The sequence below is a fragment of the Cornus florida genome, unplaced genomic scaffold, assembly GCF_030987335.1.
Source record: "Cornus florida cultivar Cherokee Brave unplaced genomic scaffold, ASM3098733v1 CherokeeBrave_3.0.0_Hap2_Chr01, whole genome shotgun sequence".
NCBI classification, from domain to species: Eukaryota; Viridiplantae; Streptophyta; class Magnoliopsida; order Cornales; family Cornaceae; genus Cornus; species Cornus florida.
Window position 1 is genome coordinate 25,521,085 of NW_026775571.1, and position 72,089 is coordinate 25,593,173.

At 35.7% G+C, this 72,089-nt stretch overlaps 1 pseudogene; it reads right to left on the reverse strand.

Moving 5' to 3' along the window:
- Window positions 1–32,152: 32,152 nt before the first annotated feature.
- Window positions 32,153–45,610, reverse strand: LOC132293882 (calcium-dependent protein kinase 29-like; annotated as a pseudogene).
- Window positions 45,611–72,089: the final 26,479 nt, after the last annotated feature.

The following is a 72,089-nucleotide window of genomic DNA, read 5'->3' on the forward strand; positions in this document are numbered from 1 at the left end:
TGCCACAACCAATTTACCGGCAATCGAACAACAAGCACAAATAAATCATTCCTGCCGTACCGAATCTGGTTCGTGGACTCTATCATGGCTAAAAATGTACTGCCCATCCCCAAACATTCTAAGCATAAAGGGGCTTTTCTATAACCTTTTATGCCACGGAGGCAGGATGTTGGTTTTCTACCCCCAGGCTTGTCTAGAACCAACTTCTTAAGGTCTATAATGACCTATTTGTGATACAGACGAGCAATGCCACCACCTGGGCGCTTCCTTTTCCATACTTGATCACCAGGTTGCTCAAGAACAAAGGGTTCAAAGCACCCCGCAATGAAGAAAAGTTGACGGATGTGTTTCATTTTGACCTTGGGACGTGGAAGTCCAATACTGTCCAACTCAAGACGTCTCGGTAGGCACGCATTGGTGATGTGTTGGATTGGGGAGCTCTAGCTATTCTTGCTGCTCCTGCACCGGCTGTTCCCGCTCCTCTTGCACTGCCTCCACATGCTATGCCCGAGGCCACTTATGACTCGCTCAGCACTCGTCTTGATACACTCCAGCTGTGAGTCGAGGGCATCCTTACGGAATTCCGTAAGGAGACTCTGGAGAAGCTTCAGGTGACTCAAGATGGATAGTAGGCACTGCAGGCCATGCTCCGGACTCTGATTGACCATACCTAGGCAGCGCCGGTGGCTCATCCTCCACTCCAATGATGGAGTGATTTTATGCTTTTAGTATCTATTTCGCTTTCTAGTAGTACTTTTTAGACTTATTTTGGGCAGCGTTTGGCATTTACTTTCCAGTTCCTATTTTGAACTTATAACTGCAATTATTTTGCTGCTTTGCATGGATATTTAGTTTTTAAATAAATAAAATTGCAGTTATTTCTATTCATCTTTGTTTGCATTTATATGATACTTACTGTGTATAGATGTCTTTTGATAGGTTTTTGCAATTAAGTTTAGGGGCGCTCTTGGGATTCGCGAGGTGGCTTATTTTTGCACTGCCACTGAATTTCCTCCTCCACTTGGTATTATTGTTCTGTATACCCTCTTTTTAATTCCATTTTCATTCTTTGTCTTCTCACATTGAGGACACTGTGACATTCAAGTTTGGGGGTGCACTATTGCATTTTTGGTAATTACATTTTTGTTTGCATGCGTTAATTGTTCATGTAAAGTAATACAATCATTTTTTTGGAAAACAATGATATAGTAATCTTGGAACTTGTTGGAGATTGAAGCATATATTTAATGCTTTGTGTATAGAGGCAAATGATTGTTTTGAAAATTAAAAAAAAAAATAAAAAAAAATCTAAAACGATCATGTTGATTCATATTGATTTGTATAAATGCTTCAATTAGATTTTGGTTGGATTTCATACTCTTCTATGCTTCACACTGCACAGATGCACACCGAAAACTCAATTGTGAGGCATGCAACCTGAGTGACCTTGACCTTGACTCAGTGATTTGAATTGATGACCCTAATGAATGGATATCTTTGGCATATAAAAAAATAATAATAAAAAAATATATATATTTAATTAAAAATTTGAATAAGGATAATGACTAGTTTAAGTTCGTATCCTTGCTAACTCGAGTTATTAAGCCCTTGGAGTGTCTTTACACTTAGCACCCTAAAGCCATCTGGTTAAGGAGTTACTGGCGTAACACTTGCTACATGGGTTAGTTAGAAAGTTTAAGGGATTTAGGCATTGTATAGTAATTCACGAAACAAAAATAAATAAATATGGTTTGTTGGAGTTTGTAGCCTTGCCAACTCGAGTTATTAAGCCCTTGGAGTGTCTTTACACTTAGCACCCTAAAGCCATCCGATTTGGGAGTTGCTGTCCTAACACTTGCTACATGGGTCGGTTAGAAAGCTAAAGGGATTTCGGCATTGTACGACCATAATATGTATCATAAATAAATAAATAAAAATAAAAGAAGAAGAAGAAGAAGAAGAGACCAAAAAAAGTTATTTTTTGAATAAATTCATGCCTTAGAGACCTCATTCAAAAGGAAAATTCAATGATTTAAAGCTGGTGTTTTGAAATTGGAAAAAGAAGATAAAAGCCACATATTGGGAGTCTGGTTCACTTTCATTGAAGTTAGAGTTGATTTCTATTAAAGAGATGACAATTGAAGTATTTATATAGACTATGATGTTGATGCATGAGAATTGAAAGGTGTTTAACTGGTGTGCTATATCAAGGCTTTATATACACAAGGTAGTCTGTAAAATGATTTCGTCTCCAATAGTCTGTCTGTTCCAAGTTGCTAGTGAGCTGTGTGTGTGTGTATTTCTTGCACCATGATTAATGCATGTTGATAGCATTTCAAATGTTGTCATTTTGTCAAAAGTTTTATTTTTGGTTTTGCTATAGGACTAGCAAAATGTAAGTTTGGGGGTGTGATAAGCGCTGAATATTGCATATTCAAGCGCCTTTATTTGCATTAGTTAAGTCCATTAGTTGGTTATACAGCATATATTAGTTTTATTTGCATGTTTTTGTCTATTTTCAGGTTGGTTCCCCAAAGGAAGTTAAAAGTGATGCTTTGATAAGTATTTGAAGATCAAAGTACGCCGTTGCCGAGGACGCTCGCCTAGAAGCTGCGGGTGCCCACCCAACCAGCCAAAAAGTTCGTGCATCGCTGGCGCCCACCCAAGAGCCGCAAGCGCCCGCCGATCTGTAGATAGCAAATCAACCACTCCATGGATTTGCTGAAAGTTATCCCCTTTGACCCCATTGTGTGGTTCTACTGCCTATAGGGATTTTGGACCACGAAATTGGAGTGGTTAGGAGGCTAAGGTTGATTTATTAAGGGTTTGGGGGCTTTGTAAAGGATATATCTCATATTTTGTAAGGTTTTAAAGAGAGAAGTACTATGAGCTTAAGGGTTTGTGTGTCTTGGAGCTCATAGGTGCGAAAATGGAGGTGAAGACCACTTCTTCTCCTTCCTCCTTTGCATCCATGGGTAACTAACTCCCTTTCTAGGGAGGTGATGAAGCCCTACTTTGTAAGCATACCTTAGTTTTGGTTTAATTTTGGGGTAATAATGTATATATGTGGTTTTTCCATGATCTAGAGCACTTTGCATGTTGTAATGAACTTCAATGTCTATAAATAATCATTTTGAGTTAATTATCTTGTCTTAGATTGTTTCCTCTTATGATTATATTGCTTTCATTTTCATAGTGACAATGGAAATGAGATTGTGGAAGTGTTTTTATTGGCATATTTTATAAGAACTTATTAGTCCATAACTCAGGGCCTCCCTTTAATGGATTAATCTTGAATCTTGATTTCATGTGCTTTTATCATTTAATTGAGGGCTTGATAATCTCTAGCTTAGTGAGCATGTCTAAGGCTACACCCTAGTTTAGGTAGTTCAAGCATGTGAAACTTTGATAGGTTATTCTTGCCTTTCGATTTCATAAATCTCTTGAAGGTAATGTAGCAATTTTGTGTTGTTGCATTCCATGGTCATATATATATATATATATATATATATATATATATGTATATATATATATGTTGTTTCCCCAAGTAAATCAAGTTCTAGCAAGTTTATAGGTGGGTAGGGGATTCACTTTCCTAGTCCTCCCTACCTATATTTCTTTCCTCTAATTTCCTTGCAATTATTGTTTTATGCACTCTTTAATCCCTAGTTCTAAGTGACAAACCAATTAAAACTCTATACCCCTTTCATCAAACTAAAAGTGGATTTAAAAACCTTGGTTAGCATAAATTAGCAGTCCCAATGGTTCGACTTACCCGTCCAGTAGCCCTATTTTATAATGATTTGTGCTATTGCAAAGGGTTAATTATTATTGATAGTCGACGAGACCCAATCATACCATCATCCTCGAATGACAACTCGAACCTCTCATCTTACCAGACCATCAAGCTACTACCAAATGATTCATCCTTAAACTTCCTTAAGGTAACACCATCAAAACAAGAGAATAAGCATCACTCTCGATACTCCCCCACAACGGCTATTATTTACCACTAGAAAAGAACCTCCATACGGCAATGTCATGCCGACAAATCCTAAAAACAAAAATGAGTATAAAACTTAAAATGTTCAACACTCAACTATCTCCTCAAAACCATCTACAATGCAATCAATCACCAACGTTTAACCGGCTACTCAAACCACTCTTTTTAAGGCAACCTAAGTGTCTAAACAAGAAAACTTCACACTCTAGGTTCAACATCATTACCTCCCCTCTTCACCATTCCTCATAACACCCTTGGCTCAGATAAAAGTCAGATGGGGCTACCAACTAAACCTATGGAATCACCCTCATCCCAGTCATTCTAATCATCAACTATCTTTTTAGATCCTCAAACAACCAGTACTATCTCCTGATACCCCATAAGCAATTGAAATACAGCCCCAATCCACAACTTCCAAATTTTAAAACACATTCTATTTGGTACGCAGCACCTACCATCTATCACTTCATCCGTAAACGACCAAACACTTTAATGACCCCATATTACTACCCAACTAAAACTGACCACTATACCTTACCTCGAGACTCTCTCGACAACCGTGACAACTTATAACCCCGTGCATCCACCTAGCCATGCAATCAACTCACCGAGAGTCAATTACCCGCAATACGCTCCTATAGCTTCCCGAAATATGAATCACCCTCGACTAACAAGTCTCTAAGACAGACTCCTACAGCCCACAAACTGAATCACATCAAATAATCGATCACCCGGTACTGGCATGACTTTAGTCAATGCCTACGCCACCCTAGATTTCACAGAGCCCAATAAGTCCCCTTAACAGTCGTAACCAACATGTTTCCTCGGACCGTACCAGAATACCCAAAATGCATGTCTACAACCTATAAACTACACTCGTGACTTAAGCAATCCCTACCACACCCACTCCAAATCGGTTCAAAAAGAACCTCTGCACCAAACCGTGACCCAAGTCACAAACACTAATCTCCTAAGGTCATACATTTCTCCCACGAAACCCTCACTCTATACACTTAACCTTTCCGATCACAAAACCCATGCACTAACACATGAAACTCATATACCACTTAGACATCGTGCCTTGAAATACAAAACTGCTCTAAAGTTGTGTTCTAAGCACCGCACAAAATGCAACAAGAAGATCAGAATGATTGCACACCAAATAGCTCAATCCATGATCAAGAAGTCCACGCCATTCGTTCGATAAGAACCGGCACCCCAAATAACCCTAAAGCAACCGAGCTCCTCGCCTACTCAGGTCAAAACTCACACAACCATCCATGCCTTAACAAGTACTCTACCGTACCCCATACCATAATACAATCGTGTCCCTTTATTTAAAATTTAAATACCCCGTCTTTCCTTTAAAAAAAAAAAAATACTTACATAAACCGTGCTTAAATAATCATCACAATACCATACGAAACATGCTTGCACCTACTGTGCTCACTACCTGCCACATTATCATTTAAAATAAAGCTGCACACACCGTGCCTACCATTTGCCATTACCACCTAAATCACACTTATCATCGTATCATAATTAATATATTTTTAACTACTTATACATTTCATCGTCATGGCCATATAACACATTTTAGCAATTAAACACATAAGCATGTGAACACTAAGCAAATAAGCATGGGCTTTTTTTTTTTTTAAACCGTAAACACATTAGCACTTAATCAAATAAGCAGACTTTTCAAATAACAAATACTTTAACACATAAGCACATAAACAATTCAATCCCCCTTCCACATAACCCTAGGTAGGCCTCTATCCGTCGTCCTAACGGTTTTTGAACCATTGCTCTGATACCAAATTTGTAACGACCCAAAATGAAACCAAAAATATAATAATAATGATAATAATAATAATAATAATACTAATAAAATAAATAAAATTTCGACATGACCTTAGCAGAAAAAGTCCCTCTACAGCCTGTTGAAATATTATTAAAAAAAAATGCAATGGCCTCACTGGGCTCAAAACTAATCTATCATGTCCCAACGCACAATGTAATAATATACAACATCCCCAAAATCAACACATATATATAAAATGTCCCGTTCCTCCATCTCATCCAAATAAGGAATCACTTTAATTAAGTTACAATCCATGAAATTTATTTATTTACACAAATTATACCATAACAACACTATCTAAGTTACACTTAATTTTTATAAAAGATACATAATCATGTTTCTATACAAAAGACAACAAAATAAAAGTTCTAGTCCAGTCTTAATTTATGATGCGTTGTCGCCCACCCATTCTTTTCCCAAACCTGAAAATATTAAAATAATGGGATGAGCATAAAACTCAGTATGAGGTGCCTAAGACATACCTCTTACGACCTCGTGAATCCACGTATAGAATAAAAATCAAGAGAACGAGATCATACTATACCGGGGATATAATCCATAACCACAACGTCAAATATAACCACAATTGCCTTTCAAGTCATAATTATACCATGTATGCCAATGAAGTGAAATGCCATGCCCATGTCACTCCCCATTTTTCGAAACATTACCGTTTCAACTTCCAAACCATTAGTGCAATCCGACCCAAGGCACCTCCAAGGCATCACGAAGGGAGGATTGGCTAATTATCCATGACCATAACGCACCTCCAGGGCGTCGCATCTGGCCTAGTTAGCTCAATCTCTAGTCCCCTCTAGACTACACTAACACCACGGACCACTAGGCGCCTTCTAGGCATCCGGTTTTCACAAACACTTTTCAAATACTTTTCTCAAAAAATAATTTCATTTGTTTTTAAAAAAAAAAATTTCCCTTTACTTTTCCAATGGCAATGCATGAATTATGCGATTCCTTCAATGCTATGACAATATAAAAATTTCGTACATATCATCCACATCATTTAGGCATGTTTAAAACATGAATTTTCACACAATATCACATTCTCATATTTCTAAATCATGGCATTTTACATACTTTCAATTCGCAAATCCAACAACTTAATTACATAAGGTATAAAATAAAATCATTTATTTTCATAAATGCAACATCACTTTTCATAGCAATTTAAAATCATAGGGCATATAATACATCAACACTAAGCATGTTTCTTCACCACAAGAATTTAATCATATTCATAAGCTCACTTAACGCATAACATGCCTTTATCACCTTAAATACCAACAACCACAACAATCATCATCAAGATAATTAAAATTAAGCATGCTTAGGGTAAAATTAAAGGAAAAATTCACAAGAAATCCATGAAATTATGGATTAGAGCACCCCTACCTCAGTTTGTAGAAAAACCCCCAAATGGGTTCAAAAGTTTGAAATCCTAGGTGAGGCCAAAAGCTAAAATTGCTTACATAGACTTAAAGATCTCGCCGAGCTCTTCAATTTGCCGCAAACAACACCCAAAAATTCCAAGTGGTTAGAGATTAGTTGAAGTTTGAAGTTTGATTGAGAAAAGAAAAGAAAAATGCAAGGAAATAGGTGTAAGAGAGAGCTAACCAGGGAGAGAAAAATGAGACCAAAAATGTGGTCTCATTCCCTTAAGTGCACAAATGGTGGGTCCCCCCTACATTTTGACTTTCTAAATTTCTTTTCCACCACACATATATATATATATAAATAATAAACATTACACAAAGGGTAGGAAAACATCTATGCACCATATACTATGCAAGTAAGACTTTCTCGGGAGCCTAATTGAATTACTCCACTACTGGAAAGGAATTACTCGCCATAGTGTATGCCCTTGACAAATTTAGGCCATATCTCTTAGGTCAAAGGTCATTGTGTTTTCCGATCATGCTGTTCTTAGGCATCTCTTAACTAAAAAAGAAACCAAACCTTGCCAAATAAGATGGATTTTACTTCTCCAAGAATTTGATTTTGAAATCAAAGACAAGAAAGGCTCTGAAAAATTCATTGCCAACCATCTTTCAAGACTAATGGTTGAATCTTCTCCAAGTCCTCTAATTTATGATTCATTTCTGGATGAGCAACTCTTCTATGTTTCTAATGGAAAATTGCCTTGGTTTTGTTTAAACCCTATTTTTTCACTTTCCAGAGGAAGATTTCTCTAGTAAATTCCAATGGAAAGGTATTACGATGTTCCAGTGGAAAGTCTTGGGACACATGGCAGCTAAGGAAGCAAGAGGTTACATGCAAAGTCATGAGACGCATGGCAACCTAGGAAGCTAGTCATTCCAATGGAAAGACACTACGACATTCCAATGGAAAGTCTTGGGACACTTGGCAGCTAAGGAAGTGAGCAGTTACAAGTGGTTACATGCAAAGTCATGAGACACATGGCAGCCTAAGAAGCGAGTAGTTCCAAGTGGTTACATGCAAAGTCATGGGACACATGGCAGCCTAGGAAGCGAGTGGTTACACGCGGTTGCATACAAAGTCATGGGACACATAGCAGCCTAGGAAGTGAGTTGATTCCAATGGAAAGGTACTACAACATTCCAGTGAAAAGTCTTGGAACACATGGTAGCAAAGGAAGTCAGTAGTTACAAGTGGTTACATACAAAGTCATGGGACACATGGCAACCTAGGAAGCAAGCGGTTACATGCAAGCTACCATTATTAAATTCTATAAATAAGGCATGATATTGTAACTTAGAAAGCTTGCTCAACGCTAAACACGGCATTTCAATATAATTACTTTTCATTGCAATGCATTTTCAATATGATTAGTCTTAGTCCTGCACTTTACTTTTCAGTAGATAATTTTACAGTAAATTCAATTACTTTCTCAAGTAGTTTGTTCCTTCCTAGCAAGTTAACTATCCCAAAGTCCTTATTCAAAGGCAAAAAGAACCCAGAGGTGTTCATTCCAAACCTCTTCATAATCACCTGATCTCACAATCTTCCTTCTGGAATATTGTTTAGATCTCTCTTCGAAACTATTGCAGTTCCTGGAATGCCCATTCAATTCCATTAGATCTGATCACTTTTATAGGCCAAATATAGTGGCACGCCCGACAGGACATTCTGAATGGAGTGTTTCCATTACGGGAGGAAAAAGATACAGCAAATCTGTTCAAGATCTTGCTGAAATTGCAAGGAAACATGCTATTGAACTTTTTAATGGAAGTTCACGTGATGTTCTAGAAATTTAACTAATGTTTAATGCATTTCAGACAAGCATGGATGAATGGGATAACTTCTATAAACAATTACGCCCTGAAAGAGATTTACGAGAGCAATTTTGGAAACCTTACTTGGTAGAAGGAAGTGGCTCCAAATATCAAGTACAAACCCTTCCACGAGTTCAGCAACTACCACCACCACCTGTGGTGTTGATTCCACTAGCAGTGAAGTCGATTCCACCAGTAGTGAATTCGATTCTGCCACCACTTCCATCACAGATGTAGGTTCCACCTAAGGTGCAGAACCCTTCAGCAATAATGAAGTCGATTCCACCACCACTTCCATCGCAAATGCAAGTTCCACTTAAGGTGTAGAACCCTTCAGCAAGAGTGAAGTCGATTCCACCAGCAGTGAAGTCGATTCCACCACTAGTTTAAGTTCCATTTCAAGTGAAATCTTAAGTGCAGAACCTTCCACCAACAGTAGCTCAACCACTTCCATAGCAGGTGAAGTTTCCAACTGAGATACAGAACCCTCCACCAGCAGCAATCCAGCAACTTCAATCTCAGGTCCAATAGAATATTCCATTTTTGAACATTCAGCAACCTTTAAACACACCACCAAGGCCACTTATGGCTTTTCCAATGGCATTCGAAACACAACGACCTCTAAGGAAACCTCTTGATCAAGGAGTAAATCTAATCCACCGGAGGAGTATTCCTTTGGCAAACCCAAACCCAAACCCAATTCCAGTGGTGTTTGGGGGGCATCCAATGGCCAACCTACCCAAAGGTTGGCTAAAAAATACAAGCCAACTTGCTGACTTCTCCCAGCAAGATTGTGGCTTGGCCATGAGGAAGGTTGACAAACCTTTCCATAGGAAGCCGTTACCACTTCTTCCATTTGAAGAAGATTTTCCACAGTTTGATTTTCCTTCAGATACGACACAAGCTTCTCAATCGTTGTATATTCTTCCACATGAAGAAGAATATAAAGGTCATAGTATTTTTGTTCTAATTTCGGAAAAAAATGATAGTACTTTATTTGTCCCAAATTCACGTCTTGTGATTTTTGGGGGGCAAAACTTGGCCAATCAACTATGTATTTGGCCTGAAAATGTACAAATTTGTCCTCCTCATAAACCTCCAGACCCCGGGGAGTAACGAAATTGGACGTGAGGCTTCAAATCTTCGTCTTAGTTAAATAAGTTGTTTAAAGTTTTTAGCCCAATGGTACATTTTGGCTGAAAAGTTTTAGTTGTTCAATTTCTTAACAATAGGAATATCATATGGCAAATTCTCACTCACATCTAAAATTTGATATGCCTTACAATTCTTCAAAGAATATTAGGCACATCAAATTTGGGGGGCAATGTTTACACCCTATTTTTTCACTTTCAAGAGGAAGATTGCTTTGGTTAATTCCAATGGAAAGGTACTACAATGTTCCAGTTGAAATTCTTAGGACACATAGCAGCCAAGGAAGCAAGCGGTTACATGCAAAGTTATGGGACACATGGCAACCTCGGAAGCTGGTCGATTCTAATAGAAAGGTACAACGACGTTCTAGTGGAAAGTCTTGGGACACTTAGCAGCTAAGGAAGTGAGTAGTTACATACAAAATCATGGGACACACAGCAGTCTAGGAAGTGAGTGGTTACAAAAGGTTACATGCAATGGAAAGGTATTACGACGTTCCAGTGGAAAGTCTTGGGACACATGGCAGCCAAGGAAGTAAGCGGTTACAAGTGGTTACATACAAGGTTATGGACACATGGCAGCCTACGAAGCAAATGGTTACATGCAACTTACTAAATTCTATAAATAGGGTATGATATTGTAACTTAGAAAGCTTGCTTAACGCCAAACACAGCATTTTAATACAATATTACTTTTCATTGCAATGCACTTTCAATATGATTAGTCATAGTCCTGCACTTTACTTTTCAGTAGATAATTTTACAATCAATTCAAATACTTTCTCAAGTAGTTTGTTCCTTCCTATCTAGTTAACTATCCCGAAGTCCTTGTTCAAAGGGAAAAATAACCCAGAGGTGTTCATTCCAAACCTCTTCAAAATCGCCTAGTCTTGCAATCTTCCATCTAGAATATTATTTGGATCTCTCTTCGAAACTACTGTAGTTCTTGGCACGCCCATCTAGTTCCATCGGAACCAACCACTTTTTTAGGTCAAACAGGTTCGCCTACATTGTGAACTACCTTGCAATTGGCAAACTTCCAACCAATTGGTCAAGGTAAGAAAAGGACCGTTTCTTTGCTAACATCCAGAAATACTATTAGGAAGATCCCATTTTGTTTAGATATTGCCTGGACCAAATAGTGAGGAGATGTGTTCCGGAGAGCGAAGTTCCTAGTGTTCTTGTATTTGCCATACACTTGCATGTGGTAGACATTTTAGTGCCAAGAAGACCGCCTTGAAGGTTCTTCAAAGTGGGCTATTTTGGCCCACCATCCATAGAGATGCCTATAACTTTTACGAGGTGTGTGAGCAATGTCAAAAGATGGGATCAATGTCAAAGAGAAACATGATGCCCTTAACTAATATTCTTGTTGTGGAAATCTTTGATATTTGGGGCATTGATTTCATGGGCCCTTTTCCTATGTCCTATGGCTATCAATATATTCTCTTTGCCGTTAATTATACTTCCAAGTGAGTAGAGACTTACGCTACCAAAACAAACGACCACTTCGTGGTAGTTCAATTCATTAAATCAAACATCTTTACTCGTTTTGGTATACCAAGAGCAATTATTAGTGATGGAGGAAAGCATTTTTGCAGTCAATTCTTGAAGACACTATTCTTGAAATACTCCGTCACTCATAAGGTTGCCACAGCCTTTCACCCTCAAACAAGTGGGCAAATTGAAGTTTTAAATCGGGAAATAAAGCAAATTCTTGAAAAGACGATGAACATAACCCGGAAGGATTGCTTAAGGAAAATGAATGATGCTTTTTGGGCTTACCAGACGGCATATAAGACATTCATTGGCATGTCTCCTTATAGACTTGTTTATAGGAAGCCTTGCCATCTTTCGGTTGAATTAGAATATAAAGCTATGTGGGAAATTAAAAAGCTCCACCTTGACCTTGATAAAGTCAGTGAGAACCTTTTACTTCAATTGAATGAGTTGGAGGAGTTGAGACATAATGCCTATGACAATGCCAAACTTTATAAAGAAATGACCAAAGCTTTCCATGATAAACACATTGTGAAAAAATCCTTTAAGCCCGGACACAAAGCATAGCTCTTCAATTCTAGGCTCAAACTTTTTCCCGAAAAGTTGCGTACTAAATGGGAAGGCCCATATAAAACCATTTTCGTTGCGCCTCATGGGGCAGTTGAGATCAAGAGCTTAAAAGATGGAAACACGTTCAAAGTAAATGGTCAAAGATTGAAACCCTACATTGAATGGCAAGTTTTTCAAAGAGATATGGAAGCCGCCCTCCTGGTGGATCCCGTCTATCTTGATGATTGAGATCATTTGACTGTCATCTAGAGACATTAAATCTAGTTCTGATAAAGTTTCCAAACTATATTCCTCTATTCTCTCTCTTTTATTTTTCATTCTTACGGTGTTTAATTAAGTCCAAAGGTACTTCATTAAAAAATTCCAGGCATTTTATGCTTTTGGGAATGCTACCTTGGAAGAATGTCCACGAAGATGTCAAATTTCAAAGAATCGTCATTTTGCCCAGACTTTTTGATCGATCGAAATTCCTTTCGATCGATCAAACATGTTCCTGATTAATTTCGATCGATCGGCAACAACGTCATAAATATTTGATCTCAGGCCATCAGTTTTCAAGCTTTTCGATTGATCGTGGATCATCTTGATCGATTGCAGGAAATTTTGATTGATCGAAGTCTAAATATATATATATAACAAAAAAATAAAACAAAACATAACTTTTCAACATTTTGTTCATATATCTTTGCATTTTACTTCTTGCATTTTATCTTTCCATGTTTTCATAAAATAAAAAACATAAAAAAATTTCAACATTGTGCCCTTTTGCGCTTAATCGCTTACCGCTCATTTATTTTGTGTTATATTGCCTTACAATGCATACCTTAACCTCATTTCTCATGATGATATTTGATATGTGTTTGCTAAGTGTAGCGATTCAAACAGGTTTTTGGAATCTAAGTTTAGGGTTGCGCCTTCCAATGCTAAGTTTCTATTGTCGGGTCCTATTTGCTACACCCATTTGGTATACTCTTTCCATTATCTGTTGCCATTTTTTGTACATTGCGGACAATGCACAGATTAAGTTTGGGGATGTGTTAGCATATTTTGGCATGTCGCACTTATTTTCTATGCATGTGGTATAATTTGAGAGTGTAGCTATGATTTTGATCTTCTAAGGGCCATGATACTTAAAATTTAAAAATTGCTTGACTTGAGAGTTTAATACTCCTTGTATGCCTTATGGATGCCATTTAGGAGTAAATTTTTTGACAAATTGATATCTTGCTTACATTTGTGGTCCAGATCATCTTGATTTTGTGATTGTTTTGAGATTCACTCTAGAGTTCTACACGAGCACAGGCAGACACTAACATTCATTTATGGGGTACATGCTTTGTTGATTATTGATTTGGTTATATCCCAATTTAGTTAGTAAAGCTTTAAAAACTTTTATTCTTGACAAAGGTAGATAACATACCATTTTCACGAAGTAGCCAGGATTCTAGCCTCATCAAGTATTGAATTTCTCACGCCAAAAAGTGGAGGGCCCAAACTTTAGGTTAAAAAAAAAAAAAAAAAACAAAAAAAAGGAGTGAGAACTTCTTACCAAAGATGAGGAGTAGAAAATAATTAAATGGAGGTTGTTTTGATCTGTAACCTAGTTGATTTAAGCTTATAAGTCCTTAGGGGTTTCTCTATACCTAATGCCCTAAAGCCATCCAGTTTGGGAGTCATTGACCTAACGTTCACCTCATGAATCTTCTAAAAAGCTTAAGAGATCACTACATTGCACCATGCTTCCGTCTTTGATCCTTAAAAAATTAAAAATTAAAAAAAAAATCGAGTGAAAAGAATAAGTGCACCTAGTTAAATAAAATTTTAATAAAAGGTTCACTCTTTGTCTTGATGATTGGTACTAGATTTTTGTGCTAGTTATAGGCCGGTTGTGACCATTTCATTAGTTGGCTAAGATAACAACATATTTTATGCTGGTTCACTTAAAAAGATTTCTAGAGTTGTTTTGATTCACATAATGATTCTCTTGATGTGTGGGGAACCATATTTGCTTGCATGTTATTGAAATTTTGGAGAGTTTCTTAGAGATGGTTAAAAAATTGCATACTTGAGGTAGTTTTCTCTCGATACTTGTTTTGTATGTTGGTGCCTCTTTAGTAAGAAAGAGCTTAATGTTTGTGGAATCATTTCTAGAAACCCTCACGATACTTCACTCGTCCACTAGGGGTTTAAAAGGCTTGTTGTATACGCTAAATGCAATCGTGTTTCCCATGAAAGTAGCGTTATCATTTTATTGCTTTCTAGTTTATAGTTGTATATTTGTTTATTTCTTTCTTTTCTTTGTAATTCATTGCTAGGGACTAGCAATATCTAAGTTTGGGGGTGCAATAAGTGCTCAAATGTGATGCATTTTAGCACTTAAGTTGGGATATTTTAGTCCATTTATCTATCTTACTTTCCCATTTTAGTTCTAATTTTTGTTTTATCTATTTCAGGTTAATAAGGTTCAAACAGGCTAAAAAGAGCCTATTAGCTCCTTTTAGAGTTAAGAAGGAAATCCAGAAAAAGTAAAAAAAACTGCACTTGTCAACCTTCGATCGATCGACGACACTCTTGATTGATCAAAAGGATCTACGATCGATCAAAATGAAGGCGGTTCCAGCTCACTGGATAAGGTCGCCAATTGTCAAAAATATCTTTGCCATGTAAGCTTCGATCAATCAAAACTATTGCTGGCAATAAGCTTCTTAATTCCCAAGCGCGCCCAAACTCCACCAACTTTTATAGCTGCGAGATTGCACCAATCAAAGGCCTATTTTCTGTCTTGTTACCTACTCAAAGAGGCTTGTATTTAAATGAAATTGAACCAATTATATAGGGTTCTAGGGAATTCCTCCACTAGCTATTCCATCTTTTGTTATAGAATTAGATAATTTTCTCTCTCTAGATTAGGAAGAAGATGATGCCTACATTGAAGAAAGCCCTTGAGGGTTAGATGACAACAACCATGAATGGCTAGATCCTTCTCTTGGGGCTAGAGATAACCCCAAGGCTTGCTTTTTAAACTTAGTATTTTGTAGTTTTTGGGATTTATGTTGTAAATAATGTTTTAACCATGATTATATATAAAACTTGAGTTTCTACATGGTTTGTATGGATTAATTCTTCCAATTGATCTTTTATTTATATTCATATGTCTATGTATGTTAAAATGAATGGTTATGTGCTTACAATAGATTTTATGAGGTTAATGCATGTCTATGTGTGTTGGAATTATAAATCTAGTGATGGTCGAGGCATAGTGCTTAATTGACTACTCTTGTGGTTTGTTTCAGGGATTATGTTTATTTCTTAATGGATTGTGCTACCTCCTTAGCTTAGTTAGTTTAATTTCCTTGTCATTAGTATAAGTGCAGTGTAGTTGCTTTAAATTCTTAGATAGGTAAACAATCCATTCTTGTTGTTTGATGTTCTATACTTATGAGTGCAAGTAGAACATTTCTCTAGATTTTTATGTGTGTATTAATTATGGGTTTATTGAATGTTAATGATTTAATTTGATAGGTTGTGCTACTCACCAGTTTGATTAGACAATTTATGCTTATTTTGTCATCCATGCTTAGTATTTCAATTAATAACACACACACACATACACACACACACACACTTATTTTACAACATGGAATTCCCCTAAATTAACAAATGTCAAATATTTAGTGAAGTGAAGCTTAGTGGTGAACTCTATACCCCAAGACTTCTCTCTGATTCTCTATACCTTAATCTTTAGATTGTTTTTAATTTGCATGTTTTTAATTGAATCATTAGCTTAATTCAACCAACCAAACCTATTTTTTGATCATTCGACCTACTAACCCAAATTTGATTCCGTAGTACCCTACAAATCCCTTGGAACGATCCCTACTCACTATTGCTACGTTAGTAGTAGTAGTAGTAGTAGTGGTGGTTTCTATAAATTTAAATTTGACCAAAAAGGCTCTTCTTGAACCACACTCACACAATTTTAGCATAAGCGAGCGACCTTGTCATGTCTCAGGGGAGATTTGCTAGCACCATTCACTCTACTTAGAAGTCTCAGCTTCCGAAGAGATTTTAATTTGTAGACACAGTTCTACAAGCCAATGTACGCCCTATTGGACATAAGATTGAGCGGCGCAATGACTTTTTTGAGGCTTTATAAACTTTTCATTTTGACTACTGGGTTTCTCTACCTATAGTTATCTTCGGTCAGATGAAGAAGTTGTAGAAGGAGATGGGGCCATCTGGCAGGACCCCTAAGCATGCATTATTACTTCCTCACCTAGTAACCCGCCTACTTATAATACAGCATTTCTTGTTCCCACAGAACGAGACTTATGTCATTGCTTGCCCAGAGTTCCACTCCCAAGAGTGGAGCAATATCTAGTCTTATATACCTCCAGTATGGATAGATGAGTGGGGCTTAGATAATGAGATTAAGGATGAGCGACGGTGAGTAGCTGTCGAGGCTAGAGGAGAGGAGTATGTCTAAGAGGGCCCTCATGTCAAGGTTGCTGGGGAAGTAGAGGAGAGAGATTCGAATGATGGAGATGATGGTTCAGAGTTAGATGATGCCATTGAGGTAGATGACCAGCCCCAGGCTACTGAGGTGCTTGTTGGAGTCACTGAGGCTGAGTTTTTAGATCTACGTACTGAGGTGGCACAGTTGAGGACAAAGCTTGCTAAGTCCCGTGCCAAGCATGCCCAGTACCATACTATCACACAGAGCATGTTGGCAGCACAACAAAGGGCATTGGACGAGATTCTTTGACGTTTTCCTTAGGAGGCATCAACATCTACTACTGCTTAGTCGGATGCCTGATAGAGCTACCTAGGGCACTTTTTGGTTTAGATTTTTGTATAGGCATTCTCTTGACCTATGGTGGACTTTTTGTTGTATTTTGTTTCTGTTTGTTGTACTCTACCCTAGGTCTTCTACAAAGTATTGTACTGATATTCTCGATATATATAAATGCTTGTTTTGCCTATTTTGCCCTTGTCGTATTATAGATGTAATGTTTACTTATGTCTAATGATATATATATATATATATATATATATATATATATATATATATATATATATCTTTTCTACTCTCTATACTTAATACTCTGATATGTTTTGTGGAGTTTAATAATTTTACCAGGTACTGTGGACTAAGTTTGGGGGTGAATTACCTGTTTTGCCATTCTGAGCTATATTTGAATATCTTAGTTGTTTCTATTGGACCATAGTAATATCTTTCAGACTTCAGCTTTGTTTTCTCACATTGAAGACAATGTGAACAATAAGTTTGGGGGTAAGGCAGTGCCTTTCAAAAAATTTGTTGTTGATGTGTTGTGCACAAGAGGATACTCACTGTTTGATTTTGGATCTGTTTTGTGCTATTATGTTTTTAGGCAGTCTAAAATGGGTTTAAAATGGCTTGTATGCCGAATTCATGTTATTTGGGGATTTTTTAAAAAAATTGGTGTCTTTTGGTATTTTGTGGTCCACATTGTCAGGATTGTTGTAGTCTTATGGTTTTGATCTCTAAAATACTTCACTTTGCACATGTTCACACTTGCATGCATTTTGTGGGGTATAAACTTGATATCTTGTTCAATTTTGTGTTAAACTGAGATAAGCAGGAGAATTTGAGAATTTTAAGAACTGAGGTATAAAATATGGTATGTATGCAATAAAATGAAGAGAGCATTTATTTTTCTTTTTATTTTTTTTTTCTTAGTTGGTACTCACACACACATACCTCTACTAAGGCTTGAACCCCTAACCTCCCTTTGGAAAGTAAGGGCCTTATACCGCTAGGCCACTAGCTTTTTCACTGAGTAACTGGAACTCTTGCCTCATTAAGCATTGAGGATTCACGCAAAAAAGTGGAAAAGATAATAAAAAGAAGTTGAAGGGTCAGTTCGGGTGTGTAGACTAGTTTGCTTGAGTAATTAAGTCCTTAGGGGTGCTTTGACACCTAATATCCTAAAACCATCTGGTTTGGGAGTCATTGGCTGAAAACTCATTATAAAAGTGATCTAGAGAGCTTAAGAGACCCGAGCATTGCACAATACCATGTTTGGAAATAAAAAATAAAAAAATGAATAAATGCATATTTGTGAAAATTAGAAATTATACCTTGGGGATAGGGATTTGAAAGGTTTGCATATAAGTTGAAGGATATCATGGAACAGATATGAGTATGGATCGTAAGCCATATCTTTAACTGTAGGTTCATTTTTCAAAAGGATTTGTGTGACGACCCTGGATTTTTCAACCCAGTGTGTCCTGTGATGACCCGAACTGGATCCAGAATGCGGAAACAAAAGATGAAACGGTGGTCTCAAGAGACACAATACATCCCTAAGACACTAATGTGACCCTCAATGATGTCACGGAACCCAAAGAAAACAAATGCGAAAGCAACACTTCAAAATGGGACAAAAATGAACCTAGGGGCAAAACAGTCATTTCCATCATGAAATGGGTGCTACTGAGCACACCATTGGAAAGACAATGAAAAATCAATCAAGATGGACTCAAGAATCGCATGATTCAGAGTTTGAATGAAGGACAAACGGCAAGACGAAGAAAAACGAGCACTTAAGGCTAAAAGGGTAAACTGGTAATTATCTATGAATATCTGGGTACAACTGAGCACACTGTTGGATAGACGAGAAAAAATTAATCAAGTTCAAAAAAAATTTCACTTGATTTGGAGTCCGAACGAGAGAGATATGGCTAACGGAAGAAGAAGGGGCAAAACGGTCAAAAGGTGCCAACCCAAGAACATCTATCCAGTTACGAGACCTTCCTAACCGGTTAGGAGGCAAAAATTCATGACCACAACACTACCCTAAGTCATCTAACCGGTTATGAAGAGGTTACTGTTCGCACACTTGAACTAAAACTCAGCAAAAACCTGGCAGCAGGGGTTTTTCCAGAAAGAAAAATGGGTTTTTAAGGCCCTAGATGACATTTTATGGGAAAACACAAAGAAGAAACCCCCCTCAAAATTGAGTTTTCTATATGACTTCATGTATGGAATCGAAAAAAACTCATTGTAAAATGCCCAAAATGCCCCTCAATGAAATCAGGTCATAAAGGTCCAAAAAGCTGCTAAATGAAAAACAGAAAGCTGAACTTTGCGATGGATTTCCAACACCAAGACGACATTTTCTGGAAAAACAAGAAAAAGAAACTCCCTCTAAAATCAAGTTTTCTAAGTGACCATGTTGAAAGAAGAAAATAGAACCACTTTGCAAAGTCTAGAATGCCCCTAGATCAGAATATGCAAAGAAAATACAAAATGAGTCCATAGGAGGCTCAAATCACTAAGGATGAGGTTTTTCTTGTAAACGACCATGCACGCAAACATAAATTACCTATTTGGACGTGCTACAATGGTTCATGGCTTAAAAATGTAGTCGATGCAAAATCCAAACCCCCATCGGCCAAAAAGGCGAAAATGAACTTGAAATGGAAAATATGAAATCCAAAAATATAAAATTGGGTCAAATGACCGTTTGGCCCTTGGCCGCACTTCATACATGACTAATGAGACCCTATGAAAGAATAAAAATAGAATTCCCACACCCAGTGCAAACATGGCAATGCAATGACTTGCGATTTTTTAAGGTTTTCACAATATTTTATGAAGTTTAAAAGTTACATAGAATACAAGATGCATGTCATTGGCCTCCGGCCTCATCTCATACATGTCAAATACATTGCATAAAGTGTACTTATATACACATTACATACATGGAATCAAATATACACATTTTGACATAAAAAGCTATAAGTGGTATTTCCAGCCAACCTTTACAAGAATTAAGACCTTCAAATCTACAATCATCCAAGCAATGATGAACATCACGAACCAAGTCTTCATACCTAAAACAGCCCTCCAGTAACTTCGGGGTGAGTAAACAAGTTTACTCATCGAGGATGAGCATGCATGATTTTATTTCTTTAGAGTTTTTTATATTGACTTGAAACAATTCAAAAGGGTGATGCCACCTAACGTCTATGTCAAAGGTTAGACTCAGGGAGCCTCCTAAGCTACTCATGCGATTGAAATGAGATACATGACATACAAGCATATCGGTTACAAGTGTACTAAACGAAGATGAAAGCATGCAAGGTAAGTATACAAAACATAGGTATACTAACGAGATTGGAAACACATAAGGCAAGTTTACAAGACACGAGTATGCTAAATGGAATCTAGATACAAGAAGCAAGAGCACAGTTTCAAGTATACCGAATGAAGTCTAAATGCACGAAGTGAGCATAATGTCTATGCAATTAAACAAGGTAGGAAACACTCCATATACATGACAAGGTCCTTATATCTTTAAGAGATATCACTTGAAATCTAAGGGTTTATAGATTTTGCATATTAATATAAATCATTATATGTGGTCCATGCCACCTAGAATCTAAGTCAAGTTACATGTATAGGATCATTCCAAAGTCATGATAGCATAATGTAACATGAAACAAGACTACTAAAAAATTTAACAAGGTTGAAACAATTCAATTAACACGACAAGTTTAATACATGAAATCAAGAACAAGGCATAATATCTATGCAAGTAAACAAGATTGAAACATTCCAATTAACACGGTAGGGATAATACACGAAATCAAGAACAATGCATGATATCTATGCAAATAAACAAGGATGGAACATTCCATATAACACTAAATGGTCTTAAATCTTCAAGGAACATAACACTTGAAATTTAAGGAATGAAATCACGGATGAAGCATAAAATCTATGCAATGAAACAAGATTGGAGCATTTCACATAACACGACAAGTTTAAATCTTCAAGGAATAACAACTTGAAATTTAAAGAGTGAAATCAACCAATGTAGAAACTCGGATATCACCCGGATTTAAACCGTACTCTTGGGATCACTTTAGGGCTACTAACCCATGGGTACCCTCCCCTAGTGCACCAAGTCCTAGCCATTTCAATTCTTGATTAATATCCCAAGTTCCAAAATCAACAAGTTGTGCAAGTTAAGATAGTATCAAGATACAAGAAATGCATTAACCACATTTCATGCACAACCAAGATTTTGGAACACACAAGCCATGCCCTAAGTCATCAACTATAATGGCATATGAAATGTCAAGAAAAAGAAGTATGCATCTACATAGACTACGAACTAGGATTTAAAACACAAGGAATCCATTGATGTAAATATACCACAACTATAAAATTAATGATTTATTCATTTTTTTAACAACTCTTGAACAATTGAATCATTCCAATGCAAGGGTGCAAGTTCATTAACTACATTAATGGAGCTAAATTGTAACAAGTCATGATACATGATAAATAGGCAAAAGCCCCATGAAATACAAGTCCAATTCATTAGAATACTAAGTAGAAATTAATTAATTTCTCTAAAAATCAAAGTCATCCAAAAATTCTCAAAATAATATATGTGAATGTTCATTTCATGGTGATTGCAACTATCACATATATTTCACAAACTGAGCAAGATATCATCATGTATAATTTAATTAATTTAAAATTAATTAAATCTCTAGATTTCAAAGGGTGTTCAAATGATCCCAAATTAATATATATCAAGGATTAAGTCATGACCATGCCATATATCAAGTCAAAAATGAAAAAACGAGCAAGTATACAATTAAGTAGAATTTAAATCAAATTTAAATAAAATTCCAGATCTTGAACAAAAGCAAGCATACAGGTTGTATAAGCATCAACAACATGCAAGATAACAAGAATGTAAATTATAACACCCCCTACCTCACTTTAAGATGAAAATCTCAAATCCCCACCGAAATGAAACCGCTCCGAATCCAACGAAACTTCGGGGTTTTGTCGGGGACAACACGGTGAACAAGAATCCCAAAGAAGCCCCATGAAAATCACAACTTAACTTCAAACCCAAACTCAAAAAATGGTCAGAAATGGGTTCTAATAAGGGGTAAAGGTGCACGTCGTCAAAACGAGCGTTAAACACGAAGGCACTACGATGTTTTAACAAGAGGAAGGAGCTTAAAAGAAGAGAGAGAAGGTGGCAGCCCCATGGTCTTCCATGGCTGCCGGCCAAAGAGAGGAAGAAGAAGAGAAAGAGTGATTTTTCACTTTATGACTTTCTATTTATAGGAAAACCCTAAAAGTGCCCCGAAAGGGTCCCGCCAGGTCTGGAAAAGTGGAATTTGAGCAGACGTTCTCAAACGGCATAACTCCGTGAACAAAAAAGATTCATAATAAGAAAATGTGAACAATGGAGGAAACAGTGTCGAAAACAGAGTCCTGAACAGAGAGATATGCCCCGAACAAGTTCGACGGCAACCGGGTCTAAAAACCCTGAAACTGGAGAAAAATGACCAGAAGGAATTTCTAAGATTACACGACTCAACGAAATCTGAAAATGAATCCTGTACGAGGATCTAGGCTCAAAACGAGGTATTTTGCAATAACTTTCGTTAATTACATAATGGCCTCTCCAAAAAGTGAAAACTACACTAATGACCCAAAATGAAAATATCTTTAAAAATTATTTTCTTAAAAACCCCTGAAATAAAATATCTTCAAAATATATTTATGAAAAACACCCCAAGAAAAGAAAAAGATTCTGAAGAACTGTGCATCCATACCCCTATAGACACCGGGAGCAACCAGAGTACTTTCTTGCAAAAGTAAAGATACGTATTTCATGGAAATCACTTAAAATGAAGGCACGTGAAGTCAAAAACCAACTCTGAGCATGAAAAGTGAGGTTATGCCAAAAAGTGACAAATGGGGAAAAGACAGAATAGGGAAAAGGACAAAATGAATAGTGTCCGAAAAATGATAATGTGGAAATGACTTGGTCCTTAAAGGAAATTGTCAATCCAAACGAAAGAGTCTCAGAAACCATTTTTGAGCACTTGAGATGACATTAACTGACGAGAAACAGAGCTCAGAAAAGAAAATTAAACGGAAAAAATTTATCTATAAAATTTCAGAAAAAGAAAAGGGAGGAAAATGACCGGGTCATTACAATTTGAGGGATCTGGATAATTTAATATGTAATGACCTGGTCATTTGCCTTCCTTTCTTTTTTCCTGAAATTTTACGAATGAATTTTTTTCGTTTAATTTTCCTTTCTGAGCTCTATTTCGTGTCGCTTAGTGTTATCTCGAGTGCTCGGAATTGGTTTCTGAGACTCTTTCATGTGAATTGACAACTTCCTTTGAGGACCGAGTCATTTTCACATTTTTCGTTTTTCGATACTATGCGCTATTTCGTCCTTTTTCCTATTTCGTCTTATCTCTGTTTGTCAGTTTTTGGCACAACCTCACTTTTCAAGCTCGGAGTTGGTTTTTGACTTCACATATCCTTATCGTAAGTGGTTTCCATGAAATATGTATCTTTACTTTTGCAAGAAAGTACTCTGGTTGCTCCCGGTGCCCATAGGGGCATGGATGCATAAATCTTTGGAATTAATTTCATTTCTTGGGGTATTTTTCATAAATATCTTTTGAAGATATTTTATTTCAGGGGTTTTTAAGAAAAAATTTTTGGAAGATATTTTCATTCTGGGCCATAAGTGTAATTTTCACTTTTTGGAGGGGCCATTGTGCAATTAATGAAAGTTATTGCAAAATGTCTTGTTTTGAGCCTGGATCCTCGTACGGGATTCATTTTCACATTTCGTCGAGTTGTGTACTCTTGGAATTTCCTCTTGGTCAATGTTTTCTAGTTTCAGGGTTTTTGGCCCTAGTTTTTGCCAAACTTGTTTTGGGCATAACTTTCTGCTCGAGACTTGGTTTTCAATGCTGTCTCTTCCATTATTCATATTTTATTATTTTGAATCTTTTTCGTTCACAAAGTTTTGCCATTTGAGCGTGTCTACTCAAATTTTACTTTTTCGGACCTAGCGGGGCCCGTTCGGGGCACTTTTGAGATTTCTATAAAAGGGGGGTGAGATATTTCATTTTTCATCTTCTCCCTTCTTCATGCATGACCTGGAGCTTCCATGGCTGCCCAAGGGGTGCTGCCATCTTCTCTCTCCTCTTTTAGTTCACTTTTCCTTGATAGAAAGTCTTCGGCCTTAACGTTTGTTGTTCCCCTCGCCGTGCTCTACCTTTCCCCCTTATTAGAATTCAGTTTTGACCATTTCTTGAGTTTGGTTTTGAGATCAAGTTACGATTTTGATGGGACTTTCATGGGGGTTATGTTCACGGCGTTGTCCCCGACAAAACCTAGTAGTTTCGTCAGATTCGGAGCCGTTCCATTTTGATGGCATTTGAGATTTTCATCTCAAATTGAGGTAGGAGATGTTCTAGGTTTAAATTCTTGTTATATAGCATGCTTGTGATGCTTATACTACTTGTTTACATGATTAAATATAAAATCTAGAGATTTTATTATTTATTTTTCTTGTACGGGATCTAATTTTTTCGGTTGCTCATGACTTGGTTTAAATATGTAGCATAATTTTATATTACCCCTTGATATGCTCATTGTCGTGTATTAAAATTGGAACATTTGAATAAGTATTAAAGATTTTATTTAATATTTATCTTAGGTGAAAGATTAATTCACATGGCCTTAACTAGCTTGAAATTAATATGTGTTAGCATATTACATTAGGCCTTAGCATGCTCTTCAACATAGTTGAATTTGAAAGTAATTTGAGGTGTTTTGAAAATTAGTAATTATTAATTAATTTGATTAATTAATTTGCCCCGAGTGCACTATTCACTTCATTCGAATTCCGACTTGATATTCTTGATCTACATGCCATATAGCTTCACATATATTTGATTTAGAATATTCGGTGAGGTTTTGAAACCTTTCATTTAATTAATTTCCTTGTTTAAGATTTAATCCTCATGGTGATATACAACTTGGAATTGAATTATGGCATGCTAGAAAATTAAGTTTTAGTGTGGTTGTTCACATGTATTAAATTGGGATTAATTGCATGAGAATTGCAACCTTTATTTTATATTTAACTTTAGTGAAAGTTTAATTTACATAGGTGTAACTTGCATGAAATAAGCTTGAAATGTGATATTATATTAGTCCTTGGCATGTTCTCTAAGATATGTTAAATTGAGAGCATATGGTTAAGTTTGAAAAATCTAGAGATTTTAATTAAAAGAATTAATTAAAATCTATTTCATGGTCCCATTAGCTTAATTAAGGTTTTAACTTGATATTTGTATTGGCCATGACTTGTTTACTAGTATGTATTAATTTGGGACTATTAGAAGTTGTTTTAGAACCTTGGGATTTAAATTAACATGATTTAATTAAAGTTCTACTTTGTTGTTCTAACAACCTAATTGAGTTTTAGAATGAATATAGGTGATGACCTTGCCATGCCTTTTAACATGTATTAAATTGAGGTTAATTGAAATTGAATCGGAAATCTAGAGAATTTAATTGTGTTTATCTATTTAAATTCAATCAATTTGCTCCATGATCTAGTTGTGTTTTAGAAGTGGTTTCTATATTCAAATCATGGACTTAGACTTGTTGTATATTCATTTGGTTATGTTTTGAACATTGGATAACATAGTTGCTATATTTGTATTCATGAGAATATGTTTTCCTTATTGAATATATTATTGCCTTGTGTAATGATTTGCACACTTCGTATTTAACATCATTCATGCATAGCGTGTAACGAATCGCACACTGAAGATTCCACATTCATCACATCATATTAGTTGTGGACTTAGAGCATGGATTGTATAGGTTTCCAAATTTGGTTGTACTTGGTAGATAGTTGATTATTTTGCATATTCATGTTGATATATGTGTTGTTGCACAACTTGTTGATTTTGGAAACTTGGGGATGTCGTTGTTTGACTATGGCTAGGACGTGGTTCTAGTACGGGGGATAGTCCCTCTATATATAGTCTAGTGCGCACATAGGGAGGTTACCCATGGGCAAGTAACCCTAAAGTAACTATGTTGTCGGTCTGATTCGGCGTGACGTCCGAGTATCCACTTTGTTTGATTTCGCATTTCATTTTCAAGTTGTTAACTAGATGATGTTGTAACTTGTTGTTTCTTATTTGTCGTTCCATTTTAAGTTACAGGATGTTAACTTTGCGAAATTGTGCTTTATGCGTTGTATTGGAAGTTCCAATGTTGGTTAAATTGCATCGATATTGAAAATCGTGTTTTGACGTTCTAATAAAGCTTAGGATTGATCCTATTGATTCATTTATAACATAGACGTTAGGTAGCATGAACCACTACTGTTATTTTGTGCTTTAAATTCTAAGTTGATGGCTTTGAGAACTTAAACCTTGTTGCATTGTATAACATGCTCTTTTGTTGTTGAATTGCATGGATAACGTGATTTTTGTTAACTTGTATTCAAATATGCTTTTGTTATATTGTATGGATTACTCTAGACCTAGTTCAATTGTATTGAAAATGCAATTCATGTTAATATATGCTCAAGCATTCTTCTTGTCATGTTCTTTAGATTATCCCAACCATGATTCGTTTCATACACGTATGTATATCATGATTTTCGTTGCTTAGACTCTAAGGTAGCTTAGGATGCTCCCCGAGTTTCACTTGGACATAGACGTTAGGTGGCATGAGCCCCTTTAATATGTTTCACCTTAAGGTGATAAATTTGTAAAATGCTAGGTCGATGCATGCTCATCTCCTACGAGTAGCTTTATGTTACTCACCCCTACGATACTGGGGCATATTTCAGGTATGAAGACTTGGTTCGTGATGCCTAGCATTCCTTGGATGTCGAGTAGCTTTCAAGTTTCCATTTCATGCAAATGTTAGCATGAAATGTCATTTTGTAGACTTATATGTCAAAATATATATGTTTGATTCCATGTATGTAATGTGTACTTAAGTACACTCCTTTCAATGTATTTGATATGTATGAGATGAGGCCGGAGGCCAATGACATGTATATTGTATTCTATGCAACTTTTTAACTTCATGAAATGTTATGAAAAACTTGAAAAATCGCAAGTCATTGCTTCACCACGGTTGCATGGGATGTGGGAATTCCATTTTAATTCTTTTATAGGGTCTTATTAATCTTGTATGAAGCGTGGCCAAGGGCCAAACGGTCATTTGATCCCGTTTTGCATTTTTGGATTCCATGTTTTCCATTCCAAGTCCATTTTTGCCTTTTTGCCCGTTGGGGGGTCGGATTTTGTATCGGCTATATTTTTAAGCCATGGACCATTGTAGCGCGTCTAAATAGGTAAGTTACGTTTGCGTGCATAGTCGTTTCCGGGCAAAACCTCATCGTTTATGTTTTGAGCCTCTTGTGAATTCATTTCGCATTTTTTTTGCATATTCTGATCTAGGGGCATTATGGACCTTTTACCTCAGTTTTATTTTCTTCTTTCAACATGGTCGCTTAGAAAACGTGATTTTAGGGGGGGTTTCTTTTTCATGTTTTTCCAGAAAAGGTCGTCTTGGTGCCGGAAATCGATCGTAAAGTTCAGCTTTCTGTTATGCATATAGCAGCTTTTTAATCCTCTTGCCCTTTTCTGATCTAGGGGCATTCTGGGTACTTCATAGTGTTTATTTTTCATTTTCGTTAGCTATCCGAGTAGAAAACGTGATTTTAGGGGGGGTTTATTCTTTGTGTTTTTACAAAAAAAATCATCTTGATGCCGAAAACAACTCGCAGATCTGGAAAATCTGGTCGTTCCAGGTTTTTCCGGAAAAAGTGCTGATCTAAGGGGCATTTCGGGTATTTCACTTGTAAAATAAAATCTTCTCTTAACATGGTCATGTAGAAAACATGATTTTGGGGGGAGTTTGTTCACAACTTTTTGCCAAAAAATATGGTTTAAGCCCTCAAAACCACATTTGAAGTCCAAAAATCTGGGCAGGTCCTGCCCAGATTTGAACCCAAAAAATTGTTTTTTGAAACTTTGAGGCTTCATATCTTCTTCGTCCCGACTCCAAATCAAGTGATTTTTTAATCTAAATTTATTAGTTTTTGCTGGTCTATATAACAGTATGCACGATTGCATCAAATTATATCTGAAAAGACCATTTTACCCCTTGTAAAGTACCTTTGCCGCACTGATTTTAAACCCAAAAGTTGGTTTTTATGAAACTTTGACGTTTCATATCTTCTTCGTCCGGACTCCAAATCAAGTGATTCTTGAGTCTAAATTCATTAATTTTTCCTGGTCTATCTAACAGTATGCTCATTTGCATCCAATTTTTTTCTTAAAAGACCTTTTTAACCCTTGCGAAGTACCCTTGCTGCATTGATTTCAAACCCAAAAATGTTATTTTTATGAAACTTTGGAGTTTCATATCTTCTTCATCCGGACTCTAAATTAAGTGATTCTTGGGTCTAATTTGATTAAATTTTTGTTTTCTTTCTAGTGGTGTGCTCAGTAGCACCCGATTTTATATTTTTAGAAATGACCATTTTGCCCTTGGGGGCCTGTTCTGTCTTTTTCTGATCATTTGTTCCCGCATTAGTTCTTATTGAGTTCCATGACTTCATGGAAGGTCACTTTGACTTCTTAGAGTCTTGTTTTCTATTTTCGCTTCCGCATTCAAATCCGTTATCGGGTCAACCTTCGGTTCATCACAGGACACGTTGGCCTAAAAACCAGGGTCGTCACATAATATGTGATTAGACTGACATGTGGGGACCTTGATTGTTGATGTGATGTTGGAAGTTTAAGATTTTTCCTGAATAATATAGTTCTTTATACTTGTCATATTTACCTGTTTATGAATTGCTAATATTTTAATATGAAGAACATGTTTAAATGAGCTTATTGCACAATAAGGCACAGATTTTGAGATGTTTGTCCGTATCATCACTGAAAACCCTCATGAGACTATAACTCATCCCCTAGGATAACCTAGAGGTTGAAAGGTTTGTTGCATAGGCTAAATGTAACCGTGATTCCCACGAAAGTGGCTTCTTAAATTCTATATTGCTAAAGGACGAGCAATATATAAGTTTGGAGGTATGATGATCACTGAATATTGCATATTCGAGCTCCTAAACGTGCATATGTTAAGATCCTAAGTCATACTTCTATCAAGTTTTAGACTGATTTTAGTTTATTTGTTTTTATATGTACTTCCCCAAAGAAAAGGATAAAATCGTGATTTTGGAGACTTAAAGACTGTTACCGAGGCTTATAGAGTTGTCCCAGACTATCTGAAGCAAGTTTGGAGTCCAAAAGGTGATTCTGGAGAAGTTTAAGTGTAAAAGCTTGAGCACAAGTTTTCTAGCTCAAGCACAAAGTGGAATGAAGCAAGAAAAGTAACTAAGGCAAAAATGCTCTAGCACATAATTCTTTGCTCGAGCAGAAGTCTAAGGTGCTCGAGCCTTTCCCAAAGAGCTCGGGCATAAACTCCCTGGGAAGATGAAAAGACACTTTGGAAATTCCAGTTGCCAAAGCTCGAGAAAATAGTTGAAGAAATTTGGCTAAGTATAGAATTCCTGCTCGAGCCTTTCCCAAAAAGCTCGGGCACAGCCAGAAAAGCTCGAGCAGAAGATTATCTGCTCGTGCCTTTTCTCTTCAGTCAGACTCTTTAATTACGTGATTAATTCTAATTAAGTCCTATTAAGTTCCAGATGGGCCTAGATGACCCCAGAAGACCTAAAGCCTATTCAACCATGGATAGAAGTCAGTTGCTTAAATAAAAGGATGTATAAGACCACAAATCATCATCAGAATTTTAATCGACAGAATTATCAACCTTTGTTGATTTTAAAGCAAGAATCTTCTTCTTCTGATTTAGATCAAAATTCTATATCTCAAAATCCCAATGTTCAGTGATAGTTTCTACTCGTATTTGAAATCTTTTAGGTAAAGACCTTAAGATTTTCTCATAGATTTTCTCATCACTAACTTTTTTATCTAAGTGACGTAGTTCAGAAATAATTTCAAGAAGATTAGAATAAAAATCAGAAAATGATTTATCTTCTTTCATCAAAATGTTCCCAAAGTTATGAGAAAGTATTTGGATTTTTGACAACTTCACTTTAGAAGTCCCTTCATGAGTAACCTGCAAAATATCCCAAACATCTTTAGCAGTTTTACAATCAGAAATTCTAGCATATTCAGATGGAACAATAGAATTTATAATTGCATACAAAACTTTTCCATTAGCATCATTACTCTCAGTTTCAACAGTAGTAAAGGTAAAAACATCTTTCAAAACTTGAGTTACTTAACCATCCACAGTTTTTCTTCTGTAAGTGGTGTATAACCTGATTCAACTACAGCCTAAACTCTACCTCCTGAATTTTGCAAATAAGCTCTTATCTTAGATTTCCAAAAATTGTAATTGTTTCGTTCAAATAAAGGACCACGTTAATTAAATCCACCTTCTTTCAACGCATAAGACATGATGAAACTAATTTATGAAAAACAATCAAAACTTTCCACAAGGATTAACTCACTATGTAGAGATTGGCTCTAATACCAATTTGTGAGTTGCTGTAGTGGAAGATTACTTACGTAGAAAGTTTTGTATTTTAAAAATAGATTTATGTCTTTCTAACTTTACTTATTTTAACAATTAATTAATTAATTTCATGCAAGATAAAATAAAGTGAAGTAATAGAGTTAGAGATGACATCAGGATTTTTAACGAGGAAACCCCAATTGGTAAAATAGACCAACTGTTTGCGCGAGAAAAACCTCGTGGACTGTGCAGTCCAAAGTAAACCGATCCACTATGTTTGAAACAAAGTACAATAGACTTTGACTTAGGCTCACATCCTATCGTTCTACCAAACACCAATTGCTGATAATCTTCTGGCTTTACGACGTCCCGTCCAATAGCACTTGACCTTAGGCTTACTCTTGATCTCTGTAAAAGGATTACTGGTAGATCAAACAACATTCTTTGAATGCTTTGACTCTTTCAAAGTGTGATCGCTTCACCTCTGTTCTTCAAGATCTAAATTTGATGTAGAAGAAGTAGATCTGCTTTTTCTGATCGTTGTAAATGCAAGACTTTGATCACGATCAGAATTTGAACAACACTCTAAACTCACTCTCATGTGTATGTGTGTGTTCTAGAAAGAATGACAGAAAAATCAACTTTGATTTTCTGCAAAAATATCTCTCTAATAGACTTTTAAGAATTCTAAAGTTGTAGTGCAAAACCCGTATTAACTTAGATGTAAATCAAGGTTTATATAGAATTTTCAAAGACCTGGACATGAATTGGAAAAGGTAATTTTCGTGCATAGGACTTTTGGTAGTATTCTAAACAAAATAGGAAGAATAATCAAAACAGGAAACTAAGTTTACAAATCCTGGTGAAGACCTTGAACCGGTTTAAGATGACCAGTGAAAAATCGAAGGGAATCAAATGATTCTTGAACCGATTCCAAAAAGCTTGAACTGGTTCAAGGTGGGCAGTCTTGAATAATGAAGGCCAGACACTTGGAAAAATACTGTTTTGGTAAGTTTCAAAACCTATACCAACTATGGAAAGTGTCCTAACCTCAAAACTCATCTTCCTTAAGTGTTGTTCTTTCCTTTTTTGTAGATCAAAGATTATCAAACTTGAATAACCTTCCAATTCCGCATCCGATCACGATCTCTGAATTTTGAACTTTAAAATACAACTCGATCAGACTTGTTTTGACATCAAAATTTGCCAATTGCAAAAATTATATCTCACAATCTCAACTACTTGAAGCAATTAGCACACATTTTCTCATCATCCACTTTCTTAGTGAGAATCAGTATTTTGTTTTGCAGCTAAAATTTCATTGAAGAAAAATCCTGAATCAAAGACATTCAATTAATCCCTTGTCAAACCTATTTAAATTTTGTAAAATTTCTTATGGTCAGAGATATATTGTTGCTAAGCCCACTGTCTTTGAGTAAAGGCAGTTTATAAACCTCAAAAACAGCACATAAATGGTTTATTTTTCACTATGAACGACACATACATCATAACTGCAGAAGAGAAATGGACATGATATGATATAAATCAACTTGAAAGCAACTTTGAAACCCATATCGTTCAACCAACTATTTATGCCATTGTGGCACACCAGTATTGAACGTTCCCTTCCTCATCATGGCTACAAAATCTTCATAATTTATTCTCCCATCCTGCATAATGGAAAAAATCGTTATAGAGCTTCATGGCCACTTAAAAAAAATTTAATTAATTAAATAAATATCACAGAAATATAATTATAATTCAAGATAAGATTACTTTATCAGTATCCACATCATTAATGACTTCATCTATAGTAGGTTCATCCCCCATCCCATATTGTATCATGGCTTCTCTCAGTTCGTCTCTTGTAATAAACCTGGTGAATATAAATCAAACGATTACAAGTCAAACAAGCCAAATGTCTGCTCAATCCTTAATAATATATTGATTCAAAGTTCAACATCAAAGTGTGCTGAAAACTAACTTTGCCAATCTATAATATTAAACCCATTTGGAGGATCTCCTATAGCACTTCATTTTCTCCTATATGATGAACTCCTATCAGACTGCAAAACAAAATCGAAGGCCTATGAAAAGAGAGATAATATAGGATACTAACCCACTTGAATCTTAATCAAAATACTGAAAAGCATTGTACAAATTCTCTTCTTTGTCAAGTCTGTGACGGTGCATCATGGCTGTAATGAATTCTACGCAATCAGGAGTCCCACTCTTGTCAACATTAGCCTGGCCAGAGGAATAACGTACATCAGTGTAATCAAATTAATTTGCGGGTTCACTTGAGGATCTTTATTTGAACTAGTAAATTAGTTTACAATGTTGATTAAAATTAGAATGCATTGTTTGTGATTTATTTTTGTTTAATAAACCAAACAAAAGGATATATATATGATGAGATATTTTTAAAGGCCTTACAGCCTCCATCAGCTGTTGTATTTCTGCTTCAGTATGTTTGGATCCCAGCCTAGATAATCCAGTTTTGAGATCTTCAGATGAGATTGTACCACTTCTATCAGTGTCCATGTTCACAAACAATTGTTTCAAGCCCTTGATTTTTTCTTCTGAAAGATCTTCTGCAATGACCTTCAAACGATCCACAATCCAGTCATTAGGAAAGCAATCAATAAAAAAGGAATGGATGAGCTTTCATTTCTCTGAGCCACCATACCTCTAACACACACAGATAAAAGGAAAAAAGAAAGAAAACATACTAACAATAACAAGATACTGTAGCATAAGTGTGTTGAGATTGGCTCCGTTTGTTTGGAGGTAAAATATTTTTCTCGGAATAGATTTTCTTTTTTTAAATAAAATAATTTTTTTTTTATTTTTACATTTTCGGTGCTTGGCAAAGGTCTAGGTTGAGGTTAGGGTCGAGTCCATCCATCGGGACGTGTAAAATAATTTGCTGAAAATTAATTGATAAGTTATTATTGTTAGTTTATAATATTTTTTTTCTCCGTAAATATTTTACGACAACCAAACACCGAAAAATAAAAAAACATTTTCTGAAAAACATTTTATATCCAAACAAATGGAGCCAAATCACACATGTTTTAGATTAACTAAATCAATTACGTAGACCATCTGAACTACGAACTTTAATAGAAAAATTATGGCTCAACAACAGTAGCAACAAGAAGAAAAAGAAAATCCTATCCTAAAAACTTGGTATTGGCTTCACATTTCTGCTTGACATTCAGGTAACTGGGTCTATGAAATTATCATGGAAACTAGCACAAGCACACAAAAAAACAAAACTTGTCGTCTTTTGTTCCTTTTTTTTTTTCCCCTATGCAAATAGAGGTCATCATTAGTTTCGATCTCTTATTAGGAATTTACACCAAAGGCATGGTTTTGGTAAGGGCAGATTTCAATTAAAGGGGACATCCAGCATACATAAGAATATATAATTGCAATAATTCAACACATTACCTTTCAAAAATAATAATAATAATAATTCAACACATCATCTAGACAACAAAATAAATAAATAAATAAAACTACGCCATGTTAGTCTTTGAACATTTTTAACTTCCGACTAATTTGAAAACATTCGGGTAAGTGTTTATTAATTGCTTCATCCTGATTAGAACACCACTATCAATAGGCTTGTCTGATGCTTCATCATCTTTTTTAAGCCATGGATGTTCTGGTTCATACGTCATGATCAATGTAAAATAATTATTTATGGTTCAAGTAGTTGCTAACTGGAAATCATGTTCCCCAACAATGACAAATCCAATTAATATGTCGTATGGAACCCTATACCATCCTCTTAGATAAGCCATTGTACAAGTGATATATATCACCTGATGCCTGAAAAAGTTCTTCCGTTGATGATACATTTGAATGTCAAGATCTATTAATAAGAATAGGCAGTTTGCTAAGACCTACCCAAGAGGCATAACTGTCTGTGGCAGGGATTAATAAAAATAAAAATAATAACAATAATAATAAATTAATATTGAACCTTTTACTATGTCTACTAACCAAGGGCTTGGACAGCCGTAATCCGTTTTTTGGGATCCGTTGTTAACATTTTCTGGATGAGATCCTTTGCAGCGGCAGATATAGAAGGCCATGGTGAGCTCTCAAAGTCAATGTCGGCTTCTATAATTGCTTCATATATGCTATCCTCAGTCTCTGACATGACATAATTCACTCATTCAACATAAGAGAACTTAGGTTTAAGAAAGAAAAAAAAAAAACAGAGAGAGAGAGAGAGAGAGAGAACTTATAAGTTATGTACAACAACATGATACTGTTTACATATTAATAAAACATGTGTATAAAATAACACCAGCAAATGAAATCATAGATGGACATCAAACAGACTAGTTCATCTTTCAATCATATCAGTTAATAGATAAATAAACTTATAATATCATCAAATCTGTGTATCATAGTAACTGAAATAGTAATGTAAATTTTCATTACCAGCCCAGAATGGAGGCACTCCACTTAAAAGAAAGTATAAAATGACTCTGGCACTCCATACATCAATCTCCTTTCCATAATTCTGATACAACACCTCCGGGGCCACATAGTATGCAGTTCCAACACCTTCCGTAACGATTTTCCCTGGAGAATAATTCATGGTTTAGTATCATGATAAAAAACTTAAAGAAATTGATGCCTTGTTTACCATATTTTTCATGGCGTGGCAAACAATGCAGCAAAAATGATATGAATTGCAGACACAGGAGTATGCATATGCATTGAATTATAGTCCATTACAATTAGTTAAAAATTTCTTCTTCAACAGGGTTTCTTTTGGGCCAGTGTTTATAAGTCTTTGAACCTAGGGTTAAGGTAGGTCATCAAGTCGAAACACTAGTTCACCTAGAACCTAAGGTGCATCATTCAAAGTAATCGAAGCCCATTCAGTACACATCATCTAACATGGCCCCTTTGGGTCATCCTCAAGTATTTCACCAATCAGGTTTACAATAGTTAGACCTATCTTCAATTCTCACCATGCTAATTAGGTTTACCATAGTTAGACTGAATACACCAACATGAGTAAACACACCCGTAGATCTAAAACCTATCCGACATGTCAAATTTCCAAACAAAAGGACACATGGACGGTACTGTATATTCAATTTATTTACTATTTTTAGTTTATTATCTAGGGTAAAATAATTTTATTATGTAATATTGCATTTAATATAGGCCTTTCACTCATTTTGAAATAATAGTATAATAAAATTGAATTATTGAATATGTTTTTTAGGTGCATGTTAGGCACTAAATGTTATACATTTCAGCCCCTTTACTTGCATGTTTTATTCTATTAATAGAGTTTACTTGTGATTTTACTTTGTTTTATTGTTTTTATTTATTTCAGAGCTTTAATTGTAAAATCAGTCAAGACCAGTGATTTTGAGCTTTAAAAGATGACATTCCGTGGGACCGAGTAATGTTGAAGATCCAAAAGAAGCCACAAGTCCAAAAGAAGCCACAAGTTGATGAGAACGGAAAGAAGAAGAAAAGGAAAAATCCTTCTCCAAAAAGGAAACTTTCGCCAAAGTTGGTAACTTGAACCTGTTTTGGTAATCTATCAGTGTCTCTCTCCTTGAGTGTCAAAACAGCTAAATTCTCGCGATGATTGAAAGGAAATTCGAAGAGCTATAATTTTATATTTCACAAGGATTCCATAAAACAACTGTTTACCTTGCCAAAATTGGGCTGGAAGTCTGTACGAATTTTGGAATCCTTGATTGGCAAAATTTCCATATATGTCTTCTATATGAAAAAGGGAACTATAGGGCTGATCTTCTTTTATTTAAAAGGAGTTCTCTACATCATTAGATCATTATACATAGGAGCTTGAGACTAAGATCAGAAGAGAAGCATTCAGAAGCAAGAAGGGATCAATCCATGGCAGTGAAGATGTCTTCCTCAACAATAAAGAGTTCCACTCCATTCATGCTTAGCTAAACGCTTTGCTAGGGTTGTGATGTAGCCCTAGCTTAGCACCACTGATTTGATTGTATTTATTTATTAGAGAACAATTATTATCATGCGTGATTGTATAATCTATAGGGTTTTTAATTGAATTTTCAATAAGAATCGGTTTTAAAGTTTTAATTCAATTACAAATATTTTTCTTTCTTGTCTTATATATTTGAATCTTGTAATTGAACACAACTCATTCACTTCTTGTAGTTGTGAATGAGATGATTACACAATAGTATTTCTTTAAATATAATGTTAGAGATTTGATGAATTATGCCTAGAAAAAATAAACTATGATACACCCTAAAGCAAAGTAGTTAGGTAGATGATTTATACCAATCGAAGATAGTCCATGCTTAGCTTTAAATTATATTATTTTTTAGTTGAATTAATATGTGCTTGTAACCATGATTAATTCCCTATGCATGTTATATGATATATCTCCAGTAAATTGATGCAATTAACTGGTGCTGCGACGTTAGTGGTGAAGTCATTCTCCTAGTTCTCTCCCTCTATTTTCTACATCCTATTCAATTATTATTCTCATTTTATTTCTACTTAGTTAATTTAGAATAAATCATCACAATTTGATTGTCCTACTTTTAAGTTAATTTGGAATTCAAGAAATCTGTTGACAAACTTATTTTACACAAGTCTCTTGGGTACGACACCCTTACAAGTAAGCCATATCTGCAAAGATTCATGCACTTGCGAGTGGTACATATAAATCTCACAACAGCACATGTCCAACCAAAATGTCAAACACATATCTCCTACCCATGTGTGTCCGACACAGGTTTTTCGCTACTTTTGAAAAACTTTATGTAACATAGTCTAAAAACCTCACAAACTCAAGTCAAATATTTTCATAACAACTCTCTTTTCAAAACCCTCTTTTCACATCAAACATGCTTTCCAAAGTGAATACACTTTCAAATCAACTTATTCTTTCAAGATTTCTTCAATTTTAATTTCAACTCAATTTTCAAAGTCAAAAGCACTTTTTAAGGCTCATTTGCCAACTTCCTTTTTTCAAACAATTCTTAAGAACTCTGAAGTTCCTTTTTTTTTAAAATCAATTTCAAGTTAAACCTTCCTAAACTCTTTAATTTTTATTTTCAAATAATTTCATGCTCTTTTCAAATCAACTTTCAATGAACACTTATGTTCGCATTCTAGTAACTCTTTTCAAGTCAAAACACATCTTTTTTATGATTAAATGCTCTCAAGTTCACACATGCATGTATGCCTAGACACTACATCTCATGTTTTCATAAAACATTTGAATTTACACTTGCTACATGAAAAAATAGGTAACCATGCGTGCCACGGGTGTGTGACTCTAACACCTTTCCCATACATAATCAAACCCAAAATCCAATAATTTGGATCACGAAGACTAGACGGAAGTCAAATACATTTAGGGCCCACGTTTAGACCTCATAAATGTCTAAATGACCAAACACTCTCACTTCTCCTCAAACAGCCTTAGGTGACCTAGCACACCGCAATACAATGTTAGGTGGCTACTCCAAACATACAAGCATAGGTGTGATATCCCTCGACTCCGAGACATGGGTTGATCAGGCATGTCACAAACAGCCTTATAATTCTTTGTTTGAGTAGAAGAGATATAAGTTGTCCACCATACATCAAATTCATTGGTAGATCGAGGCTTGCTAGTATGGCCTTGAAAGTTGAAAGCTACCCTTTCCGCTGCATAAGCCTGGTCAATTGCTGCAAATTGCTTAGCATCTGTAAGCCACACCCGTTGATCAAAGAATTTGCTATAAGATTTGTAAGGTGGCAAAGGAATGAGTTGAGTGAAACCCATTTGCCTTGCCAGTTGGGCTGGATTGTAGAACTCCACGCGACATAAGTTATTCCTTAAAGTGGGCTGGGTAGTGCTGTAATGAAGATCACAGGCAAGAAGGAAGCTGGCCTATATATTTTTCCACTCCTCAAAATGTTTTTTGGTACACTCCTGGAGATGGAACTAACCATGATGGCATGCGACCAAGGGAAGTAAACGGATCAAAGAACTTATCATCACCAATCTCGCATTGATTGTAGAAATATTCAAAGTTTTCAACAAAGCTGCAAGGGAAAGGATCTACCATTGCCAAAGGATAGCACAGAAGAGATTTTCCAGTCTGAATGGCAAGGGATGAAGTTCTATCTTGGAAATACACCTTAAGCCACATCTGAAATAACCAGAAGGGGCCTTGGAACCTTGAAAATTTTGAAGCAAGGAGGTCATTTATACCTCTGTACAAATGAGAAAGCACAAGGGGAGCCAGTGCCAAATCTCCAATTTTGGCTAAGGAGATTGCTACTTGAACGAAGTCCTTTGTGACTTGGCCGGATGGAACACATAACAAATGGCCATAAAGCCAACAGATCAGGAAAGAAATGTGTTCATCTTCTTGAATTGGTCCAGTTTTTTTTGCAGTGCTTGATGAAAGGAAGATAGGAAGAGATAAATTTCTTACTACCAGTGATTTTGGTAGGGAAAAGGAATTGATCAATGAAGAGAGTGGCACTCACATCATCTCTATGAGGCTTGAGGCCAGTAATACAAAAAATGTCTATCAAAGTGGGAGACATCATTCTACATTTAAGGTGAAGAGCATTGGTGGTTGAAGACCAGAAGAAGAGGGCTGGAAAAAGGAGGTTTGGATCAAGTGTAATGGAAGCCTTGCTAATCTGAATAATGTCAAAGATGCCTTGTCTTTTCTATTGTGAAGAAATCTTTTCATCTTTGGAAAGATGGCTCACCCAAGAAGACCAAGATGAACGGTAGGTTGGCCAGTTTTTAATGCTGAAAGAGGGTCTTACTTTCTTTCCCTTCTTCGAAATAAGAGGGAACTCTGAATCAAATGGGAGAGAAGACCTACTGGAAGGGTAGAACGCTGCTAACTTAGAAGGAGCCACATCAGAGACGGCTGACCCAAGTCCAACTGAAGAATCTTCAAAGAAAACCAGAGGTTCGAGATGAAGTCTAGTAGAGTTTAAAGATTTCAGAAGTACTTGAACATGGTGGCTATGACTTTGGATCTTGACTTTAGGTTGAACAGATGGGGCAGGAAGAGAAGAGCTAGTGGTTTGCTTGCACGGTTTCTTTTCTTTAACAGGTGCCATGGATCATTTTCTTCACAAATTAGGGTTTTCTTCTTTAGGGTTTTGTTTGAAAGAAGAAAGAAGAGAAAGGAAGGGGAGAAGTTTTTCGTCGGTGGAATATTTGTGAGTGGGTTGATAAGGACAGAAGACATATATACACATATATATAGAAGCAATGAAAGAAGATATGGCTTTTGAGGGTTGGTAGTTGGAAGTTTCAAAATTCAAAAAAGTGTAATAGTAAGGTTTTGGAAGTTGGATGGTTTAGAGCCATAAATGGATAAGACTTCTATTGGGATACAGAATACTTTTTGAAATTGGCGGCAGGAAAGATCGGCATGGAGGAAATCGAGGAGCCAGCTGCGTAATATACAGAAGATTTTATTACCTCTAATTATTACTTCGAGTTTCCAAAAATTGATGTCAATTGTTTGAAAATCAAAATCCCATGCCTTTTCATCATACTGCTCCACAAGGCATGGAATTTAGGGGGCATATGTTTATCCCATTATTTTTGGCCCAATGGAAAGGCGATATGTGGTAAGTTTTAATAAGCTTGCCACATTGGATTAATGCTTTAAATTATCCAAAAGAGGAAGGTGTGATGTGGAATTATTGATAAGAGTCACCAATAAGGAAGAGGTATGTGGCGAGTTACAATGGGATTTGCCACGCCAGATCTCAACCCTGATAGAATTTCCTTTATAAAATTAAAACTACGTGGTTTCATATGGAAACTAAGAATGATTGGTCTAGTTAAATTCCACCACGTGGAATTATTGATTAAAAGGAAAGTGGGAAGTCCTGTTAGGACTTACCAACTTTAAATAAATATATACAATGTCCTAAAAGGATAGAAATGTGGCATGGAGTCGCTACCATAAATGCAACCTCATACAATTATTCAAGTTAAGGCTCATTCAACCAATTGTTTGTTAACACATGGTGAGTTCTACTGAGCTTACCACGGTACTAACCACGGTAGATTAATTCTTTTAAAGAGTTGGTATTAAGGAAGGTTTTCAATTACAATAAGGCCAGAGTTGACCAAGCAAGACGTGGTGCTGGATTTATCCTAAATTCTAGGAGGCTTCAACAACTACTTCTCGCTAAGTCAAATGATGTGGCTATTAAAAAGGGAAGTAGGGTAATGGTTCAAAATGATAAATATATATTTCTAGATATATATATGTGTGTGTGTGTGTGTGTGTGTACTATAATATAGCCCATGATGAATAAAGGAGTTGTTGAAATTCTAAAGGAAGCCATGACACCATGAACTCCAGACCCAAAAGGAAAGTCTCAAGAAGGGAAGTTACAGGAATTAAGGATACCAACCCACGATGATAAAGACGCTGAAATTCAGGATGCCACGACGTCATGTAAGACTAAAATTGGGAAGTTCAGTTAAAGGAAGTTACTAAGGTTTAAGGGAAACGTGGGTCTCAGAATAACTTCTACATATATGCATGTATATATGGAATTATAGGGAGAGAAGGATTCTATAGAAGGAAGGGACTACTAAAGATCGTAGGTTACTTGGCTCAATGCAAATAGGTCAGTTGAAATTGGTGGTACCTTATAAGGTAACTACCACTAACTAAGGGAAGTTGTCAGAAATCATGCAAGACAAAGCTGAAGTTAACAAAATCGTGTCTGAAATAGAGGAAGAAGTCTATGGCAGATAAAGAAGACCAAACAAGACGGGGGCATATGTCAATTTGTAAATAAGACAAGTGGAGAGTTAATTTCAAAAGTATACACAAACTTGAAATCATAAAGAACGTGTCTGAAAATTATGCTCAGAAGAAAGGAAGAGGAAGAACAAGATGGAAGAAGGTGGTTTCAACCGCCAAAGGATTATGGGACACTTGGCAGTCTGGGCTAAGCAGGTGGAAGCTGCCACACCAAATTGCTGCATACATGGAAAAACTCTTTAAATAGAGCACTTAGGGCTAGTTTGCAAAGCCTACTCAACACTGCTCAAAGCCCTGCTTTCTCAACACACACAAGCATCTTTCCTATCTCATGTATCTCTCATTTCAATAATGAATTTACATCAAGTCTAAACCTAGCACTTTGCTAGTTCATGTATTTCTCATTCCAGCAATGAATTTACATATCTTTTTAAGTTGAGTCCAGAACTTTGCTATTCCATATAGCATTCATTCCAGCGATGAATTCTCATAACGCTTGAGTTAAGTCCAGCATTCCTTTTGTTACTTCCGGCCGAGCACTGCATTTCCATATCTTTTAATTTCTAGTCTTGCACTTCAATTACTTTAATTTCCAATCTTGCACCTTCAATACAGTCTTCATTTCCATTAGCTATAGAATAGTCCCGAAATCCTTGTTCAAAGGCAAAAAAAGACCCTTCAAATGTGGTCATTCCAAATCTTCGTACAATCGTCTGATCCTTACAAATCTCCAACTGGATTATTGTTCGGATATTCACTTTGAAACAATAGCAGTTTATGGCATGCCCACTGTTGGGATATGTGTGCCCTAGCATAGCAAATTCTTATTTGGATTGTAAAAGTCATGGTTCCTTAACTGAATATTATTATTATGGCATTATACAATTGGTGAATAGAATGTATTATTTTTCGATTCATTATGGAATTGATTGTGTCCACTTGATTACAAGATATATTTATATATGTATATAACGGCAATTAATACTAAGTTATAAATTAGTAATCATAAATGGTTCAAAGTCGGTAATTATGGATGGACATTTAATTAGTTAAAACTTGAACCGAGTCCACGATAGATTGAGATATATTGTGAGAGCTGTTGTATGCAATTGCTCTCTATCACAGTCATGACTTTTGACTCTCAAGTATGAGAGAAGTATAGACTCTTTTATTAATTAATAATTACTTTGATTTGTTCGGCGGATACCTCGGGATCCTTAGATCGGCACTTTGGGTAGTTATGTAATTAATAGTTAGAGATTTATATTCTCAATATTTGCATCAGTGCTATTTGTACTTATTTTGTTTTAATTATGGTTGATCACAAATTAAATTCGAAGGCCTTCGTATGTTTTAGACAAAATATTTTCTATATATATTTATTTAGTAAATTATTATTTTTGTCAAACAAATATTTTATTGTGATCGAGCCAGAAATAATCAAAAGTAACAAAATAATTATATTAATTATGTTGTCGAATTGATGGCTTTAATTATCCGATAAATAATTATGCATAAAGGGGTTAAAGTGAAACATTGACATAAAAGTTATTTACTATTTAATTGGAGTGCAATTAATTTCTTTTAGTGGAGTAGAAATTAATTTATGAATTAATTGAATTGGGTTCATGGTTTAACGAACCGAACCAATTATTAATTTATAGTAGCCAAGAAAATAGTAAGCCCAAAGGATTCTCACCCATAGCCCAAGTTGATATTGGAGTCATATTAGAATTGAGAAATTTGAATTAGAGATGGAGAAGAATTTATTATTTCCTTTTCTTATCTTTATTTTGCCTATATATACATGGGTCCATGTATATTTTAGGGTGTGACTTTTAGAACAAGAAAAAGGAATATATTTTCTCTCTCTAGTTTTTAGGATTTGCTTTCTCTTCTAAATGAGGCTACCACAAGCCTTGATTCCAAGGTCATTCATCAAGGCATATTGGTGATTCCTAAAGGGAAGATTATCATCAAGAAGAAGGAGAAAGGATCTTACTATGGGATCTAAAATAAGTGAGAACATTCACTTTAGAGAAAAGATTAAAAGGTTTACTCAAACCTTTGATGTAAGTATTCAAATTGTTAATTGAATTATATATCATCTTTTATTTTTGCATAAAACTTGTCTCTATTTGATGAATCAAGATCTATATATAAAAATCCTTCAAAAGTTTTTTTTAAAACTTGCACGTTTCCCAACACCCACAACCCCTATTCTATCATCCACCATTCCCCACATTCCGAAAGCGGAACCTAGCACTTTTTCGCGAGCTGAACAGTTTCCAATTTGAATTAAAAAGTCACCATTGAACATATATGTATTTCAGTAGTAAACGTTACTATTCAAAAATATGTACAACTTTTCAATTTTAGGAATAAACGTGAAGGTACAACACTTCAATAATAGATATGTTTGTTCAAAATAATTGAAAAAACATTACTGTTGACAATTGGTGTTTTGACCATATACAATAATATCACTGCTTGTATTACAATACATCTAACAATTAGTACTTGGAGAATGCTAATCATTTTATATTATTACAAACCATCTTAATGTACTGAAATCACAATTGGGCATGCATTCAGCTTAGTCTCTTCTGAAATTAAAATTTCACTCTATAAACTACAAATTTTCAAAATAATATAAAACCAAGAAGGCCGAATAAGTAGTTAAATTTTTTACAATTAATAATCATATTTGAACAAAATCATTACTCAATAATTTTGAAGTACTCGAAAGCAAAAATTGCAACTGACCTTCCACTATGAAAGTAGAGATCCCAAAATCCGTGATCTTGAGCGGAGCGTCCTCGTCGCTACTCACCAGCAAGAAGTTCTCAGGCTTCAAATCCCTGTGCATCACCCCCATAAAATGACACACATGAACCACATTCACAATCTGACGGCCAATCCTCGCCGCGTCTCTCTCGGAATAACTCCCTTTGGCGACAATTCGATCCAAAAGCTCACCCCCATAACACAGCTCCATCACTACATGTATATTATACCCGTCCTCATAAGCACCCTTGAATTCCACAATATTAGGCTGCCCGGACAAATGCTGTAGTATCAAAATCTCCCTCCTTACATTCTCAATCCTCATCTGATTCATTAATTTGCGCTTTGAAATGGTCTTACACGCATACTTCAACCCTGTGGACTTCTCTGTACAGAGATAAGTTATCCCAAACCTACCCCTCCCCAATTCTCTGTCAAGATCATAGAGTCTGGTTAAATCAATAAAGGGTTTGCCCAGAATTGGTCAAATCTGTGAAAATGTATCAGTTTTAGGCAAAGTCCACTTATAAAAAGGGACTGAGTCTGGGAGTTTTGGTTGTGGTGTGGGTTTCGATTTCACGGCACGGGGAGGAGAGTTGTGTGGGGAGGAGGAGGATAAGATTTGGATTTCCCGCGATTTTGTGAAACAGAGCCCCATTCAGAATTTGAGAGAGAGAGAGAAAGAGGGAGGGAGATTGTGATCTATTGAGAGAGTTTTCCGTGTTGGGTTTCGATTTGTTTCGGAGAAGGGATACTTCAACTTTTTAAGGTGCCTTGCTTTAGCTCTTTGGATTGTCAGAACATCGTTCTTCACTTTTTGCAAGACGTACAGTTTTTTTTCCCTAATGGTGCAAGCAACCCATGCACTTTTCTGAGAGAGGAAGAGAAGGTCGGTTTCGGGATTCGGAACTGGCTTTGGCTTGTGGTAGGTAGTATTAACTTTGAGCCGCAATTTTCAGTTTCAGGTAACCGTGCTGTTTGATTTTATTGGCAGTTTTTGGTTTTGAGCAATGCTATTAAGTGGTTGATCCTATGATAGTTGTCATGAGATTTACTTTCAATTAACACAATTTGGGCACGAAAAATAGTGCACGAACTCAATCGAAAGTTAATTTGTGACACAAAAAAAAAAAAAAAAGAAAAAAAGAAGAAGAAGACAAAGAAGAAGTTGATTTAACTAAGACCCTAAAATACAAAAACAATTCACATTATGTAAATATTGTTCATAAATCATGACCCCAATTCAAGTTTATAAATGAAAAATTGCACTAACATGTAGTTTTGGGTCCATATTTTCAATAATATGGAGTAAAAAATTGTTTTTTCACAAGAATAGAGTTTTGTAAAAATATTTATAGGACTCAATTAACGATCCGGATCTTCGAAATTTGGATCGTTACATATAATTTTGAATCTTCCAAGCCCTAACCCGCCCTGGAACACCCAAGGATAAAATGGTCATTTCACCTCCAAATACGCAATATGAGTCACAACGAGGTCACATTGGTCATTTATAGCCATTTTGGACTACATGAATGACTTTACTCTAAGTTCGGGTTCATTCCGGAGCTTTATATTTGTTAAGGGTAAAATGATCATTTCATGTCCAAATTATAGGACGAAACCCATACCGTATGAAAGAGGGTTTAAAAGTGTGCAACTTCGACTCAGGAATGAGTCTAATCAGGTTTGAAACGAGTAAGATATGATTTAACAAAATTCGATTTTGAAAATGGAGGGGAAAAAGGCAAAAATTGTCTAAGTATAGAAGCAACAACCGTAGCTAGGGCTTCCGGTTGTCCAGCACCTTGGACAGCCCCTGCGCGCGCATATGAGCACCCTTGCACGCGGCATGATAAGCGCCAACTGGTAGCCAGCTTGAAACTTGCTGGTGAACAGTGTTTTGGCCCAAAATTGAAATTTATAATTTTTCATTCTTACTCCCATGGCTTGGTACTGAATCATGGGTTGTACTGTTGTAATGACCCGGTCATTTTCTTCCTTTCCTTTTTTCCTCAGAATTTTACGAATGAATTTTTTTCATTGAAATTTCTTTTTTGAGTTCAGTTTCTCGTCGCTTAGTGTTATCGCGAGTGCTCGGAAATGGTTTCTGAGACTCTTTCCTTTGTATTGATAACTTCCTTTAAGGACCGAGTCATTTCTACATTTTTTATTTTTCGACACTATTCACTTTTCGTCATTTTCCCTGTTTTGTCTTTTCTCTATTTTGTCTTTGAACCTATTTGTCACTTTGTTGGCATAACCTCACTCCTTGTGTTGGGGATGGTTTTTGACTTCACGTATCTTCATCCTTAGTGATTTTCACGAAATACGTATCTTTACTTTTGCAGAAAAGTACTCTGGTTACTCCCAGTGTCCATAGGGGCATGGATGCAAAATTCTTCAGAAATATTTTTATTTCTTGGGGAATTTTTCGTAAATATCTTTTGGAGATATTTTATTTCAGGAGTTTTTAAGAAAATATCTTTTGGAAGATATTTTCATTCTGGGTCAGTTGCGTAGTTATCCTTTTGTGTAGAGGCCTTTGTGCAATTAATGATAGTTAATTGCTAAGTGTCTTCTTGGGGGCTTGAATCCTCGTACGGGAGTCATTTTCACATTTCGTCGAGTCGTGTACTCTTAGAATATTCTTGCGGTCGAACCCTACAGTTTTCGGGTTTTCGGCCCCGGTTGCTACCAAATTTGTTTGAGGCATATCTCTCTGCTCGGAACTCGGTTTTTGATGCTGTTTCTTCCGTTGTTCATTTTTTTTCATTTTGGTTCTTTTTCGTTCACGAAGTTTTGCCGTTTGAGTGCGTCTGCTCAAATTTCACTTTTCCGGACCTAGCGAAAAAGTCAAGCTTTCTTCTCTCTCTCCCATGACTGGCCAAGCTCCCTCCCATGGCTGCCATCTTCTCTCTCTTCTTTCGGGCTCCTTTTCTTTGTTAAAAAGTGGTGATTCCTTTGGCTTTATTGTTCACCTTGACGAGGCCTTCGATTCCAACTGATTGGAATTCCGTTTTGGCTATTTTTCGAGTTTGGGTTTGAAGTCAAGTTGTGATTTTGATAGGGCTTCCTTGGGGGTTATGTTCACCGTGTTGTCACCGACATAATCTAGGAGTTTCGTCGGATTCGGAGCCATTTCAATTCAGTGGGGATTTGAGATTTCATCTCAAAATGAGGTTGGGGATGTCTTAGGTTTATATTAATGTTGTATTGATTGTTATATAAGCATATACAACTTATAAGCATGCCTTTGTTCAAGTTTTAGAATTTAATTTAATTATTTTCTATGATTAAGATTTAATTCACATGGATAAATGTTGCTTAGAATTAAATTGTGGCATGCTAGTAATTTAGGCCTTGGTATACTTGTTAAGATATATTAAATTTGGTGCATTTGAATAAGAATTGCAAAACTTATTTAATATTTATCTTTTATGAAAGATTAATTCACATAGTTGTAACAAACATGAAATCAACTTGTAATGTGATATTAAAGTAGGCCTTGGTGAGTTCCTTAACATATGTTAAATTTAGGGCATTTGGATATGTTTAAAAATCTAGAGAAAAATTAATTAATTAGCTTAATTAATTTTGTTTTAAGTGTTGTAGTCGCTTAAATTGCTTTTGGGTATAATGTATGTGAAGACCATGTTATGACTTTTAACATATATTAATTTGAACCTAGTTGGAATTGACTTGAAATCTAGAGACTTTTCATGATTAGGTTGATAATCCCTTGAAATGGAATATGTTTAATTACCTTGTGAGCATGCTACTAATTTCTTGTAGAATTAGTACTCGTAATCTCTAAAGATGGTAATTTGACTTAGCATGATAGGTTATATCATTGTCTTGAATAGCTTGCTTAAATATATCTTGTGTAGGTATATAACTTGTTAGAATATTACAATAGTTTACCTTGAAAACTTGATACTAAATTGTAGCCTATTTAGGACTTGTGGCTAAGGAGGGTAATGTGGCTCAATTATTGTAAAATATTCTTATTTTGTGTATAAATTGCATATTGAGGACATGACATGCCATATGCTATTTAGACTTGAATTCTATGACATCAATTGTGTGGATTCAACCTTATTTGTGCATGGAATGTGGTAACTTGCATTTGATTTTGTATAAGTTTTGAACTAATTAATTTTGGAAAGCTTGTGCGAACATAATTTATGTGATGACTAGGGTTTGGCTCTAGTACGTGGACAAGTGTCCTCTAAGTCATAAGTGCGCACTAGGTGGTACCTTATGGGTCGTAATTACCCGAAAATACCTGCTTGGTCTAGCGACCACATATCCTAGTTTTTCTAATATTTGATTTCGCATTTAATTTCAAGTTGTTAATCATGGATTACTTGTAGCTTGAGAATTGATGCTTGCTTTGGATATTTGAATCTTATTTAGTATACTTGAACTTGTATACTTGCTCCTTGAGTTTAACTTTCATTTAGTATACTTGTGTCATGTATACTTGTTTTATGTGCATTTTGTTTAGCTTAGTATACTTGTGTTCGTATACTTGATTTACGAGATTTCCATATAAAATGTATACTTGAGTAATATGCTTAGATATTGTGTGACTTGTCTTAATATGGTTTAGTATACTTAGAAATGTATGCTTGTATGTTGTATAACATGTTTCAACATTGCTTAATATACTTGAGTATGTATACTTGTATGTCGTTATTCACTTTAAATTGCATGAGTAGCTTAGGATAATCCCTGAGTCTCATTTCGACATAGATGTTAGGTGGCATGAACCTCTTTAACATGCTTCACCTTAAGGTGATAAAATTGTAAAATACTAGGTCGATGCATGCTCATCTCCTACGAGTAGCTTTATATTACTCACCCACGTTGTGGGGACATTTTTTAGGTACAGAGATCTTGATTTGGGATGCACACTATGCTATGGAAGTTTCGTAGACTCGAAGTTTCATTTTCATGAAAATGTTAGCATGAAATGCTATTAGTAGCTCATATGTCAAAACTTGTACTCTTTGATTCCATATATGTAAAGTGTACATAAGTACACTCTTTTCAATATATTTTCCATGTATGAGATGAGGCCGGAGGCCAATGACATTTATATTGCATTTTATGTAATTCTTGACTTCACGAAATATTATGAAAATATTGAAAAATCACAAGTCATTGTCTCACCATAGTTGCATCGGGTGTGGGAATTCCATTTTTATTCTTTCATAGGGCCTCATTAATTATGTATGAAGTGTGGCCAAGGGCCAAATGGTAATTTGAAATCATTTGTTAATTTTATTTTTTAAATTTCCCATTTCTAGTTCATTTTTGCCTCTTCGACCGTTGGGGGGTCGGATTTTGCATCGGTGGTATTTTTAAGTCATGGACCATTGTAGCGCGTCCTGATAGGTAAGTTATGTCTACGTGCATGATTATTTCCCAGAAAAATCCTTTCGTTTGTGTTTTGAGCCTCTTATGGACTCATTTCACCTTTTTGCTGAAAATTCTAGCTTAAGGGCATTTTGGGGATTTCCTTCAAGAAATAAATCCCGTTATTGACTTTGTCACTTAGAAAATGTGATTTTAGGGGGAGTTTTTTTTTTGTATTTTTCCGAAAAATGTCATCTTGACCTCGTAAACCGCGTTGCAAATCCATTTTTTTTGTATTTTTTTACTCTTTTTTGTAATTTTCCCATGGGTCTGCCCATTTGGGCGGGTGCCCGCGGGTTCTGGGTGGGTGCCCGCATTGCTTCTGGGCTGCCCAGCACCTTTCCCAAGGTTCTGCCCATTTGGGCGTGCGCCCGCGGGTTCTGGGCGGGCGCCTGCTTTGCTTTAGGACCCTACACCTCCAACTTCGGATCATCATATCTCACTCGTTTCAACTCTGAATTAGTCCGTTCTTTAGTCTAAACTGACCGCGTCGAAATAAGCTTTCCAATGGTACCAATTAGAGCTTCAGATTTCATTTGTAGCTCAAGATATTCAATTTTTAGTAAGGTAGTATCTGTTTTTGGTTCGAACTGGGATATGGTTTCCCTTCCTTCGACTTAAGAACTTGATATCTTTGCCATTCAGATTCCGAATCATGTGATTCTTGAGTCCATCTTTGTTAATTTTTCATTTTCTATCCAATGGTGTACACGGGGTTACTCATTTCAATTTGAAAATGACTGTTTTGCCCCTGGGGCTTAATTGTTATCTTTCCGATCTCCTGCTTCCGCACTTATCCCTTTGGGTTCCGTGACCTCATGGAAGGTCATCTTAGGGTCTTAGAGGTGTGTTGTGCTTTGGGAGACCATTGTCTTGTTTCTAGCTTCTTCATCTTGGATCCAGTTCAGGTCATCACAGGACACACTAGGTTGAAAAATCCAGGGTTGTCACAACTATGGTCGATTAGGCCTCAAAATACCTGTCCCAACTCACAAATGCGAATTTAAAAATAATCCAAATGTCATAAATCATCATACACTGAGATAGCAAATTAACTTCATTAATTTATCATTTGGTCATATGCAAAATAATCATCCATTTACATCCGTAATTGTAATAATTGTTACAAAATAAATGACATTTATGGTCTCAAGTACATTTCTTTATATGAAAATAACCTAATTAAAAACCTTATACAAAAATGGTTGTTAACCCTAACATTGGTTATACATATATACAAAAGATGATTCTAACAGCATCAACTACACTTATGAAGACTCGTCATTAAACACGTCCTTGCCGTGACCTAAAAAATGTTAATGGAATAAGTAAGCACGGAGGCTCAGTAGAAGATGCCTAAGGTGTCAACTGTGGTTCCCCTTGAGCCACACATCACACATTGGGGATTAGGAGAAACTGGGATCATACTTAAGCAATTTCATGGAATTCAAACCACATTTCAATCCAATCAATGGCACAAATATGATTTTCGTACACTATGAATGAACGTGCAATGAAATGCATAACCATTCCCCAGCTTGGTCTCAAACCGACCCCAATCCCCACATGCGCTAACTGACTTTACCAAGCTAAAATTGATACTATCTCTAGCCTCAATATGATAACCATTTAGGGCCTACTGTAAGCGTTACACATCCTATACTGGACCGCACTCCCTCTAGACCAAGTTAGCGCTAGACTCGCGATACCCAGTCAATTTCTAACTTCCTCTTTCCGGCCCATTCTAAGATAGTTAACTTGTCAATCTCTTTCAACTTTCCCACCATTCTAAAATGGTTCAAATGTCTTTCTTATTCAATTTACCCACCATGCCATCCATATGATCATTTTCATTAAATTCATTTCAATCTCATTTGTATGATTACTATGGCACACACATAGCGTTCTCAAGAAAATGAACGCAAGTATAGCATTATTTATACATCAATTTCAAGCATGCTCATCATAAATCTCATATCATCACAACCATGTTATATTCATCATTTAAGCAAATTTGCACCAAAGCCATGTTATACACATCTTTAGAATGAAAATAAACACATTCTTGCACCATAGACTAGCATGCTTTCATAATATAAACATTTAGTCATTTTAATTCACATTTTCACATCCAAGAATGAAAGTAAGAGAATTTATAACACACTTGCTCAATCAAAGGCAAAATTTAAAGCATTAGGAAACCCCTACCTCAAAAGTGTGCAACTAAACAAGCGCTTAGGTAGCCCCCATTTTTGAAATTCACAAAGCCCTAGCATCAATGGTCTTAAAATGAAGTTCTTGCCAAGTGGAACAAAACTCCCTTCTTGGTCATCCTCAAAATCCTACCCTAAACTCCTCAAATCCAAGCTTGAACATAAAAGATATATGTATACATGAATATATATATATATATATATATATATATATATATATATATATAGAGAGAGAGAGAGAGAGAATATAGAGAGAGAAGAAGAATGGACGAAAAATAAAAAGGCTGAAGAGGTTGGCTTGGTCCTGCATCTCATTCCATGATCCAAAGCATGCCATGTGCCAACATTTGATGGTTACTAACTTTTTGGCAAGTTACCATTTTGCCCTTATCCTTCCATTGCAATACCAAGCTTATCCCTAACATATCTACCTTAATGTCTACATATGTTCATATGCATATGTGTGTGGAATGACCGCAATGCCTTTCACTTAAAATGAGAAAACTAGGATAAGTTCCCGAGCTCGAAAATTGTCTCGACTTCTGAAAAATCCTAAAAATAATGCCGATGCCTCCAATTGACTTAAAATAAATAAGAATGCATTTGTAAAACTTTTGGTTCAAGAAATGACCTAAATGGCCCTCAGTGCCTACGTAGCATGCAAAACGAGGCATGAAAAATAAATAAGAAATTTTTTTGAAAAAATCCAAAAAAATTCGGGACATTACAATCAACCCTCCTTAAAAATATTTTTTCCTTTAAATCTACCCTTCTTAAGAAGAAGATCCACAAGCATTCATCTTCCCCGAAAGACACTTCACGAAACCCACAAAAGAAAGTCAGCTCACAACCGTAGTGCCTTTAACACCGGTTGTCAATAGGCAATCCAACCACTGCCACTAGCAATATAACGCTCACCACCCTATTTGGGTACTCATTTCACAACATCATACTACGTAGACCTGATGCGTTCCTAGAGTGTGCACAAAAATGTGTTTAAATATTTAGAATTAAGAGTGCAAGTGGATATTAACTTTTATATTTATAAAATCCATAAAACACTTATACATGAGTATAAAGTGAGAAGGGATCATCCTCAAGGATTATGGGATGGAATATAACTCGACATTAATGGACGTGAGATTGAAAAAAAGTTTGGTTGATTGATTAAACTATTTGGATACATGCAATTGAAATTAATGCTAAAGTAAACAAGGTTTAGAGATAAGGAGAGAAGTTTTAGGGCATATGAATAACCACTAAGCTCATGCATTAAACCACTTGCTTTCAACCATTAAGGAAAAATATAATGTAATCAAAATATGGCTACTGATAAGCGTCAAATATTGCATATTTAAGCGCCCTTAATTGCATTAGTTAAGCCTATTATTTGATCTGCATATATAGATTAACTTTATTTTTATGTTTTTGTATTTTTGTAGGTCTAATTGCAAAAAAGGAATAAAAATAAGGTTTTAAGAGCACAAACCATATTGGGCCTAAACATCAAGTGGTTTAAAAAAGAAATGGTCTAAACAAGCAATCCAACACTGTAGAAGAAAAAAAGAAGCCAAGTAGTGTGCTTGTCATCTGGACACAGGAACTGGCGTCCGAATGCCAACTATCAGGGCCTCGTGTCTGGACGCCATGATTCGCATCTGAACGAAAGGCTACAGGCCCCCATTTTGAATAAGTCCAATTTTGTTCTATCTTGAGTGGAAATTTGAATTTGAACGAGTTTTTTTATTTTAAAACTCATCTAAGGATAAAGAAGGGGCAACGGCTTGAATCAAGTCAGTTAGTTTTGGTTTTTGAAAAATAAATTGTGAGGGAGAGGATTTCCTTAGGGTTCTTATGCTGAGTTTTGCAACAATGGGGGAAAGAGGGAATTTCTTCTCTTGCTACCATATCTATAAGGGGCTAACTTCCTTTCTAGGGAGTTGATGTAACCTAAACTAAGTAAACCTTTGTTAAATTGTATTTCAATTTAGGGATTGTGATTGTATATATTCAGTTTCATAAATTAGAAGTGGTTACATTGAATTGATGTATTTTACATTGAATTGATGCATGTGATTATCATTTGAATATATAATTATGTTGATTTGTTTATCTTGTCTTAGAAATCACATTGACACAATTATACACTTGATTTCCTATAGTGACAATGGTAAAGAATTTATGGAATGGTTATATGGGCATGTAATGGAATGGTTATATCACATCATTTTTTTTTTCCCTCTAATCCTAAGGATCAAAGATGGAAGCATAGTGCAATGTATTGATCTATTAAGCTTTTTAACGATCCATGAGGTTGAGCATTAGGTCAATGACTCCCAAACCAAACGTCTTTAGGGCATTTGGTGTTCAAACACCCCTAAGGACTTACAAGCTCAAATCAATTAGGCTACAAATCAAAACAACCTCCATCTAATCATTTCCCACTTCTCACCTTTTGGGAGAAGTTCTCACTTTTTTTATTACTTTTGAATTTTTTTTTTTTTTTTTTAGCAAGTTCAATTATTAACCTAGAGTTTGGGCCCTCCACCTTTCAGCGCGAGAATTCAGTGCTTGATGAGGCTAGAATCCCGGCTACTTAGTGAAAAGAGGTTGTTATTCACCTTTATCAAGAATGAAAGCTTTCAATGCACTACTAGCCTAATTGGGATATAACCAATTCAATAGTCAACAAAGCATGTACCCCACAAATGAATGCTAGTGTGCGCCTGTGCTAGTGTAGAGTCCTAGAGTGAATCTTAAAACAATCACAAAATCAGGATGATGTGGACCACAAGTGCAAGCAAGATATCAATCATTCGAAAAAAATTTACTCCTAAATAACATCCACAAAGCTTACAAGGAGTATTGGACTCTCAAGTCAAGCAATTTTTAAATTTTAAGCAATATAGATCTCAAAAGATCAAAATCATCGTAAACATTGATCTTTTAACCATACAATTAAAACTCAACTTAAATAGAATGTAGCCAAAGACCCTTACCCCCTAACTTAAACCACACATTGTCCTCAATGTGCAATAAGAATAATGGAAAAGATGAAAAGAATGTACCGTGGTGGATAGATACGATGCCTGGTAGTGATCCAATTCGAAAGACGTTTCCCCCAAACGTGGAATCAACAACCTACTTGAATGACCACACTAGCAAACTCACATTAAATATCGAATGGGATAAGAATAATCAAGTCATGCATCTTAAGGCAATATAACACAACATAAAAGAGAAATATAAAATCAAGCCCAATAGAAAATATGAAAGTAGCATGACTACACATAAGAGCACAATGGTGAAAAGTTTTTATATTTTTCTTTTTATGAAAGCAAATATATACAAAATGCAAGAAAAACAAAGAATAAAATGCATGAACAAAATGTAAAAAGAAAAATAAAGAAGTCAAAATGTAATGAAAGAATAAGTACAATCCAAGAAATGAAAAACAAAAAGTAAGAAAGATGCAAGAACAAAATAATGAAAAATGAAAATAAAAACTCTCTTTTTTTTTTTTTAGAAGTATATACAATGAAACAAAAATGCAAGAAAATATGCACAATGATTGCTAAGCTTAATGTCTCTAGCTAGCTAAAAAAACATTCTGATTGATCGAGCATAGATCGATCAAATCTCGATCGATCTAACTGGTGAAAACCTGCAAACATGTTCGATCGAGCACAGAGAGGTGATATTTCAGAGCTTCAAAATTTTTTCTAAGTATAGAACTTCGATCGATCCAAGAAAAACCGAATTGATCTAGGAGTTTTCAGATCCATCGAGAATGAAGTTCAAACGATACACAGAGAGCTGAAATATGCAGAAAATTTCCGCACGATGGGACAGAGAGGGGATTGGATGCAGAGATGACTGTTTGATCGATCGAACTTCTTTGAGATCGATTGAACATGCAATAATATGTAGGAAATTGAACTTTCTCTTGGGACCAATGAATGTATCACTATATCTCTTCATAGATTGGATCCACCAAATGGGCAACTTCCATATGTCGTTAAAAAACTTGTCCCTCAATGTAGGGTTTCAACCTTTACCCATTCACTTTGAATGTGTTGCCATTCTTTAAACTTTGAATTTCAACTGCCCCATGCGGTGCAATAGAGATGATCTCATATGGACCTTCCCATTTAGTTCGCAACTTTCCTGGAAAGAGTTTTAACCTAGAGTTGAAAAGCCAAGTTTTTTGACCAGGCTCAAAAGATTTCTTCATAATGTGTTTGTCATGAAAAGCTTTAGTTCTCTCTTTGTAGAGTTTGGCATTATCATAGGCATTGTGTCTCAACTCTTCCAACTCATTTAATTGGAGTAATCAGTTCTCTTCGGCTTTGTCAAAGTCAAGATTGAGCTTTCTAATTGCCCACATGGCTTTATGTTCTAGCTCAACCGGAAGATGGCAGGGCTTTCCATAAATAAGTCTATAAGGATACATGGCAATGGGAGTCTTATATGCCATCTGGTAAGCCCACAAAGTGTCATTTAACTTGCGTGACCAATCCTTCTCGGTTGTGTTAACTATTTTTTCAAGAATATGTTTAATTTCCTGGTTTGACACTTCTACTTGTCCACTTGTTTGAGGATGGTAGGGAGTGGCGACTTTATGAGTAACGGAGTACTTAAGAAATAATTTACTTAAGAATTGATTGCAACAATGCTTTCCTCCATCACTAATCATTGCTCATGGCATACCAAAACGAGTAAAGATATTGGATTTAATGAATTAGACAACCACAGAGTGGTTATTGGTTTTGGTAGACAAGCCTTCACCCACTTAGAAACATAATCAATGACAAGCAAAATGTATTGAAATCCATAAGACCCAACTTAAAACAGCCTCAACTTTGGATGGATCTATTAAGATGCCATTGTTGGACACTACATGGCCCAAAATTTTTACTTCTGTCATCCAGAATTCACATTTTTCTTGCTTAGAATACAACTGATTTTCCCGAAGAAGTTGCAAGACCACTCTCAAGTGCTTCTTGTGCTCTTCTTGGTTTTTGGAATAAATCAATATGTCATCTATAAAAACAATGATGAATTGATCTAAATATGGTTGGAAGATACGGTTCATTAATGACCCATAAAGTCAATGCCCCAAATATCAAAGATTTCAATAAGAAGAATATTTGTCGAGGGCATCATGTCTCTTCTCGACATTGATCCCATTTTTTGACATCTCTCACACTCCTTGCAAAAGTTGTAGGCATCTCTATGGATGGTGGGCCAAAATAGTCCACTTTGAAGCACCTTCAAAGTGGTCTTCTTTGCACTAAAATGCCCACCACATGCAAGTGTATGGCAAAACACAAGCACACTTGGAATTTCACTTTCTGGAATGTATCTTCTCACAATTTGATCTGGACAATATCGAAACAAGACAGGATCTTCCCAATAGTAATTTCGGATGTTAAAAAAAGAAACGCTTCTTTGCTTGCTTTGACCAATTAGTCGGAAGCTTACCAACTGCAAGAAAATTCACAATGTCAGCAAACCAAGGCATTTTTCCATTAGAAACTTAGAATAGTTGTTCATCCAGAAATGGATCATGAATTGGTGGGCTAGGGGAAGATTCTACCACTAATCTTGAAAGATGATCGGCAACCATATTCTTGAAGAAGCAAAATTCATCTTATCAAACGAGACTTTATTTCCTTCTTAGTCAAAAAGTGCTTCAAAGCAGCATGATCAGAATAGACAATGACTTTTGATCTTAAGAGATAGGAACAAAATTTATCAAGAGCATACACTACGGCAAGTAATTCCTTCTCGGTAGTGTAGTAATTCAATTAAGCTCCCGAGAGAGTTTTGCTTGCATAGTATACGGCGTATGGAAGTTTTCTTACCCTTTGCCCCAAAACTGCTCCCATGGCATAGTCAGAGGCATCACATATGATTTCAAATGGTAAGGACCAATTGGGAGGTTGCATAATAGGAGCAGATGACAATAAGTTGCGTAACTTATGAAAAGCATCAAGGCATTCTTGATCAAAGACAAATGGAGTTTCCTTGGCAAGAAGATTACACAAGGGTCCAGCAATTTTGCTAAAGTCTTCGATGAAACGGCGATAGAAGCCAGCATGACCTAAAAAGGAGTGAACCTCTCTCACCGTAGAAGGTGGAAGCAATTCAAAAATAAGCTCAACTTTCGCAACTTATGAAAAACATCAAGGCATTCTTGATCAAAGACAAATGGAGTTTCCTTGGCAAGAAGATTGCACAAAGGTCCAGCAATTTTGCTAAAGTCTTCGATGAAACGGCGATAGAAGCCAGCATGACCTAAAAAGGAGTGAACCTCTCTCACCGTAGAAGGTGGAAGCAATTAAAAAATAAGCTCAACTTTCGCTTTATCAACCTCAATTCCCCTTTTTGAGATGACATGACCCAAAACAGTACCTTCTTGAACTATAAAATGGCTCTTTTCCCAACTAAGAACAAGGTTTGTTTCACGACATCTTTTAAGCACCAAATTTAGATTTTTGAGGCATGAATAAATGAAAACCCAAAGACAGAAAAATCATCCATAAAGACCACTAGATATTCTTCCACCATGTCCGAAAAAAATTAACATCATACACCCTAGAATGTTGCGGGAGCATTGCACAAACCAAATGACACCCGTCTATAAGTAAATATACCAAAAGGACAAGTAAATGTGGTTTTCTCTTGGTCTAGAGGGTCAAGGGCTACTTGATTGTCACCTAAATAGCCATCAAAAAAGCAATAATATTGTTACTCGGCCAATCTCTCTAGAATTTGATCAATAAATGCCAAAGGGAAGTGATCTTTTCTAGTGGCGGCATTTAATTTGCGATAATCAATGCATACACGCAATGAATTGGCGATACGCTTAGAAATTGCCTCACCTTTCGAATTTTCAACCACCGAAATCCCTAATTTCTTGGGAACTACTTGAGTTGGACTCACCCATTTGCTATCAGAGATTGGATAAATGATACCAGCATCTAAGAGCTTAACAACTTCTTTCTTAACCACTTCTTTCATGTTTGGGTTTAATCTTCTTTGCGCATCTCTAAAAGGTTTTGCATCCTCTTCCATAAGAATGCGATGCATATAAATGGAAGGGTCAATTCCCTTTAGATCCACCACACTCCATCCAATAGTTTTCTTATTTTCTTTAAGCACACTCAAAAGAGAAATCTCTTGATCTTTTTTAAGATTTGAAGAGATGATGACCGAAAAAGTCTCTTTTGGGCCTAGAAAGGCGTACTTAAATCGGAATGGAGAGTTTTAAGCTCAAGAGTGGGTGAAGATACCAAAGATGGGACCGGTGGATTGCTAGAGAGTGGAGGAAGAGGTTTTTTTAGAGCTTTCCAAGGTGGAAAATCCAAACTTGCGACGGATTCCATTAGATCATTAATCTTGCTCATTGATCCATCATTATCAAACCCACAACTTTTATACATTTCAAGGAGACAAGATGCAAGAGGATCCTCGGCTAAAAGAGATGAATGATTGCCCTCGGTTGGTTTTTTTATAACCATGGAAGGAATGGACCCCTCCACAATCTTATCTAAGACATCTATAAAGCAACACTCGTCTTCATCAATGGGATGTCAACTTGCATTGACTACATTAAGCTTAACCATCATGTTACCAAAAGAAAGGTCCATAACCCCGGATCTACAATTTATAGTTGCATTTGCGGTAGCAAGAAATGGCCTTCCCAAGATGATTGGGATGTGATTGGTAGGATTAGCAACCGGTTTGGTATCAAGGACCAGAAAATCAACTGGGAAATCAAACTTGTCAACCTTGATGAGAATGTCCTCAACCATGCCCCTAGGAGTTTTAATGGATCTATCGCTAATTGAAGCAGCACCGAGGTTGGCTTCAACTCATTCAAACCTAGTTGGACATACACGGAGTAAGGAATCAAATTGACACTTGCCTCTAAGTCAAGAAGAGCTCTACGAACTTCATGGGTTCCAATTACACAAAAAATGGTCAGAGCACCGGGATCTTTGAACTTAGGTGGAGTGTTATGTTGAATAATGGAGCTCACTTGCTCCGTTTGGAACACTTTTTTAGGGCTTTATCCCTTGCTCGTCCTCTTTTGCATGCAAACATCTTTTAAAAATTTTGTATAAGGTGGAATTTGCCTAATTGCATCTAAGAGAGGAAGATTTATGTTAACTTGTTAAAAGACTTCCATCATGTCATGGATTTTTCCTTCTTACCTATCAAAATGTGAAGTCTCTTTTAAAGCATAAGGAAATGGAGCTTTTGGCTTATAAGACCTTGCAACTTAAGGGAATGATGGAGAAGGTTGAGAATTCTTGATGGTGACAATTTCATCCAAGGAAGTAGGAGTAGGATTGGAAACGGGACAGGTGTAAACTTTTGGTTGTACCGGTTCTCTATCTTCAATTGGTTGTTCAATCTTATTGTCAACTTTCCTATCACTTCTCAAAGTAGTAATGGCTTGCACTTATTCTTGGGAGGGACATCCCGGTTTAGAGTTTGCTTCCACAAGATATTGGGCTTTTGGATTCCTTTCGGGTTGGCTAGGCAATTTACTAATTTCTCTCGCATTCAATGCATTAGCTATCATCCTGATTTGAGACTCAAGCTTTGATATCGATTAAGAATAAGAATGCAATAAATTAGTGTTCATTTCCAAACTATCCAAAGCCACTAAGACCTTATCTTCAAATGTAGAGTTGCTAGAAAGTGCATGAGGATGATTAGAGCTACTTTGAGAATTATAAGCTTGAGGATGAGAGAAATGATTCATTCTTTGATGATAAGAAGAGGATGAAACAAACCCTTTTGAACCTCTATTTCTTTGATGAGGAGGAATATATCAGTTTTGAAAATTTTTAGCTTGAAAAGGATTTGAATGTTCATTCCACACCGGAACATAAGCATTTGGAAGAGGATGAGCAAATGCAGAATTGACATGTTCATAGTGCTCATCAAGCACATGTCTATGGGGACAATTGGAAGTAGTATGCAATACACTTAAACAAGTCATGCATGGCTCACAAGAATGATGAATATGATGATTAAGAAGAGGAGATGATTGATTTACCAGTTTTTGACTCAATAAAAATTAATCAAGTTTTTGAATGAGAGTTTTGACCTCGGCAACATTCTCCATTGGACTCTCAATTTGACATACTTTCACATTTATCTTTTTGTTATTAGAATCATGGCTCAACCAAGAAATATGAGACTTATGCAATGAATTTTCACTTATTTTCTCAAAAAGGCGCCAAACATCATCTTCATGTTTTCCGAAATATGAACCTCCACATGATGTATCAACAATGTCCTTATGAATGTCGGATAGACTTTCATAGAAATAATGAACCACTTGCTATTTAGGAATGCCATGGTGTAGACATTTTCTTAGCAAGTCATTTAATCTTTCCCAAGCCTCATATAAAAGTTCTCCTTCCCCTTGAGAAAATTCACGAATAAAAGTTCGCATAACATTGGTTAAACTCACGGGGTAAAATTTCTTTAAAAATTCATTTTGCATTTGTACCCAAGAAGTTATTGAATTTGCCCCTAAGTTGTTGAACCAATGTTTAGCCTTATTTTTTAGAGTGAAAGGGAAGAAAAGTAACCTAAGAACTTCCTCCGGGACATTCATGTACTTCACAGTGGAACATATCTCAAGAAATTCATACAGATGTTTGTAAGGTTGCTCATCATTTAAGCCATAGAAAAGTGGACACATTTGAATTGTCTTGGGCTTAATTTCATAATGATTTGCCCCATAATTAGGAAGCAAGATGCAAGTTGGTGAATGATATTCATAAAGATTGTAATGATCACGAAGGATCATTAGAGGAATTGGAGCTTGAACTCCGGGAGGAAATTGGTTGAAAGATGGATGTCCCATCAAATTCGGGTCTAAATAACCAAGATGACCCTCTAGATTTTTCATTAGAATGATGAAGGGTTGATTATGACCACACAAAAATCAAGCATCACAAAATCAACAAAGCAAATACTTCACTCCCGCAACAAATCAATCAACAAATCTCCACATACAATGATCCCATACTCCCATGCTTGAACAATATGCAAAGAAAAGTAAATTGCCTCCACGAGGGCCGACGATTTTACTAGAGATTGAGTTAGAAAGATCTCACAAAGGGTCCTTAAGCAACTTCAATTTAAGTTTGAATTTTAAAGCTTTGCTATGCTTTGCAATTTTTAGATTTCAGCCCCCTATTTTTTTTTTTTATTTTTTTTTATTTTTTATGCTTAGCTTACCCTTGCTTTTAATTCTCCTTTGCTCAATTTCCTTGCTCAATTCACCTAGCCAAATAAGAACAAACATAATAAGTAACTAAAAATAAAGTAAAGTAAAGTAAAAACACGATCAAAAGGCTACTAATTCCTATTTGTTTCCAAAGAAATATAGCGTTGCCAATTCAATCACCGGTAATGGCGCCAAAAACTTGGTAGCTCGTCGCCGCAACACTCCAAATTTGTGCAAAATAGTGTGGCCAAGTTTTAAATTTATAAAAAGCCACTACTAACTCTAACTACTAAATATAGCTAGGGTGAGTAGGGATCGTCCCAAGGGATTATGGGCGTATTTGCAATGGAAACAATATATAGGGTTAGTAGGTCGAGTGATCAAAAAGTGGTTTATTTCGTTGATTAAACTACTAGCTAAAATTAAGCAAGTTCAATGTAAAACAAATAATAACAAATAAATGATAGAGGGAACAAGAGAGAGGGGTCTTGGGATTTAGAGGTCACCACTAAACATCACTATTCTAGACATTCAATGTGTAATAAATGAGGGAAAAACATGTGTTACAATAAAAAGAGGTGTGATTGATTGAATCAACAAGCATGGATTGACTAATTAAGTATACATTGTCTAGACAATCTAGCGAATAGCATAATATATCAAACTAATCCATTAATCCTTCCTTTAAGCTCACAATTAACACACTAACAAGTCAGAGAATAATACTGCTTGCATTCATAAGTATGGAACATCAAACAACAAGCATGGATTGGCCTCACATCTAAGAAAGTAAAGCAACTACACTACTTTTAAGCTAAGGACATGAAAATTAAACTAATTAAACTAAGGTAGAGGCACAATCCATCAAGAAATGACTATGAACCATCAAACAAACCACAAGAGTATTCCATTAAGCACTATGCCTTGATAATCTCTAGATTCATAGCATCAATACACATAGACATGCATCAACATCACAAAACCAAGAGATAAACACATGAACATCTACTCTAGCATACATAGACATATGGATAGAATGAAATAATTAATAGGAAGTATTAAACCATATAAATCATTGTATAAATGAGATTCATATATAAATCAAGTGTCAAGACAACATTACAACATAAATCCCCTCAAAATACAAAGCATTAAGGTCTAGAAGGCATACTTAGGGCTAACTCTAGCCCCAAGAAGATGTTTAACCACTCATTGATGTAGTCATCCAACCTTCAAGAGCTATCTCCATGGTAGGAATGATCTTCATCTTGATGAAAACCCTAAATGAATGGAAGAACTCCTAAAATGGCGTGTCTCTAGTCTCCTCTCCAAGATAGATGATATATGATGTATGATATGAAGATTAATGAATGTTGCTCTTAAAATGGCTCCAAATCCTTATATAGGAGGCTCAAGTGTTACACCCCATGGTCTGGCCTCGTACACTAGGGTCCTTTCAATGATTGCACCATGAGCCATCTTTTAATAAGCTGGACTCTGTTTTAATTTGGACTTGAGAAGGTTTGATCGATCGAGTTCAGATAAGATCGATCGAACTTTGGTGACATCGATCCAATGTTAGCAAGATCGATCCATCCTTGGCGGCACCTTTTAGAATAAAGACAAATCTGAGATATTTTTGGGATATTTTGGGATAAAGAAAAGTGGTAGGTAGGGATAAGATCAAGGAATTTCGATCGATCTGAGAAAAGTTGGATCAATCAAAGATGGTGAATTCTTTTGGATAAGGACAAGGGTTTGGATCTATCTTGAAATGGCTAGATCGATTAATGTGAGATCGATCAAAAATGTTCCTGATCAATCGAAATTTGCAGATTTCCACCGCTTTTCTTCCACTCTACTTCGTTCTTCCATTCAGCTTGAGATTGCTTCTTTTATGCTCTAATTTGGCTGAATTAGCTTATTTCAGGGATAAACACCTGAAAAGGGCAATAACATGAAATTAGTCTAAAATGGGAAAGTAAGATAGATAAAGGTCCTAGAATACCTAAGCTTAAAGAGTTTAAACGCACACTTTTCAGCGCTCATCAATAATAAACTCTGTTCTGCAATTTCATGGATTATTTTCTTGGTAGTAATTGCTGAACTATTAAACTATGTTTTGTCAATTACATGGATTTATGTGCTGGACTTTAATTATTGAATTATTATATTAAATTCTGTCAATTACATGGATCATATGCACTATATGCACCGGTATGGGACGGTGGCATATTAAGGATGGATTATATTAAAACGCTAATTCTTACCTATTTATACGTACGGAATGGATTAACTAAAATAGTTAAATCCTACATGGATTCATGTCTTGTTAACTAAAATAGTTAAATGACATATTGGATGTTTGTTTTTATTTGATATACTGTTTTAAATGTTGCATCATTTATGGATCATATACATTATATGCACCGGTATGGGACGGTGGTATATTAGGGATGGATTAGATCAAAACGTTAATTCCTACCTATTCATACATACAGAATGGATTAACTAAAACAGTTAAATCCTACATGGGTTCATGTCTTATCAACTAAAATAGTTCAACGACATACTAGATGTTTGTTTTATATTTTTGTATTAGGAAGGATTTATATATATATTTATGGTACCGCGATATGAGATTGAGTCTCAGAGTCGATGGTTAGGGCGTGTATATGCAGTGGATGTGTAGCTGGCTATGATAGGTTGAGGTGTACCCTGTTAGGCTTAGGTACTCATGCCCACTCAGGTGTGTTTTGCATGTTGCCTTCTATTCAGGTTGAGACCCCCTTTGTAATCCAGTGAATGTTCCTTAGTGTGGATATATATATGTATGGACTAGATAGCTATTGTTAAGATATTTAGGATGTATCTGTATATCGAGTCTCTGTTTGGATTATAGCTAGAATAGAACTTGTTCGTAGGCTTGACCCACTATTATTTTTCAGGTGTTTGACAGTTTCAGACTTAGAGCTTGTTCAGATTGAGCAGAGACGGTTATCCACTCTACTGACGACGTAGGATTTCATTCCATGTTTTAGTTTTGGATTTTTATCTTCAGTTGTTTATTTTCAGTTGGGATTTTATTTAGGGGTCCACTAGATGGATTCTCGAGTTGTACTCTTGGAAGTTGGAAGCTTGGATTATATTAATCTTTAACGTATGAGGATTTTATATTTAGAATTCTTTCAGCTTAATTATTTATTTCTTAATTTTTTTTGTATTCCTGCTTGTTTATATATTAATTGTTTGGTATTCCCTCGGGTTTGGGCTTAGGCTTGATCAACTCATGTCTTGGAGTCGAGGGGTATCACAATGATTAGAGAGCTTAAGAAACTCAGACATTACACATGGTCATGTATAAAAAAATAATAATAATAAATTAAAATAAATAAATTAAAAATAATAAAAATAAAAAAACCTTAAAATGTGTTCAAATAAATTCATGCATTGGATTATAATTTCAAAAGATAAATTAAGGATGTGGATGAATTTATATGAGCCATAAAAGGGTTAAAAATGCATTATAAAGAGAAAATTAAATTCCGGTTCACTTCTAAGGAACTTGAGATGAAATTCTATTATAAATGAGATTGGGCCTAGACATCAAGTGGTTTCAAGAAGCCATATTGGGCCTAGACATTAAGTGGTTTCAAGAAGAAATGGCCCAAACAAGCAATAGATGCAATAGCACTGTAAAAGGAAAAAAGAAGCCAAGTAGTGTGCTTAGCGTCCTAATGTAGGAACTGGCATCCGGACACCAACTATCAGGGCCTCGCATCCGGACGCCATTATTCGCGTCAGATGCAATCCTACGGGCCCCTATTTTGAATAAGTCCAATTTTGTTCTATCTTGAGTGGAAATTTGAATTTGAACGAGTTATTTTATTTTAAAAATCATCTAAGGATAAAGAGGGGCAAAGGCTTGAATCAAGTCAGTCAGTTTTGGTTTTTGAAAATAGATTGTGAGGGAGAGGATTTCCTTAGGGTTCTTATGCTGAGTTTTGCAACAATGGGGAAAAGAGGGAATTTCTTCTCTTCTTCAATCCTTGAGGTTGCTGCCATATCCATGAGGGGCTAACTCCCTTTCTAGGGAGTTGATGTAACCTAGACCAAGTAAACATATGTTAAATTGTATTTCAATTTAGGGATTCTTATTATATATTTTCAGTTTCATAAATTAGAAGTGGTTACAGCGAATTGATGTATTTTACATTGAATTGATGTATGTGATTATCATTTGAATATATAATTATGTTGATTTGTTTATTTGTTTATCTTGTCTTAAAAATCACATTGACACAATTATACACTTGATTTCCTATAGTGACAATGGGAAAGAATTTATGAAATGGTTATATTGGCATGTAATTGAGTATTTATATAGATTATGCCTAAGGAAGGTAGACCATGCTGCACCTTTATATTAATGTAGTTAGGTAGAAGGTTCATACCAACTGAAGATAATTTATGATATTTAATTAATTTCATGTGCTACAACATACCATTGAAGGACCTTGATAGGCCATACCTAGGGAAGATGTTTTATACTACAACCTAGTTCAGGTGGACGAACCATGCCAACCAAAGATGGGTTATGCTTAGTCCTCAAAGGTATGATCTTCTTGAAAATGTTGTTGTAGTTTTATACTTTTACACATCATTTTATATATACAATTGTTTATCCCCAAGTTGAGTGCAAGTTAACATGTTTATAACGTTGAGGTGAAGTCAATTCCCTAGCCTTCTCTTTATAAGTTCAATCCATTCTATTCAATTATTTACTATTTTATGCAATTTAAATTCGTAAGTTAAGTGACAAACCAATCGAACTATCATCTCTTTTATCAACTAGAGAGTAATTTTACAATTTTGTTTGCCATAAACTAGCAATCTTTGTGGTTCGACAACCCCCTACTATAGCATTAATCTACAATGATGAATGTGCTATTGTTATAAGTGGTATTTTTAAGTGGTACACATTTGTTCTTATCAGCTACAAGCACACATAAATCAAGAGGATAATACAAATTGCAATAATAAGCATAGATTATCAAAATCAAGTATAAATTGTCTACCTAACTACAATTAAACTAAGATGTAGAACAACCTATCAAGATTAAGCCATAACCCATCAAACTAATTAACAAATGTATCCAATAAATACCATGCATGGTCATCACTAAACACAATTAGTAAAGACATTTAGTATAAAGATTAATTCCCAATTATTTACACATAAGACAACATGCAACCAACATAGAGAACCAATAGGAAGAATTATCAATAAAAACCTTGGTACAACCAAGTTTGATTACACAAGACCATTACACAAATTACAACATATAAATCCCCCAAAAATTGAAGAACAGGAGTTTAATTACACTTGCTTAGGGCTCATCCAAGCCCTAAGTAAAAGGACTAGCTACTCATGGAGAAGGTAGATGCCTTCAAGGATACTTCACAAATCATCTCCATGGCTTGGCTCATCTTCTTCTTCTTTGGTTGAAACCCTAGAGAGAGAGTGTATGAACAAGAGAGAGAATGTTCCCCAAAATATATTTAATCCTAAGTTCACCTTTTTCAAATTGTCCAACCCCTTGCCAAAAAATGGCTAATTCCCTTATGTAGGTGACTCAAATGACACCCCAAATGGTTAGACCTCGTGCACTAGGCTCCCCAAATGATTGCACCACGAGCCCTCCTGAAATCGAGCTTTAATTCTATTTTACACAGTTTTCGAGGCAATTCGATCGATCACAGGTATGGTTCGATCGATCATAGCATGGCAACTCATAATATGGATATTGACAAAGGCTGAGATATTTATGAGGATAAGGACAAAGATAATTATAAAGATAAGAACAAAAGTTATGATCGATGATAGGCAAGTTCGATCGATTGAAGCTGATGGGATATTTATGAGGATAAGGACAAGGGCTTCGATCCATCATGACAGTTGGCTGGATCGATCATACTGAAGGTTCGATCGATCAGAGAGGAAATTTTTCATCTTTTGCTTCCATTTGGCTCCTTCTTCCCACCAAGACTTTGGTTGACCTTCCCAAGGCTCTAATTCAACTAAGTTAGCTAATTTCAACCTTATACACCTAAAAAGGGGTAAAACATAAAATAAGACTAAAGCGAAAAAATAAGATAGAATAAGGTCTTAATATACTCAAGATCAAAGGTTGAAATGTGCATATTTCAGCAATTATCACACCCTCAAACTTAATATTGCTAGTCCTTTAGCAATGAATGAAGAATGAACAAAAGGAAATAGCTATACAACTAGAAATGAAATAAAACAATAAAAAGATAACACCATTTTCGTAGGGATCACAGTTACACTTAGCACATGCAACAAGCCTTTTAAACTCCTAGTGGACAAGTGAAGTTTCTTGAGGGTTTTCCAGAAATGATACCCATAAACATTAAAGGCTTTTTCTTACTTAAGAAGCAATGACACATATCAAGAAAATATCAGGAAAAAACTACCTCATGTATGCAAATCTCAACCATTTCAAAGCTATTATCGACATCTCAACATCATGCAAGCAAATATAGTCCCCACACATCTAGCAAATCAATCATGCAAATCGAAATCAATTGAAGCATACTTTTTTAGTGAACTGGCATCAAAATACGTTGCTATCTTAGCAAAATCAATATAAAGATCATAATCTGGCCACAAACTAACACACATCTCAAATATCAATCATCAAGACATTAAATGAATCTTTTATTCAATTGAACAATATATTTTTATTTATTTATTTTTGGATCGAAGCTAAGAGTGTGGTGCAATGTAAGATCTCTTAAGCTCTCTAGAATATGCATGTAACGAGTGTTAGGTCATTAACTCCCAAACCGGACAGTTTTAGGGCATTAAGTGTAAAGACACCCCAAATAACTTTAAAGCTCAAATCAACTAGGCTACAAATCAAAGCAACTCTTACTTTTCATTTCCCAACTCTTCACCTCTTTTGGTGAAAGTACTCATTTTTTATTTATTTATTTTTATATTTGGGCCCTTTGCCTTTTGACACGAGAATCAATGTTTAATGAGGCACGAATCCCGGTTACTTAGTGAAAAGGGTTTGTTATTTAATATGTAAGGTCATTTTATCAAGAATGATGATTCTTCAAAGCCTATTAGCTCAAATGGGATATAACCAAAACAATAATCAACTAAGCATGTATCCCACAAATTGAATGCTAGTGCGTGCCTATGCAAATGTACTACGCTAGAATCAATTCTCTAAGTATTTTCAACAGGCAAGATGATATAACCCATAATAGCAAGCATGATATCAAAAATTAAAATTTACATGATATCAAAAATTAAAATTTACCCCTAAATGACATCCTAAAGCATACAAGAAATATTAGACTCTCAATTCTTGCCATTCCAAGGCAACTATGCTTCAAAAGATCAAAATCATGGCCATCCATGGACCGAAAATGAATCTCAAATTTTAAATGCACAAATCATGTTTCAATTTTGAAATGAATGTAAATAACCCCAAACTTAAACCACACATTGTCCTCAATGTGCAATGAGAATAATGGAAAGAGGAAAGAGTATACCAGTGTAGCAATGGCAAGATGAGATAGGGACACAAGGATCCAAAGTGGGTGGTAGAACCCCCCTACCCCAAACTTGGGATTAACTATGGCCATGGGTATTAACTATGGTCCTGAAATGATAACACTAGGACTCCCTGACTCTATGACACCTTGATTTCACCACCTCTCTATCTCATTTACCCATTTACTCATCTGCTCCAGACATTATTTTTGCTATACTCAGTTATTTTTGAGTTGTGTACTAATTTGACATATGTTATGCTTAGGTTTTGGGTATTTATTTTTGGATATTAGTTTTAGATATTTGGGCTTTGGATATTTTTGATATTGCTATATGCATGATTTTTCTGCCCATTCAGTCACAATTCTCCATTCTCTCTCATTTTATCACTTTATACATATGCTTCGATAGTTGCTAGTTTGACCTTTCCAGACAGGTTTTTGAAATATAAGTTTGGGGGTACTCCTTCCACTGCTTGAGCATTCCATTGCCAGGTTCCATATGCTATACCCATCTGGTATAATCTTTCCACTTTCTGTTGTTCTCTTTCTATATTTTGGACAATGCACAAATTAAGTTTGGGGTTGTTTTAGCATGTTGCAATTTATTTTCTATGCATGTGATATGATATGAGATTTTAGCCATAATTTTGATCTTTTGAGGCTTATGTTCCTTTAAATTGAAAAAAATTCAAGTCCTAAGAGTTCAATACTCCTTGTATGCCTTTGGATGCCATTTAGGAGCAAATTTTTTGAAAGTTTGATATCATTCATACTTCGGTGGTCCACATCACCTTGTGATTTTGAGAATGCTTTGAGATTCGACTCTAGAGTACTACATTTGCATAGGTGCACACTAGCATTCATTTGTGGAGAACATGCTTAGTTGATCATTGCTTTGGTTATATCCCAATTGAGTTAGTAGTCTTTGAAAGCTTCCATTCTTGACAAGATGAATAATAAACCCTTTTTGACCAAGTAATCGGGAATCATGCCTCATTAAGCATAGATTTTCTCATAAAAAGGTAGAGGGCCAAACAATAATTTTTAAAAAATAAATAATAATAATAATAATAATAATAATAATAATAATAATAATAATAATAATAATAAAAATAATAATAATAATAATAATAATAATAATAAGTGAGCGCTTCTTGCAAAAGGTAAGGAGTAGGGAAATGATTAGATGAAAATTGTTTTGATTTGTGACCTAGTTGATTTGAGCTTGTAAGTCCTTAGGGTGTTTTTACGGCTAATGCCCTAAAGCCGTCCGGTTTGGGAGTCATTGACCAAACGCTCGTTAAATAAATCTTCTAGAAAGCTTAAGAGATCACGACATTGCATCATACTCTTATCTTTGATCTTATTAAAATAAAATAAAAAATGCACCTAGTTGAAAATAAAATGAATAAAAAAAGGTTCATTCTTTGTCTTGATGATTGTTATTAGATTTGTGTGCTAGTTTGAGACTAGTTGTGCCCATTTCATTGATTTACTAAAGATAGCAACATATTTGATGCCGGTTCACTCAAAAAGATGCTTGAGTTAATTTGATTTGCATGATCATCTTACTTGATGTGTGGAGGAGCATATTTGTATGCTTGTTGGAATTTTGGAAATTGCTTAGAGATGGTTGAAAAATGGCATAAGTGAGGTAGATTTCCTTCAACACTTGTTTGGGATATGGGTGCCTCTTAAGTGAGAAAGAGCTTGATGTTTGTAGTTATCATTTCTAGAAACCCTCACGAGACTTCACACGTCCACTAGAGGTAACCTAGGGGTTTAAAAGGCTTGTTGCCTATGCTAAATGCTATCGAGATCCCTATGAAAATGGTATTATCCTTTTATTGTTTTTTAGTTCATAGTTGTATAGTTTTTCATTTCCTTTACATTTTGTAGTTTATTGCTAGGGACTAGCAATATCTAAGTTTAGGGGTGTGATAAGTGCTTAAATGTTGCACATTTTAGCCCTAAGTTAGGGTATTTTAGTCCTTCATCTATCTTTAATTTTCCATTTTAGTTCTAATTTGTGTTTTTGTTGATTTCAGGTCAATAAGGTTCAAATGGGCTAAAAATAGTCCATTAAAGGCTTTTTGGAGTCAAGCAAATACATTGAAAAAATCCCAAAAAAGTCAAAAAAATTGCCAAAAAGGGGCCTACGATCAATCGCAGGCTAGGTGTGATTGATCGCACCGCCACGTCAGCATTGATGTGTGTTTTTA